Here is a 71,321-nt window from a genome sequence, read left to right as displayed (position 1 = left end):
GCAGAAGAAGGCTTTGGGAAATAGCAGCAAGGTTTAAGATGGTTCCGACCTTGGCTGCTGATTAGAAGGTCCCTGAGTCAAAACCTGGGGTAGAAGGCAGTCCCAGGTTCCTCCACCACCCACTGGGGAAGTGGCACCATCAGGGCAGTGAATGGGAAGCCAGCTAGAGATGGTTTGTACAGAAAGACTCTGATACCTTGGGAGGGGGAAAGGATGACAGTGACCTGGCCAGAGGGCCAAGCCAAGAAGAGAGGGCACCCTGAGTTGCAGGGGGTGAGTGAGAGAGGTGGCAGAAGGGGGCATCGGTCCTGGAAAGAGCTAATCCCCAGGATGGCCAGGAGGAGGCGCACAGCGGTGAGCGGAGCTCTGTTACAGATCCCCACAATGGGAAAGCTGGAGTACCCCGGCTTTCTCCAAGAGGGGAAGGGAGCAGAAGGCTCTTGTGAGTGGAGATTGCAGGGCCATGAGTGCCTGGGGAGCCTCGCACTCTAGTGGGAGCCTGGATAGCGCAGCGAGTTGGAGGTAAGGTAGCAGGTGGCACAGGGCTGTGCCACACGCTCACTTCACTGGAAGCCAGGGACAACTGCATTAAAGCCAGTGGAGATGGGCTGGTGTGAGCAAGAGAGCTCCAGGCCTGCAGGGAGCACTCTCTTGCAAGGACACACATGGGGGGGGGGGGCCCAGACACAAGGAATACGTGTGCAAACACATGACCGTCTCACGAAGACCCAGAGACTGTTGGTGTAACACAATGCCTCTAGCTGGGTTGTCACCTGTGGGGACTGAACCTTAGAACCTCTGGATCTAAAAGCATGAGCTACAAGACCCAGCTCTGTGCAGCACATGGGTCCCCCTGAAGAGTTAACTAGCCGCACGTGGGTGGAGTGTGCCCAGCGTATAGCCTTATCGTGGGCAGACCCATGGAAGTGCATCTGCTGCGCTTGTGCGGGTGGGGGGGTGGCTTTCTGGTGGGATATCCTAGAGGTCTTCGGGGCGCATCCATCTGCACTGTGAATTCACTCACAGGGTGCTCTGTCGTGATGCAGGCTGTCACAAGACCAAGACTCTTGGAGCAATCTCTCATTCGTGCAGGCGAAAGCCAACAGCATCTGACAGCTATAACTGCTTCTGGTATTTCTTAAATGACAGTTTCATTAGGCTGGTGTCTGGCGAGATGGGAGGACTTCTTGGAGATAATGCACACCTCCCTCCCTGGAGTGCGGGGGCCATATATTGGTGTCTGAAGCACACCGCGACCTGAGGCAGAGAAGGGCCACAGATCGTCCTCTGTCCTGCAGTTTGCATTCTCCAAGCCAATAGGTCCCTTCCGCTCCTGGGGAGCAGGAGTGGGCCATCTGTTGCTGAGACACCAAAGACCTCTTTGGCTTAATCATGAGTGGCATCTCTGTCCAAATGCTGGGGAAGTGCAGCAGAAATGGAGTTAGCAACTGTGGGGCTAAAACGTTGAGTCACTGTAGGTGAGTTCCAGAGCAGAAGACGGGAGGAAGGAGACGCAACAGGTCAGGTGGAATTGTGGAATAGCACTGGAGAACTAACCGAGCTGGTGCCTGCTTTCTCACTGCCAAGTAGGCAGGATGCCAGCCCTGGCTGAAGCAAAACCTAAGCTCAGGCCTATATCCTCAGCCATGCCTGCTAGCTCAGGTTTAAAGCAACCTCCAGTCTTGGTTAGAGACTTTCTCTGTGAAGAGAAATGGGGCTAGGGAGGCAACCTCTGCAGTGAAGATCTCCCCTAGAGGGGACCAGTATACACTGTCTGTTAGAGTGGGACGCATACCAGCAAAGGTGCAGCTCATTCCTCACCCAGACAGACATAGTGGAGGCAGGTTCTGCCTTCGGCATGGCCCCTCTATGCCACAAACTCCAGAATTGTGCCACAAGGGGCCAGGGGACAATCCCATTTTGCCAGTACAAACGGAACAGCCCTCTGCTGGCCCCTTATGAGCATTGGTGCAAGGTTGGTGTTGGGGGCCGGAAGAGGAGTCTCTGTGCATACCACTCTGAGATTCTGGGCTGAGCCCTTGGGAGGCTGCTGCAAATTAGAGCATCCTTGGGGTTGCTCTAACGTACACCAAGGAGCACTTTGGCCCACGGAGCAGCCTAGGATCCCCAGAGTGGAACAGTGTCTTAAATCCACCTTTGTCCCACCCGGGCTGAGCTTTCTGGGCTGGCCCTCCAGGGGGCACAGCATGGAATGTTAACCTAGGTGCCAGGAGGGAGCAACAGCCCATTCTACTGATGCTGAAGGTTGAACCTAAGGCATGAGGAGGGGAAGCTGCAGCCCATTGTATTAGGGACAGCTCCCATCGCAGAGGTGGAGAGGTTGCTAGAGTGGCTGATTGCCTCCCATGAGGTCTGTACAGCTCTCCTTAGCATTCCTTCCTGGTTAAGCATTTACCTTATGTCCGAGCCCTTGCAGTCCATGTTAATCACTGCGAGCCAAGCACATCATTCTTGATTTTTTTTTTTCAAATCTAAACGTGCTAAGCTTTTGCTAACTGCTTCCCCAAATGCTGCAGTATTTCACATAAAGTCACCCCGCAGCTGGGAGCGAACAGCCAAGTCCTTCCCAAGCTACAAATCATACAGTTTATAATATTGTTAATAAGGCTGTCAGATTCATAGTCACATGCTGCAGTCCAGATCACTGCCCTCTGCACGACATGCTGCAAGCAGAGAGCTGCTGGTGCATCATAAGACTATTTCTGATCTCACGCTGGTTTTACCCTAATGTCATGCTGTTGATTTCAGTGGCATTGCTCCTGAGTCAAACCGGGGTGAGGTGAGATGGGAATAAGACAGGGATGAAAGTAACACAGTGGACTTACCGGTACAGGGGCCAGCTCTGGCCCTGGAATGGTCGGGGCCTCAGGCGGAAGGGGTAGGGCTGGGGTGGTCAGCATCCCCAAGCCAGCCCATCCGGGCACCACCCAGGGCTCCAGCAGCGATTTAAAGGGCCCAGGACTCTGGTGGCGGCGGCTGCGGTAGCATCAGCAGTGGCTGGAGCCCTAGGCCCTTTTAAATTGCTGGCCCCAGGGCAGCTGCTCCTTTTGCCTCATCTCGTAGGCGGCTTTAAAGTCAGCCCTTTTAAGTCAGCTGCGTACGGGCTGGTACCAGTGGCCGCTTTTTACTGGTATGCCATACCGGCTTACTTTCACCCCTGGAATCAGACCAAATAGACTTGCTCCTGATTCTCAGCTGTGTGACTGAGAGGAGAATCTGGCCCAGTGGGGTTACTCCTGATTTACACCAGGATAAATCCGATCACAGTTAGACCCGCAGCATGTCTTCCTGTATTCAGAACAACCCAAAAATGTTGCAAGGTTTCCTGTTTCCAGTGATGCTACCCAGCAGTACTGATACCCACTGCAGTGAATTTTCTTGTTAAACTATAATCAGTGACACTTTCTCTTGCTTCTGCCCAGCAATGAGTCCCCCGAGTCACTTCTCCCACCCCAGTACATTCCTGGGTAGCCAATAGAAGGGCCTATTTAGAAGGCTTCATTCACCTCTTTCCGCTCCAGCCAGGGCTGAGTGTGACTCAGCAGTGAAGCCTTTGTGGAATGCATGAGCAATGTACAGATCGCCTTACAGATCCCAGCGAGCATCAGGTAGGCAATGTGTCCTTGCTATGAAATCCAAGTGAGCATTGGCTTTCCCTGCTCTATGGGCTCCTTGTTTAAACAAAACCACCCACTTGTGCTTTGCTGGGGAACTGCAAAGGCTCAGGTCCTGGAAGGTATTTAAGCACCTAAATACCTTTGAGGATCTGGGCTAAAGTATTCCACAAACAAGATTAATTAACCCACAGTGCCCCTCCCAGCAGGCAGGGTGCTCTTATCTGTGTTTCACAGATGGGGAAATTGTGGCACATGGAGGTGACCCGACTTGCCCAAGGTTAACCAGGGAATCAGTGGCAAAACCAGGGAGTGAACCCAGAAGTCCTGGTTCCCAGTCTCCTACTCTAACCACTGAAGACAGTACATCTTCTCAAGACTGTACAGCCCCACACAGAGCCAAGGAGAATGTGATGGGTAGAGGTAACATGTATCTCTTGCGGAAAAGGCTGCTGTTGCATCCAAAGGCTGATCTCACAACCCCCTGCTTCTCACATGCTTCCCACTGACAAAATTCCCTTTTTGCCTACATGCCTTATTTGTAGGCTCCACCCTGCCCCAAGAGGGCAATGATGCCTGCCTATGAGGACCAGTGTTTGCTATGTCTGGATTTCATTTACAGCACAACTGATCTGTGGGGATGTGCAGAATCTCCCGTGGCCACAGAAAGAAGGTGTAGCTATTGTGAACAGTTCTGGCTCCTCTTGGTGTCTAACCCTCTGACTGGCACATAAGGACAGGATAACCAGCTTGCGGGGGGGAAGCACTAGTGCCCTTCTGAAGCAAGTGCAGACCTTCCTGCCAGCTCCCTTCAACAATGCCCTGTGGCACTTGGATCCCGGTGAAATACCAGGAGTGAGGCCTGATTGCTGCTGGCCCAAACCCCACCTGGGAATATTGGAAATCATATGGGAAAACCTGGTCTCGCTAGAGACCTACTGCCATGGGGCGTAGAGGGGCTAGCTAGCCCTCAGTATCGTCATTGGGGCACCGTCACTTGTGCCCCATCAACCAATTGTCTTCACCCCTGATGATTGTGTGTCAGTGCTTGAGTCTCTGCGAAGTCTATTTGTGTCCACTCTTTCATGTTGTCAGTCCATCTCTTCTTCTTCTTTCCCTGTACTGTCCCTTAGAGGATGATCTTGGATAGGCCAAATCTTGTTTCATGGCTGTACCACTTCAGCTTGCGCTTCTTCACAGTCGTCAGGATTTCTTCATATGAGCCAGTGCATTGCGCGATGTTGTTTGAGGACCTCTCATTAGTGACTTGGTTGAAGTAGGAGAAGCCCAGGATTTTACGGAAGTATCTCATCTCTACTACCTGTATTTTTCTGCTGTAAGGATCCACATCTCACACGCATACAGAAGAATGGAGATGACCGATGCATGCAGTAGTTTCAGTTTGGATTCCAGGGAGATGTTCTTGTTCCTCCAAATTGGCCTTAGCTTTGCTGCTGCTGTCTGCGCAGTTCTTGCCCAAATTTCTGCCTTGGATCCTTCATCAATGATTTGCCCCCAAATACTTGACCTCTTTCACAGTCTCCTGCTCTTGTCCACTGACAGTGATACACGAGCTGATCCTGTCATGTTTGTTTGTCATCAGCTTGGTTTTTCTCTGTACTGATCTCCATGTGGAGGTTTCATCCAATCGTTTCACAAGTTCATCTTTGCCTGCCAGGCCGTCAATGTCATCAGCGAGCCAAAGATTTTTAGATTGTTTGCCCCCCAATGCTGACTGTGCATATGTGATCTTCTAGGGCATCAGTCATTATGCGATCCAAGTAGATGTTGAATGGTGTGGGCAAAAGAAGGCAACTTTGCCGGACTCCAATGGTGGTGTGGAACCACTCTCCTATTGTGCCATTGATGAGAACTGCACTGCTGGCCTCCGTTGTTTAATGGGAAGAATAAGCTTACGACCAACATTGGACTTCTTCATGGTTGCCCAGAGAGCTTCGTGCCATTGTCTGTCAAATGCCTTCTTAAAATCAACAACGACATGGTAGAACACCAGCAGGACATCTAAGTACTCCTCACTTAGAACACGAAGGTTGAAAATCTGTTCTGTGTAAGTACTTCTTCCAGCACAAAAGCCAGCCTGTTCTTCAGCGATGATATTCTTCACTTGTGGCTTCAATCTGTTCAATATGACTTTCAACACCACTTTGCTGGGATGGCTAATTAAGCTTATGGTCCTGTAATTTTGACATCATTGCAGGTTGCCTTTCTTTGGCAGAGTGATGATTAGTGACTGTTCAAGTGGCGGGCCACTCGCCAGTCTGCCAGATCTTGTTGCAGGTCTTGATGAGTACATCTATTACTGGCTAAGCAGCAGTTCTGAAGAAAAGGACCTGGGGATTACGGTGGATGAGAAGCTGGATATGAGTCAGCAGTGTGCCCTTGTTGCCAAGAAAACTAATGGCCTATTGGGTTGCTTTAATAGGAGCATTAATTATTCCCCTCTATTCAGCACTGGTGAGGTCACATCTAGAGTATTGCATCCAGTTTTGGGGGGCCCCCTGCTACAGTAAGGATATGGACAAATTGGAGAGAGCCCAGCAGAGGGCAACAAATTATCAGGGGGCTGGGGCACATGACTTACCAGGAGAGGCTGAGGGAACTGGGCTTGTTAAATCTGCAGAGGAGAAGAATGAGGGGGGATTTGATAGCAGCCTTCAATTACCTGAAGGGGGGGGAGTTCCAAAGAGGATGGAGCTCAGCTGTTTTCAGTGGTGGCAGATGACGGAACGAGGAGCAATGGTCTCAAGTTGCAGTGGGGGAGGTCTAGGCTGGATATTAGGAAACACTATTTCACGAGGAGGGTGGTAGCACTGGAATGGGTTCCTTAGGGAGGTGGTTGAATCTCCATCCTTAGAGGTTTTTAAGGTCAGGCTTGACAAAGCCCTGGCTGGGATGATTCAGTTGGGGTTGGCCCTGCCTTGAGCAGGGGATTGGACTAGATGACCTCCTGAGGTCTCTTCCAACCTTAATCTTCTATGATTTCTCCTCGGAATTTCATCAGTTCGGCTGGGATGTTGTTGTTAATACCTGTAAGCCTTTCCATTTCTGGAGTGACTTCACAGCTGTCTCCACTTCACGTAATATTGGAAAGTCATACTCCTCTGTTGAATCTGGACTGTCTAAGACTAGGATCTCCATTTGTCTGGTGGCTGTATAGATCAGAGCAGTAGTTTGTCCACCTATTGATGGTGTCCCTTTTTTCTATAAGACTGTTCCCTTCTTTGTCTTGAATTGTTAGCTTTGGTCCATCTTTCCTTTGTCAGATCTCTTACAACCCGGAAGGCTCATTTGCTATTTTTATTATCGATACACTCTCTTCAATTTTAGAGCATTGTTTTTTTGAGTCCATATCTCCTTGGCCACCTTCATCCCTTTCTAGATCTTTCTGCCAATAGCTCTGAATTTATCCACTCCTGCAGTGCTGTTTTTGTCTTTCTCAAGTTCTCCTCTAACGTCACACATTTTGTAGTATTTCATTATGATGTTTCCCAAGGATGTCCATTGCTACCTCATTCATTACAGCGTTGAAATTGTTGATCCTTGTTTCTACGTCTTCCTCTAGAGCAAGCAGCAGGGCAAATTTTCCATCTGTCATTGCTCGGAAAGACTTGGAGACTGAAGCACTGCAGAGTCAAACTTTGGTTCTGGTGAACTTTGGCCTGACAATTTTCCTTAGCTGCAGCCAAAAACTTAGCATCACAAGGTCATGATCACTTTCAATATCAGCACCGGGGAAGCTCCTTGTTTTAGCTCTGTTAATCCCAGAATGAAATCGGTTTTGCACCATGATGTAGTTGATCAACATGGCATACATCACAGCCAGATCATCTGGATGCTTTCTGTGCTCCTAATGTGTTTTGTAAGAACCAAATTGTTATAGCTGGCAAACTCAAAGTCTCAATCTTCTCTCATCAGTTACCACATTACAGAAAGGGCCAAAATAATCCCACTGATTTTTGCCTGTACGTCAGTACCCACTTTAACATTCCAATCTCCCTGTACAATCAGGATATCTTTCTTGTATACCTTATCGATTTTGATGTCTTGGAGCTGTTTGCAGAAATCTTCAATTTGCTCATCATCATAGTCTGTTGTAGGGGCGGAGACTTGTACTACTGTGATATTAAACAGTACTGCCTTTACACAGATGGAAGTAAGCCTGCTGGACATTGGGAAGCATCCTGAATTCTTGATATCTTTACGCACAAGAAATCTTACGCAGTTGACATGTTTGTCCTCTCCACTGTAATAGAGTACATGGCCTTCTTCCATTAGTACTTCTCCATGGTTCTTCCATCTGACTGCAGAGATTCCTAGGAGGTTCCAGGTGTATTGTTCCATTTTGTACGTGAGTTCTTTCAACCTCCTGATTTGTCTCAATGTCCTCACGTTCCATGTGGCTATGATGATGTTGTTGTCTCTTCCATGGATCCTCTTGGGGTTACACCAGTAGTATACTCGTTGCTTCTGCCCTGATGGGAGATGGATGGCCCAGTCATTATTAACCCGGACTGCGATCCAGTATGGATATCATTGACTTGCTTATCATATGGTGTGTCTTGGGCAAACTTCTAACCTGGCGGAGCCCATCCTGCTCCAGGCAGCCCCCTTTTAGTCCCCTCTTACAACATGCAGGAGGAGCAGTGGGCCTATTCTGCCCTCAGACCCACAGGGGAAGCCCTCAGTATACAAGGGGTTAACTGCAGCTTGACTGGTGATCAGAGGAAAGGCTGCTGGAGAGATAGTAAGGGGAGGATGTCCCAGGAATGCAGGTTCCTTACCCAGACTCGGAGCTGCTGGGATAATCCTTATCTGTTCCTACATTTGCTGATTTTTATTATTTACTAGTTGTATGGCAGTAGTGCCTAGGAGACCAAGTCATGGGCCAAGACTCCACTGTGCTAGGTGTTGTACAAACACAACAAAAACACGGTCCTGACCCCCAGGAGTTTACAATCTAGCCTTTTCAGCTTTGTTTATGTGGCCATTCTCTCCTGCTGAACAGACTATCCTGCCTGGTGTTACATGGACTGACACCAAGCCTTCAGATCCAGGTTTGATCCCGAATACACAGCTCATCATGGGCCAAACACCCGGAAATTTGGGATAGTGTGGACTTGCTTGTGGGTCTGGCTATTGTGGGGATGTGAGGTTGGGATCTGATGCTCTTGGTTCTGCCTATTCAAGACCAAGATTTTGGATTTGGATCCATAGTTCGCATCCAGTGGCTCTGCCCATTATAGAGATGTGGATGGTGGATTTCAGCTCTGTGTGCTCTGAAGAGATGAGGTTTGGATTTAGATGTTCTATTTGGGGTTTGGATCCCGAGTTCAGATCTGGGGCTTTGACTCTGTCCATGTTAGAGATAAATAGTTGGAAATTACTGCCCTTCCGTGAAACATGGCCATTCTGACCAACAAGGGGATTAGAGTGGAGCCAGTCAAAAATAAAAAGTCTTTTCAGAATGATCCATGAAATATACACTTTTATAAATTTTTTTATGCAAAATATCTAATTCTTTTACTGAAAATGTTCACTCTGATTTTTCATTTTTTTTTTTAAAGGTGTTTGCTTTATTTTCTCCATTTTTTTTTCTTTTACTCCCTCCCCCCCACCCCCCAAAAGAAGGAAAAGGCAGAAGGTGGGAGGAAAACAACTCTGAAAAGCTGAGGGGATGGGAATATTTGTTTCATTCTGAAATTTTGTCATCAAAAAATGAAAAACTTTGATCAAAATGAGACTTTTCTATATAAATACTTCCAAAAAATGCCTTTTTGACCAAAGAGTAATAACAATAGGCTTGGATGGACTGTTTTTGACCAGCTCTAGTTTAGGGATTTGAAGCCCAGGCAGTGCAGATCCAGAAACCTACACTGAAACTGACCTTTCACTTCTTGAAAACTCTAAAGCATTAAGAACTTTGTGGGTGACAAGAAACCACAACGGTCCTTGAAACTGAGCCATGTTGCTAAGAAGCTTTAGCACAGCAGCTGGTCAGGAATCGTTTAAAAAAACAAAACAAAACTATTTTTGTCACATTTTCAATTTCAAGAAACTGACACTTTTCACAGGAATTGTACCAGTTTTGATGGGAAAAGTTTCACCGCTTCAGGTTGGCATTTCTGGGCAGACAGCAAACCCACACATCTGTGTGTAGCCAAATGGTTAGGAGGCTCATCTAGGAGATGAACGTTAAACTCCTGCGTTTGTGAATATTTAATTTTTTCTACACCAAGTGGAACAGCTCCAACAGGAGAGTTTGAGTGAGCCTCACACCCTATAGCATGGTGTCATTGGGGGTGCTCACCTGGGATGCACAGATTCAAGGCCCTGCTTCAATTCTGGCAGAGCAGGGATTTGAACCTGGGTTTCCTATCTCCCAAGTGAGTGCTCTAACCACTGGGCAATTAGCTGTTCAGAGGTAAGCTGTGTGGTTCCTTCCCCTCCCCCCCCCACCACCAAAAAATAACCTCAAAAAGTCTGTTTCATCCCACTGTGAAACAGGAACATTTTCATTGGGTGGGAAAACCATTTCTCACTGGCTGTGTGACCTGGTGACCAGAGCACTGAACTGGAACTTAGAATCCAAGTCTCCTATTCCCTGGTCCGCTGGGTGACCTTGGACAAGTCATTTCCCTGCTGTGTGCCTCAATTTCCCCATATGTAAAATGGGGATAATGCCACTCCCCTCCTTTGTAAAGCACTAGATGAGTTATGCATGAACAGTACATCACAAGAAACTATACAGAAGAGTCATATGGTCACTGGGTTGTCACGCAATAAATTCTGTAAGTAGCTTGGAAAATACAGATGTGATATTTATAGCCCAGCTGTGTGATAACAGCTCTGTCTCCCAGCTGTTTGCATTCATAAACAGAAAATGTGGGAGAAAGGTTCTATCGGCATGCGGGTCTGAGGATTGACCAATGGCTTGTATCTGTGATGCTAATAATAATACCTTGATACTACACTGTCATGTGGTTGGTTTATACAACGTGTGTGACAAAGAAACTATTTTAGAAATGGTTTAAAATCTCTTACTGGCATTCTTTTTCATCTTCCTTCTGTAAAACCGGTTTCCCTGAGTACCATGGGCTGGATCCTCAGCTAGCACAGACTGACATAGCTCCATTAACTTCAGTGTACCCGTGCCAACATATGCAAGCTGACATACAGCTCTCTGTCTTTAGCCCTGGTGGTTTGCCAGATTTTAAGCCATAATTTGGTTGCAGTTCCAGGACTGAATATTACCTATAATGAACCTCAGACCAGTGAAACTTTGGGGGGAAACCGCACACTTTTGTGGGGAGGGAAGTAGGTTTGCTGAGAGGTTTGGAATATTGGAGGTAGTCCCAGCAGAGAGAGGATGGTGGGCAGAGTATAGGTGAAGTTGCTAAAGGTGGATGATAAAGGCAGGTGATTATATGGATGTCGTTTCCACAACATGTGTAGATTAACCACACCTGCATGTATTCCTGTTAGAGCTCATTGGAAAATTGGAATTTTCTGTTCCACAAGAAATGCCAACATTTTGAACAAAACGGTAAAAATCCTCAATTTCTTGTGCAATGAAAATTCCAAAAAAAGTGTCTAAACATTGATAGTCCCAAACTGAAAATGTCAAAACATTTTAGTTTTGATAAGGTAAAAATGCATCCGTTGAAGTGAGCTGTAGCTCACAAAGCTTATGCTCAAATAAATGTGTTAGTCTCTAAGGTGCCACAAGTCCTCGTTTTCTTTTTGCAGATACAGACTAACATGGCTGCTACTCTGAAACCTAAAAATGCTTTGTTTGCATAATATCAAAACCCTGTAATATAATGACCAGTGCTCCTGAGTTCTACAATAATTATAAAATAAATCATTGTTTTTATAGATCAGAAAAATGTATCTGCACATACTTTAAAATATCAAATTTTAAAATTGTAATGTGAAAGTCAAGAGGAAATGAATCAAAACAAAACATTTTACCTTGTTGAAACAAAACATTTCACTATTACCAAAACGAGAGAATCAAAATGATTCATTTAGATTTTTTTTCCCCGTCAAATTTGGTTAAAATGGACACGTTCTAATGAAATGTCTCGTTTTCAACTAAATTGCATTTTCCATCAGAAATTTTGTGGCCAACTCTGAGCATTCTAGCAAATCCTGGTTAACTGAACCTGCTAATCAAATCATGGTTAGTTGTTGTTCTGAACATCCACGTTCACCACATGTAACTCCCATGCTTATGCAAAAGTTCCTGAAACTGTCTAGCTGATTGGTTTGCAATGGATGTAAACAGAGAGGGTTAATTGAATTCAGTGGATCTACACAAAGGCTGAATTTTGCTTAGAGACTGAAATTCACCCCAGACCTACGGACAACACACATTGTGTGCAACAATGAAATCCCATTTAATCTTCAATTCCCTTGTGCTGGCTATCTGCAGGGTTCCTCCCAGAGAGAGAGGTTTAGATGGTACTATACCATGCATATTATTAGTGCCACAGATGTGGCAGAACTCACTGTGCCTTGGTTGGAATATGCCAGGCATGAGCCTATGACATCTGATGCCCTACCACTGGGAGTGCTGTGTGCAAAGCCCAAGCATTGGGGATGGATGTTGGATTAATAGGTCCAAAGACTGTTTGGTTTTTTTTTTTTTTAAACCAGAGAACTTCATGCAATGATTCCTGTACTGAGCTTATAACTAGAACGAATCTTTTAGAAAGGGATCTAGGCTCCATGTAACGACTCCAAGTGATGGTTAGTCCAACACCTGTCTGTCGAAGTAGTTCCAGTAGTTAACCATGCTCCTCGTTAAATGTTGTGCCTTTAGGCTTTGGATATGCTTATGGCTTGGAAAAGCATAATTTACTCCTCGTTTTGGCACATGCACAGCTGTTACATTTTTTCCTTGGAAGTGAAATTATCTACAGGACACAGCCTTGCTTGTGGGTCCAGTGTGTGACAGTGTGATGATTCATTTGACTGGGAATGTAGAATATGTCGAGTCCTGGCTGTAGGGAAAGATCAGACTTTATCCTGAGTCAGTGGAGGTTTGTATGTTGCTCAAGGGATAGACTGTGTGTGTGTGGTTTTCATTCTGTGTGTATATTTATTTGTGTGTATCAGCGTGGCTGTGACCACATGCACAATCTGTGCACCTGTGTGCATGTCTCCTGTTCCGTATGTGCGGTGCCCATCCATGAGTCTGTCAATCTGCTTTTGCAGCACGGTTGTCGTTCACTCCCCCCTGCTCCTCAGAGGCAGGAGGGAGCTCTGAGTTACTGGGGACACATGCTGCATTATGAATACCTGGTCGCACTCTTTGACCTGGTTTTAGCGTGCAGAATACAGAGGTCGGACTCACAATAAGGAGCTTTTGGGTAGAATGCAAGCAAACAGATGTTTTCTGGTCTGGGCTCTGCAGTGTGGTGGCCACTGCAATGGGATAGAGGCAGAATCTGGAACAAGAAGGGATGCCACCTACCAAACATTCCCTTGAGCTGCAGAATCGGAGACACTCAGACCAGTGCTTTGCTTATGCCAGCCCACCAGAGCAAGAATCAGAGTGGAATTCTAGAGAAGGCTCAAGGGTGGGGAATGGCCAGGTGAGGTGAATCCAGGACAGGAGTGAGGGGAATGCTCAGGGGAGGTCTGGATAAGATGCCTTGGGAAGGGGCTTGGACAGTGGTTCTCAAACTTCCCAGACTACTGAACCACTTTCAGGAGTCCGATTTGTCTTGTGTACCCCCAATTTTCACCTTACAAAATCAGACACAAATACAAGAGTGTCACAGCCTTCTATTACTGAAACTCCTTCCTTTCTCATTTTGTTTGTATGATATTGTAGTTTGTACTGACTTTGCTAGTGTTTTTTTTTATGTAGCTTGTTGTAAAACTAGGCAAATATCTAGATGAGTTTATGTACCCCCCCAAGAAGACCTCTGTGTACCCCCAGGAATACATATACCCCTGGTTGAGAACCACTGGGCTAGGATGCTGTGGGACAGCATTGGCCTTCTGCTTCTCTTGCTTACCCCTTTCCTGTGACAGGTGTGGCTGGGTAACAGGATATTCTATTACATCACCCACAATGGTGATATTTGGGGTGTCATTGCTTTCTTCTAGACCAGTGGTCTCCAAACTAGGATGCGCAAGATGATCCCAGGGGGTGCATGACACCAGGAGTGCCGCTGGATGGCACTCTGCCATGGGTTGTTTTTTTTTTTTTCTTTGGCGGCAGCTCTGCACGTCCACGGCTGATGTTCCCCTCCGGCGGCCCCCCTGCAGTAACTCTTCTATCGGCGGTGTGTCTGCGGCAGGTCTTCCAGTCTTCACCTTGGGGGTGCGCGAGCCCAAAAGTTTGGAGACCACTGTTCTAGACCATGGCGTAGGCTGCTCTTACAAGGAGCAGCCCCTCCACACAGCTCCCTGGCTGGTGGTGCAGAAGTGGGATCCACAGCAGGCATGTCTCTGGTACATATCGCACACGTTTGCTTCACTCAGGGAATTTCATGCCCTGAGCTGAGCCTTCAGGGAACCTACCAAGGAGGAAGCTTGCTTTCTCCAGTACCATCATAGGGAGAGGAAGCAGCTGGAAAGGAAACCACAGGCAGTTTCTATAGAGTTTTATTAACCTGGGACATGTGACAGGACTTCTGTTTTCTGGTTGTCACGACCAACTGCTGAGCCTCTGTGATTGCAAGGTCTGCTGATGATTCTTGGGGCTGGATAATGGGAGGCCTTGGGGTGGGGTCAAGAAGGATACCAGGGCTATGAATGCCGTATGGTGGGACAAGGAGGGGGTCGACCACTTCAAGGTCAGGGAGCCTGGGGCTGGCCAGCCCTGTTCTGAAACCAAGCCCCTTTAGGAACAGGTGACATGGCCTGATAGAGGGGATGATCCGACCCAGCTGGGAAGGGGTCAGGTGAGTGCCTGAGCCTCTGATTCTTATAAAGGCTGAAAGATCTCAGTCGAGGGGCCAGCTACAGGAAGTAGGTTGGCAGGGGATGGCTCCGGAACAGTTTTTTCTCTGGGGGTTTGCTGAAGATGGCTGTACATAGAGATGGGATGTATTTGCATTAATCGGGAGCAGGTTCCTACCAGGATTTGTAACTCTGAAGCCACAGGCAGGGTGTGGCTGGCCAACCACATGGGGTGCAGCCATTGCTACTATTGGCTGGTGTTAGACCATGACTAGGGGCCTTGCTTGCCACCATGGCACAGGTGTTTGGCCCCCAGCACCTGGCCCCTACCTGCCACCTGTAAACAAAGAGAGGAAACTAATGTGTGAGGAGAAAGACAATCACATTACCTGATCTAACTTAGAGAAGGCTGGATACATGTTGGCAAGGGGTTAGACTAGATGGCTCTGGCAGTCCCTTCTAACCTTATGATTCTATGATGTGAAGGCTTCCACATGAGAACAGCCACGCTGGGTCAGACCAATGGTCCATCTAGCCCAGTATCCTGTCTTCACTCCCTTTTGAAGCATCTGGCACCAACAGAACAGAACAATCCTCCAGTGATCTGTCGTCTAGTCCCAGCTGCTGGTAATCAGAGGCTTAAGGACACCAAGATCATGGGGTTGCATCCCTGCCCATCTTGGCTAATAGCCACTGATGGATTTATCCTCCATGAACTGATCTAACTTTTTTTTTTTTTTTAAACCCAGTTATAATTTTGGCCTTCACAACATCTCCTGGCAACGAGTGCCACAGGATGACTGTGCTGTGTGAAGTACTTCCTTGTATTGCTGCCTGTTAATTTCATCAGGAGACCCCCAGTTCTTGTGTTACTCAATGGAGTAAGTAACACTTCACTAGTCACGTTCTCCACACCAATCGTAATTTTATAGACCTTTAACATATCCCTCCTTAGTTGTCACAAAAGCAGCTGGACATGCACCCCGGGGCTCAATGCAAAGACAAAGTAGGGGGAGAGGAGACAGTTGGGGTCCGATAGTAAGTGTAGTGTGGCCTCTTTGCTACTGATTAGAGGGGAGCTGGTGCTGTAGCAGCTCATGCTTTTATCTTTGGAGGTCCAGGGTTCAATCCCTGCCAATGACCAAAATGCCTATCATCATGCAGTCCTTACTCAGGAATGCCTCCCGATGACCTCAGCCCTGGTTTTGCCCAAATAAGAACTTTAGGCTTTGGTTCCTCCCTTGTGTTTGGGGGCGGGATTCCAAACCTGATGGAAGAAAAGACACAAGTCATTTCTCCCAAATTAAAGCTTCTTCCCCCTACTTGAGCAACAACAACCTTGGTGCAAGACATTGGGGGATTTACTGCCACTCTGGAGGAAGTGACTAATCCTAATGTGTCATTAGACCCTGGGAGAGGTCTCCCATTTTGGCTACTGAGAACTATTTTTACATAATTTCCCTATTCCTTTCTAGTTTGGTGCATGTGATTAATAGAATCCAAGGCCAGAAGGGACCAGTATGATCATCTAGTTTGACCTCCTGTATAGCACAGGACATAGAACTTCCCCAAAATAATTCCTAGAGCTGAACTTTTGGGAAAATATCGATCTGTCCTTCATAGGCGCCGACTTCTGTTGGCGCCATTGGGTACTTGATCCCCACCCCAGCCCTGCCTTCTCCCCTGAGTGCGCCACGTTCCTGCTCCTCCCCCTCCTTCCTCCCTCTCTCCCAGAGCTTGCTACGCCGCCAAACAGCTGTTCGCCCGCAGCAAGCGCTAGGAGGTAGGTGGAGGAGCGGGGATGGATTACGCTCGGGCGTGGGGGGAAGGAGGAGGAGGAAGAGGTGGTGGGATGGGGGGGTAAGAGGAGCTTGGCTGCTGGTGGGTGCAGAGCATTCACTAATTCTTTCCCTGTGGGTGCTCCAGCCCCGGAGCACCCACGGAGGCTATGCTGACCTTTATTTAAAAATTGTCAGTGATGGAGAATCTACCGCAGCCCTTGGTAAATTGTTTTGAACGGTTAATTATTCACTGTTTAAAAAATTTACACCTTTATTTTCAGTCCGAGTTTGTTTAGTTTCAACTTCTAGCCATTGGATCAAGTAACACTTGTCTCTGAAGAGTCCGTTATTAAATATTTGTTCCCCATGTAGGTGCTTGTAGAGTGTAAACAAATCACCCCTTAACTGTCTCTTTGTTAAGCTAAACAGGTTGACCTCCTTGAGTCTATCACTATAATGAATGTTTTTAATCATTCTTGTGGCTCTTCTCTGACCCCTCTCCAATTTATCAACAGCCTTCTTGAATTGTTGGCACCAGGCCTGGACACAGGATTCCAGCAGTGGTCATATCAGTGCCAAATACAGAGGAAAAATAATCTCTCTACTTCCACTCGAGATTCCCCTGATTATGTACCCAAGGACTGCGTTAACCCTTTTGGCCAGAGCATCACATTGGAAGGTCACGTTCAGCTGATTATCGACCATATCCCCCAATTTTTTTTTCCAAAGTCACTGCTTCCCAAGATGGAGCCCCCACACCCTGTATCTATAGCCTACATTTTTTGTTCCTAGATGTCTACATTTACATTTAGCTCTACTGAAAAGCATATTGTTTGCTTGTGGCTGATTTCCCAAGTGATCCTGACCTGTCCTTTTCATTATTTACCATTCCCCCAGTTTGTGTCTTCTGCAAACTTTATAAGTGATGATCTTTTCTAACCTAAAGTTAAATAGCATAGGACAAAGACTATCATTGCAGGATTCCCCACTGGAAACACCCCCACTAGATGCTGATTCCCTGTTTTACAATTACATTTTAAAACCTATTAGCCCATTTTTAATCCACTTAATATGTGCCATGTTAATTTCATATCATCCTAATTTGTAATCAAAAAGTCATGTAGTACCAAGTCAAACACCATACAGAAGTCTAAATATATTACATCAGTACTATTGCCTATTTCAACTGAACTTGCAATCTCATAAAAATATTAAATTAATCTATTTTCCACAAATCCATGTTGATTTGCATTGATTACATTGCCCTCCTTTAATTCTTTATTCCATTATCTTGCCCAGAATTCATGTCAGACTGACAGGCCTATAATTATCCGGAACATCTCATTTATCTTTCAAAAATATTGGCACAATATTACCTTTCTTCCAGTTTCCTGGAACTTACCCAGTGTTCTAAGACTTGCTGAAAATCAACACTAACAGTCCAGTGAGCTCCCCAGCAAACTCTTTTAAAACTCTTGGATGCAAATTATCAAGACCGGCTGATTTTTAAAATGTCTAACTTTAGTAACTGGTATTTAACATACTCCCGAGCTACCAGTGGAATGGCAAGAGTATTATCATTAGATATGATATGATATAACTATTTCTCCAAATTCAGAACAGAGATATTTGTTGAATGTTTCTGTCTGTTCTGCATTATTACTGATAATTCTAACATGTCCATTCACTAATGGACCAATATCACTGTTAGGATTCTTTTTATTCCTTAATTTTTTTTTAAACCCTCCTAATTGTCCTCAACTCTGCTGGCCTTAGATTTCTCCTTGTGTCCCTTTACTTCCCTTATCAGTATTCTACAGGTTTTAGCTTCTGATTTATATTCATTACTATTGCTGATGAGGTCCCCAATGCACCATTTAATCAGAGGTCTGGGCCAGTGATTAAATTGTGCCAGGGGTTTGCCACGACTGAGCCCCAGTCATAGGGGTTTGACGTGTCCGCTATGAAAGTAAAAAATATTGCTTGAGCACTGCTACCTCTTTCATAACAGATAAAGCACTGGTCTGAGTATGCCTAGAGATTCTAGCAACTAAATCCCCAGCCATTTTTGGCTGGTCTGTTCATCAGACACAGAGGGTCCAGTTAGCTGAGAATTCTTTATCTCTATCACAACTTAGTGATGTTCCTGTGGGAACTCTCAGAGGCACATCCTTCCATCTCCCCTGACCAACCACAGCCAGGAGCAGCAGTCTGAGTACTAGACACTGGAGATTGGCCATAAGAATAATTTCTCCTGCATGCTTCAAGGGTTCAGAAACAAGATGCTTAGATGCCACAATAGTGAGGGTGGGATTTGACTGGATAGAAAGTAGGACATGGATCTGGTTTTGGCTTTGGCTTTGCAAACTCTGACTGATGGGCAAACCTTACAATGTCTGAAGGTTTAGTTTCAGAGTAGCAACCGTGTTAGTCTGTATTCGCAAAAAGAAAAGGAGTACTTGTGGCACCTTAGAGACTAACAAATTTATTTGAGCATAAGCTTTCGTGAGCTACAGCTCACTTCATCGGATGCATTTGGTGGGGGGGGGAAAAATGCACCAAATGCATCTGATGAAGTGAGCTGTAGCCCACGAAAGCTTATGCTCTAATAAATTTGTTAGTCTCTAAGGTGCCACAAGTACTCCTTTTCTTGAAGGTTTAGTGAATCCTACAGATCTATGCTGAGGATCCTGCCCAATCTCTTTAACAAGTTTTTGGTTGAACAAGACCCTTTTGGGTCTTGTTACATAAAGATTCCACTTATAAACAGCGTTTTGGCAGATGGCACTGTCGCACCGTCTTCCCAGTTCTCTTAGCATGCGAGCAAGGTTTTTGTCTGGAGAAAATGCTTCTGGTGAATTTATTCTGTGCCTTCGTTCTTGATTCAGAGTTGTTTCCTGGGATCCTGGCATTGGTGTTGCGCTAGATTTCTGGGAGAAGAAATTGTCCTGCATGTTGTTTGACCACCTATGTCAGGACTGGCGCATATGGAGATAAAACAGTTACTTTGATTACACCTGGACTTTGAATCACTAATTTGTCCTCCATTAGGAAGCTGACCTGTAAGGCTCCAGAATTCATCTATCATTTGGCAGAGAGCTGACTCTGGTGACCAAAGAAGGGGTAACAGTAGCTTATACATTAACAGATGCCATAAGCATATAACAGATATGACGAGAATGTATAGATAGCTTTAAGCATATTGGAAGGTCTTCAAGATTGTCAGAGTCCCATGGGTTGATACTTATAATAATTAAAAAGAGTTAATAAATGACTTATAACTAGAATCTTAATACAATGTGCGACCTGATTTTAGTTTCACACGGCATTGTTCCTCAAATTTAAGACACTGTTTTCCTAGTAAAATTGAATTTTCTAAAACTCGCATTTCTAACTACCATCCTTGGAAGCCTGTCCTAGAGTAACAGGAAAGAGCCTCAGATAAATAACTATTGCTCATGTTTCTTAGGCTTTTGTGGCAATAAATTAAGAGCAAGGCAGCATTTTCCATGGCATTCTGTTCTAATTGGGGATACCTCAGTAGGAGCTGAATGGGGCTGTCTAGCTGGATGCTCTTGTGAGATCTGGCAAAGGGCTAACCAAAGAGAGGGTGGAGAACAATAGTGAGAAATGTTCCAGGAAAGGAAGAAATTCCTATGGAAGTGAAGTAGGGGCTGCCTAGATGCTATGGTGATGGGCAGATAAATAATACTTGGCAATTATGTCTTCAGAGCTCTTAAAAACATTAATTTGTCTTCACTCCCCCTCACCCCCCCCCGGCAATAAAGTATCATTATCCCCATTTCGCAGAGGGGGAAACAGTCTTGCAGAGGAAGGGGGCCTTATCCAACTGCTTTGGGAGTCTTTCCATTGCCTCGAATGGCAATTGGATTGGGCTGTAAATGACCTGTCCCAACCTTATGATTTATTTGTATTCCAGTAGTGCTTAGCAGCTCCAGCCAGGGACCAGGATCCCACTCTGCTAGGTGCTGTACAAACACCAAACAAGAAGATCCTGCCCCAGAGAGCTTACAATCTAAGTAGGTGACAGGAGTCAGTGGCAGAACTAGAATGAAACCTCTGATCCTCCTGGCTCTCAGTTCAATGCTTAAATCATTAGCGTGTGTTGCCTCTTGATAGAGAGAGGCCAAATTCTGCTGTGTGATGCCGGTGTAACTCCACTGCTATAAACAGGAAGAGAATTTGGCCTAAGCATATATTATCTGCACTTCTTGCTGTAACATGGTCTGTCTTCTCAGTTACTCCCAGTTAAATTCTGTCTCCAACCCGTTACACCAGCGTGGAAAGCGGCTGCAAGCACACGAACCTGTAAAATGCCAATACCCGACATTAGACCTTGCATGGTCAAGGAAATGGTGTTGTCAGACCATTCTGCAAACACAACAGAGCAAAGCCAGCTCCAGCTGCATCATGGAAGAAACCATTTATTCTGTAGAGAAATGCCAGGACACCAACCCCCTTTCCTACACTCTGGGCAGCGGTCAGATGCTTGAAGAGTCCCTGGTGCTGCCTGACCTGGACAATAGCCCTGACCCTCAGATGTTGGCATCTCCTTTGGGGGCTGTAATGGAGTCTCTGACTTAAATCTGTTCCAGGCCCTGGCAAAAAGGGATTCTGGTTCTGCATCAGGTTCCTTTTGAGGTCCTATTGGCTGCAGCAGATTCTGCACCAATGCAAGTCCAGATTTCCTCTCCCTTATCACTGCTGTCATCACATGATGGAGACCTTCTTCCCCTCCTTGTACTGACTCCCTCGGGGTCACCATGGAGACCCACACAATGAGGAACCTCATGACCGGATGTTTATTGCACAGTGCCCATTTAGAAATCTGATCAGGACAGCAACAGGGTCGTAGATGACAAATGAGTTCCATTGTGTTGCAGCATTGTGGTATTTTGAACTATAACATTGCATTGACGTGTGCGGAAATTATGTTGCTGTGATGCAGCGCGAATCTCATCGTATCTAGATCTCATCCCCGTAGCCACGCCCCAGCCTCGCTATGGATTATTTAGCACCAATCCCCGTGGCAGCTAACGGAGTACCTGTGTGGTGATACTACATCATCCTCAAGTAATGACTAGCATGACATGAAGACCCCTCCTCCTGGTTTCAGATTGCCTCCTGAGTCTACCTCACAATAGCTCCAGGCCCAGAATAAGTCCAAGAGTCATTAATAGCCCTGCAAGATGAGTTTGGGGGGAAAGACGAAGTAGAGTCATGACAACGAGGACTGTCCCATGCAGCTTTACGATGGGTGGAGATCTTTATGTACATGTAGAGACCGATCCGGTGTTTTGATTGGCAGTGTCTGGTCTTTGAATTGCTGTTACTGAGAGGTGATATCATGCACTTGGCTTAGGTGTACATCCCTGGGCCCAGGCACACAGGCAGAGTTTGCTTACCAGAAGTTAGGTCTGTAGGGTGGGATCTTCAAAAGAGCCAACGTGGCTTTGGTGCACATGGTCCGCTGACTTTTTTTTTTAAAAAATGGGATTTGTGCTCCTACGTCACTTAGGTGTTTTTTGAAGTTCTACCCCTTGAAGCCAACGGAGGGACTTGCCCCAACTTCAGTGGGCTCTGGATCAGGCTTTGCAGTAGTACATCCTCTCTGCTAAATGTTATGCTCCTCTGGCCATCAAAGTAACTATGACTTTCCATACATTCCAGTAGTGTTGCCCAGCTTACGTTCCCCCCCGGGCCAACCCAGCATGGAGAAAAGCAGAGAGGAGGAGGGTGCTGAGGATGAAAACCAAAATTGCCTTCCAAGAATGGAGGGAGGCTGAGCCCATCCGGTCCTCTGTGGGATGCTCAGTGTACTAAGACCCTGATCCAAAGCCCATGGAAGTCTCTCCGTGGATGTCACTAGGTTTTGGATGAAGCCCTTAGCTATTCCAATGAGAGGTGCCTTAGATTGGTTGGATTGGCTTTGCTTCAGGAATCATAAATGGTTTCAATAGTGAATGGACAAAATCTTGCAACTCTCCCCTTAGCCAGAGTGATTCCAAAGGGATCTCTCTTCATCATGCCATTAACAGCAAAACATGAAATCCACTGGGGCAGAGCCAGCACGCTGCTAGTTTTATGAGGTGAATCTAAACGAAGTGATATGTAAAATGATATTTTAAAGAGGTTTGTTCACTGGTCCTTCGGTCTAACAAATCTATCAGGGATCCCAAAAACCGGACCGCAAGATATAAAAGTTGAGTCATAAAGATACCAAATCTTTGATCACAGCCATATTAGAACAGAGTTAGTCTTTTAAATGATCTAGTTAAACAAGGAACAGGCAAGATTAGCTTGCTCTCCTTCTGCAATTTATCATCCCACGTATGGGAGATATGAATGGTGGGGAATAGTCCATGTTCACCGTAATTGTCTCTGCTATTTAAATGGACACGTGATTTTTCTTTCCATGTGTGCCTCTTGTCTCGTGGTTACAGGAGGACACCAGGAGCCAAGCTAGTCATGGTTCTTGGTGATGCCACTGCCTCGCTGCAGGACCTTGGGTAAATCTGTCCCCTGCCTCAGTGTCTCCAGCTGTAAAACTGACATGATATTTCTCTGTTTCACCTGGATTTTGTGATCCTTGAGGCATGGGCCAAAGTGAGCTCTCAGTGACACTGTGTAAATCAGGAACAGGCCCATGGAAAAGAACCAGGAGCATTGGAATTGTGTCCTGGCAGTGTGTGACTGTGTGGCAAGGATTACAGCTGAGGGTCGGGGGCGGCTTTCTTTATTGGCTGCTGCCTTTTACTGGAGTGAAACCAGAAAGTCTTGTTAAGGCCATTGAGTCTCTCATAAAGAAAAGGAGTACTTGTGGCACCTTAGAGACTAACAAATTTATTAGAGCATAAGCTTTCGTGAGCTACAGCTCACTTCATCGGATGCCTCTCATGTATCTCAGCTGGACTCCCCACTAAGGCCCCTTCTCTGTGCATGGCCCACTAAGCAAAATCCTTCCCTCCCTTGCTCTGGTCCTTTTTCCCTGCCCATCAGCTGTTTAAACCTGGGCAACCGGAGCGAGGGGCATGTTGGGGCTGGAAAGGCTCTTCTAGAATTAATCCTGTAGAGGAACAACGAGGGGAGAGGTTGGAGTCAAGAGAAGAGAAAAGGAAAGAGAAAGTGTCAGCCTGGGAAATTTACAGTAAGGAAAGAGCCCAGGGCCAAGGGGATGTGACTGTGCTGGATTGGCCAGGCCCCCACGTAGCGAAATCCTTTGCCAAGAGAGTGCATTGGCTTAGAACGAATCCAGGAGTGGGGCCCGCTCTGTGGTCTGAAAAGAGAGAGGTACGTAAAGATGGCACAGAGCCTGTCACTTTCCCTTAGTAGGGAACCAGGGGATTTTCCCCTGGGAGGCATTAAGGGTGGATAAGTGGATGACGCCCACAGCTCAACACTTTGGCCCAGATCCTCAAAAGACGGTATTGAGTCCCCAGAAGGCCATGTGCTAAGATCCAGAATGCCGGGGTCTGGGAGGCTTGCCCAGAAAGCCTTGCAGGTCATGCACCTAAGAGCAGGGATAGAACCAGCAAGTCTGCTGGCTCTGTGCATTCACACATGCTGAGCAGAGGCACAAAGGTGACTAAGGCACTTGTAGCTGCTCACCCACGTTGGGCTGAGTGTAATCCATGCATCTCTGTAGTGAAGCCAGGCTCTTGGACCAGATCCTAGCCTGCCTAATACCCTTTTAGGAACAAGGCCCTGGTGTGTTTCTACCCTTCTGAGGTCCTATGAGGCTCAGGATGGGAATCCTCATGCTCCCTCCTGAGTCTGTCTCAGACAAGAACATGTAGCAATAACCCAGCACTGGACTAACCGTCCCCCACAATAGGCTGGGTGCTGAATACGCTCCCCGCTGCTCGGAGCAGGCAAGGGATCTCTCCGGAGCTCCTGGTTGCTGAGGGAGGAGATGGGCCTCCCATGATAACCGCTGCCTTTGATGAACACCAGGTTCCCCCAGACAGAGCAGGCTGCTCTGGCCCTTGCAGCAGCTTGAGCAATGCCTTGAATTCCAGGCAAGCATTCGTTTCATTTCAGCGCCAGCCAGGCAGGACTGCTGGGGAGGAGAGGAATCAGGGATTTTTTTTTCTGCAATCTCTGCAGCATGGGTTGTTTTTTGTTTGGGACTTCCCCAGGGCCCCCGCTTGCTCCGGGCAGGGGGCTTTTAGAGGAACCAGATGGGAGATGTCTCACTGGGGGACTTTTTTCATCCAGCTTCACCCTAAACCGAGGTGGGGGATTTGGGTTTGTTTTTTTCCCCCCAAGATCTGAGCACCAGGAAGGTCTCTCCCCACCTTCTTCCCCGCTATCCGCAGAGGAGGGTTTTCCCACAGGGAGTGCACTTCACCCTGCTGTGGAGGAGCTACACAAGGCTCTCCTGGCCCTTTAAGCCTTGTGGTGGGCCTGTCCAAACGGGTTGCTCAGGGCACCTATGCACCCTCCTAGCCTGCAAATGCCAGCATTCTAGCTTACAAGGGTGAAGGATGGTCTTGTGGATAGGATGTTATCCCAGGAGCGTCTAGTTCAGTTCGCTGCTCTACTACAGCCCTCCTGTGTGATCTTGGGCAAGTCCTTCAGCCTCCTGGACCTCAGTTCCCCATCTGTACAATGGGGCTAAGACAACTACCCCACTGCCTGGAGCTGTGCAGAAGGATAAACATGGTAAAGACTGAGATGCTTGGATATTCCAGGCCAGGGGGTGGGGGGGCAGATAACTACCCTAGCTAGGGCAGGGGACAAGACTGCAGCCAGGCACGCTGCCCTGGGTTTCGAGCATCACTCCCCCTCGGCTTCTGGTGCGTGACTGGGGCTCCTAGGGGCTTTGGTACTACTACTAATCAAGCCAAACGACGGGGGCTTTCTGTAGCTGTTTGTGCAAGTCCCTGCAGTCAGAATGAGCAGCACTTTGCTGCCCACGCGGCTTTGTTTTAAATCCTCCGGCGTTGAGTCAGAAGTAATCAAAATCTCTATGGACCCATTGGGCGAGCCCCAAATCCTCAGCATCTGTTCATGTAGAAATTGGTGGATTTCTTCTGTTCCCTGCTTAAAACTTGTTTCAAACAAGTATTGATGTCTAGCTGTTATTCCCTGTGTGCTTTTTGCCCAGGCCAGCATCTATCTATGGTCATGCACACCCCTCGATGGACCGATCGAGTGTAGATATTGGTATGGCCCCCAGTACCATGGTACGAGATGTGGTGAAGAAGAGTCAATGAGAGACATGAACTCCAGCTGAAAATGCTGTCAACTAGTGTGTGGGCAGGGCAGCTAGGGCAGAGAGGACAGCTCTGAGCTCTCCCAAAAAGGCTGGAATAGCCCTGTATTGTAAAATTTCAGGCCCGCAAAGGGGGTGGAATGGGGTGTGAATGCTGGAGGAGAAATCCCAGGTGACAGAGAATACTAATACTTAGCACTTATGTAGCACTCTTCAGCGAAGGATCTTAAAGCCCTTTACAAAGGACGTTTGATATTATTCACCCTATGTTGAAGATGGGGAAACTGAGGCACGTAGAATAAAATAATAAAATCATAGAAGATTAGGGTTGGAAGAGACCTCAGGAGGTCATCTAGTCTAACCCCCTGCTCAAAGCAGGACCAATCCCCAACTAAATCATCCCAGCCAGGGCTCTGTCAAGCCGAGCCTTAAAAACCTCTAAGGAAGGAGATTCCACCACTTCCCTAGGGAACCCATTCCAGTGCTTCACCACCCTCCTAGTGAAATAGTGTTTCCTAATATCCAACCTAGACCTTCCCCACTGCAACTTGAGACCATTGTTCCTTGTTCTTTCATCTACCACCACTGAGAACAGCCGAGCTCCATCCTCTTTGGGGGATGACAGGACAGATAATCTCAGATCCATCATACAGGTTATGTTGACAGCAGTGGAATTATACTAGAGCTATCTTGAAGTAACTGACATCACAACCTGCTCCTTTGTGTCACGCTGAGTAAGGTCCCACAAGGAGTCAGGAATCGACCCTGGATCTCCTCACACTAAGGAGACAATCCAAAGCTGTGTGTACTAGTGTAACGCCTCCCCTCCCCCATGGCAGGTTGTAAGCTGTGTGGGGAACCCAGGACCTGAAGAATGGCAGCTCAGACCTCTCTGAGCTAAAGGAACGACTCCCTTTACTAAAGGAGTAACAGTAGTAGGCTGGTTTCAGAGTAGCAGCCGTGTTAGTCTGTATTCGCAAAAAGAAAAGGAGGACTTGTGGCACCTTAGCAACTAACAAATTTATTTGAGCATAAGCTTTCGTGAGCTACAGCTCATTTCATCGGATGCATTTGGTGGAAAATACAGAGGGGAGATTTATATACACACACAGAGAACATGAAACAATGGGTTTTATCAAACACACTGTAAGGAGTAGTACTAGTAGGCTGTTATCCTACAGACTTGAATTCAGCTTTACCCCTGAATTGCCTTGTGACCTGGCACAAGCCCCTTTCCCCTATCTGTGCCTTGGTTTCCCCAGTGGTTCCACAGTGATAATGATACCCACTTCCACAAAGCCCAGTGCGACCTCTGGCTGGCAAGCATGATAGAAGGGCAAGGTCTTATCAAGACATCATGGATACTTTTCTCTAACACAAGCAGAAGTTACAGGGTAGTTACAGGAAGTTCAGGAATCCTTGGGTGAGGTTCTCCAGCCTGTGTTAGAGGAGATCAGACTAGATGGTCAGAATGGTCCCTCCTGGTTCTAGAATCGACGAATCCTCTACGTGGGTCAGTCACTAGACGTGGACATGACTCCCACGTGACAGGCTGTTGCACAGATGCCCCTGAAGTGTGAGGGGCAGAGCAGTGCAGAATCCAGATCTGGGCCCGTCTTGGGTTGTCGGGTACAACAGGAGCCTCCCAACCGGACCCTGGGGGGGTGAAGGGTCCCCGTGGCCTGGTTTGCGGCCCAGACTGAGGGTTGGGGTGGGGACGGGCCTGTGCCAAGCTCCATCATCACTGCTCGGTTCATGGCGCTGGGAGCAGGAGGCCGGCGACTGGCAGGCTGCAGGTGGCTGATGTAAACAGCCTTCTTTGCAGATAAACAACCAGCCCGTGGGGGACGAGGAGAAACAGCGTCTCTTTGTTTGTGCTGTTCTCTGAACCGGCTTCATCCTATCCCTGCCGCAGGAGCCTGCTTTGGGCCTCCATCCATAGTCCCAGCCTGTTTAACCATGAGGCCCAACCTTGGGGCAAACAGCAGCCTCCCCTTAAATCAGACTGGTGGGACCAACTGGGAAATGGGGTTCATGGAGGGCAAAAGGGCTGGAGTTATCGGCAGGGTTAAATGCACACAAGGGGGGGAAGGGTGAGCAGAGAACCCCACCGGTCAAGAGGGATCCAGCGGGCTGCTCTCAGGTGAATAAGTGGGAACAGGCTTTCTCCACATCTGCCAGCTAGCAGCCAAACCCTGGAGGGGATTTAACCCATGGAAAGCCTTCCTGCCTGATATCCACATGCACCATCTGTGTGCGACCTTTGTTCTACAACAGGGAGGGCTCAAACCGGGAGCCTGGTGAACTTGCTAGCAACAGAGCAACCCCCTTGCCCCCTGCTGAGTTTTCTGGACCCTCGCTCAGCTGCTCTTTGAATCCAAAGTTTGCTGGGCTCTAGTTTTACCAGAGAGCTGAACAGGACTGAAGCTGGGCAGAGTTTGGATCAGGATCCCCTCGGGCCCGTCCCATGGGTTCCACCCGTGTGTTGCTGGTGCGTTTCCAGCGCTGCACAGTGAAACGCATCCCACCCACAAGCAGCTGCGCCAGCTGCTGTGACACTCCACCCGGCGAACTCTGCTCGCATTCCTGCTGCTTTGTGAGGTCAGCGAGGGCTCCCCAGGGGGAAGAATCGGTCAGAGTCCTTAGAAGACAAGACCCTTTCTGCCGATGTCATGGTTTCCTGGAGAGCATCCAGCTTTGCTCCCCCACGTTTCCGACGCCTCTGTGGGTTCCCCTCGATGCACGGTCATGCTTCTCCATTCACATCTTCCCCCACCCTTCAATACCACTCACAATACTGCACATGCTGGACTATGTGGTGCTGCACCTGCTCCTAGCCTGCCCGTGATCCCTCCTTCCCCTCATTCCCCAGGATTGTGCACAGCTGCCGCCTGTCTCCGAAAACACAGCCTAGTCCTGCTTTGATCCCATTAGTGGCTGGGATACTGGTGGAAGATGCTGCATCGACAGACCAAAAAATGCTATCCTCAGATTAAGTGCACACACCTCTGTACTGTCCCCAGTCAATTAGAGATTGGGTGGGCCCTAAAGCAGGTGAGTTTATTGCCCTTTCCAGCCTCTAGGATATTACTGAACATTTACTATTTTGACTCTGGATGTTCATGTTGTTCACATAAATGTCCAGTCCTTTTTGGAATCCTGCTAAGTTTTTGGCCACATTGATGTCTTGTGGCAGTTAGTTCCTCAGGTGAACGTTTTGTCTGATAGACCTGTATCCCTTTGTAAAAAAGGCCGTGCATTGATAAATGGTTTGTCTGAACAGGAGCGCAGCTCAGCTACATCTCGCAGCATCCAAAAACCTAAGGGCCAAATCTGGCCCTGGTGTAAACAGAAGCAACTCTCTGGGCTCAAACAGAGATCTATCTGCTTTCACCACAGCGAGACTTGGCCCCTGACCTCTGTTAGGATCGGGGCAACTTCTTAAATGTTTGGCCCCTTGTCACAGTCCCATAGAGTATTTCATAAGGGCAGCCAAGCTTGACTTTCCTCCTGCTGATGGAGAGCACAGCGTAGGCTGCATTGGTCCAGTATCGTTGAGGACAGTCTAGAATTTGGACCTATGGAGCGCTGGCAGCAGGCTGGGGGCAGGGAGCGACAGCGCGGTCCCTTCTGTGGGACCAGCTTTGGTTACACGCTGACCTATTGGGTCTGAGTGATCTGGGCAGAAACGGGGGAGCTCTGCCCCAAACTGTTAGGACTGAGGGATCTTGTGTGAGCCATGATGGGGGAGCTGTCCCCCTCCTCCCCTCCCCCCATCCTCTTAGATATGCAGGATCCACGCAGGCTCTGAGCAGGGAGCTGCTGCCTGTCCAATTGGAATGAAGACATTACGAAAAATTTCCTGTCACGGTGGTTAAGCCCTGGAATAAATTGCCCAGGGAGGTTGTGGAATCTCCATCACTGGAGATTTTTAAGAGCAGGTTGGACAAACACCTGTCAGGGACGGTCTAGATAACACTTAGTCCTGCCGTGAGTGCAGGGGACTGGACTAGATGCCCCCTCGAGGTCCCTTCCAGTCCTATGATTCTAGGGTCTAGCCAGACCCTGAGCCAGGAGCTGCACCCCACCTACTGGGCTCGATCCTGTGGCCGTGATGGGGTGGCCGTTATCCCTTGTACACCAGTGGTGGGCTTCCCAGGGACTCTGCAGCTGATCCCCGGTCGCTGGGCTCAGCAAGGGGCTGGAGGAAGGAGTGCATTCCACAGCCTTGACAGGGCTGCCTGCCCGTGCAGCCAGCAGCCAAGTGTGACTCAGTGGCAAGGCCTTTGCAGAATGGCCGGAGGAGTGAGAGTGTGCCGGCTTTGCAGAGACTCTCTGCACGGTCCCCTGATTGCCACACTGTCGTCACTCTCCAGCCGGGGCTGAGGGGAAGTGCTGGGTCACTGTTGCCTGGGGAGGATGCCTGGTCCAAGCCAAGTTTGGGACATCCTCTGGGGGAAAGGGGGAGGGACACCCCAGCAGCAGACGACATTAGGAGCCTCCTGCCAGATGCCAGCTTAGGAGGTGGCTTTTCCTGTTTGATAAGCCAAATATTTATCCTCTTGCCTCATCGCTCTGTCTGCCACAACAATCTCTCCTGTGGGGGTGGTTCCCGAGGGAGTACTGGTATTAGAGGGGAGGCAGGACTGGGCTACATTGACTATAAAGGGCACTGCCTATTGAGGCTGCTGGACTCAGACAGACCCTGTGGTTCCCACGAGCTGCCAGCCTTTGCTGCCTAGTGTCACCACACCAGGGCCTCCCTAAATCCTGATCTGGGCTCAGCAGCTCTAGGAGGTGCATGGTGACTATATTATAGGCCTGAGTCCTGAGCCACGAGTGATTGTGGGTGCTTCCATTCTGGGGGGGAGGCCACCTTGAGACACCTTAAAGGGGCCTGGTTTTCAGAACGCTCCCTGAAAATGTCTTTAAATCACGAGTTCCATTGCCAACCCTTGGCCCCGAACCAAATGACGGCTCAGATCTGAGCCCCGTTCCAAACATCTCCACTGATCCTTTGTCTCAAATGGGCAGACCAGAACCCTGGATCCAAAGACTCCTGGACTCCCCAAAGGTTTGGATCTGGCTCTGATCTGCCATGAGGTAGGTCCCTATTTATAGCTCTCCAGAGCTGGCACTCCCCCTGCGACACAATGGGAAGCTGATCAGCCATGCCGTGATGAATTCCCTGTGGCTCTCGAGCAGGGGGGAGGGAGTTGTTGTGAGGTAGCAGTGGGTTCCCACTTTTCTGGGTGCTCTCTGCATTGGGAGCTCCTCCCCAGATGAAGGCTCCCTGCTTGCCACCTTGCATGCTTGGCAGTGGGGCAGGATGCCTGAAGGAAAGAAAGGGAGGCCCTTGCTGTGCCCTGTTAACCATCTCATCTCTTAGGTACTCTGCCTGCTGCTGCATGATGTTCTGCCTTGGAACAGGCAGCTGGCAGGGCTCCCCGTGTAGGGTAACCAGATGTCCTGATTTTATAGGGACAGTCCTGATATTTGAAGGTTTTTCTTATATACAAGCCTATTACCCCGCACCCCCTGTCCTGATTTTTCACACTTGCAGTTTGGTCACCCTATCCCCGTGTTGATGGATTCATATCAGTCTGGTGCAAATGTTCCTGCCAGCATAAGCTGGTGGCTCAGATGCTCACGGAATGGTGAAACAGGCATGAGCGTGGAATCGTCTGCAGGTCCGAGTGCAATGAGCTTAGATGGAGGAAACCACAGGAGCTGGGCTATTGGCATTTGCAGTCTGAATCCCCAGGCAAGCAGGTGAGTAATGCAAACCACTCCCCCTTAATATCCACTCAGACCTACAGACAATTCCACGCTCATGCCTGCTTCACCATTCCTTGAGTATCTGAGTCATCGACTTCTGCTATCCGGGAAGGTTTGACTGATCTGTATGCACCAGCATGGGGAGCCCTGCCAGCTACACTCATCCAATCAGGAAGAAGAAGCAAAGTCATGTGATTTAGCTGGCCAATGTCTGCAAAACAACGCAGCTTGACTATTGGTGATCGATCCATGGAATAAAGATTTGAGGAGGCAGCCATGCGTTAAATTGCAGTTGTGAATGAATTTTGCAGCCAGACCATGAATATCCTGCCAGAGAGGAAAGAAGCTATGTTCAGTGGATTTGTTAGCCATTGCCATTAATAAACTCAGGTCTAATTCTGATTAACCTGGATCCATGAGGAGCAGAGAGGCCTTCGTACAGCACATCAAAGCCTCCACTGAGCCTGGAGGAAGGAGGATTCTGGGGAGGTATTTTCCAGCATAAGCCACCTTCCCCTCTGCTACACAGCACGGTACCAAGGGACTGCTGTCATCGAGATACAACAGACAGGAACCTGCAGTACCAAGACATGACTCCATCCCTCTATGATCATGCTCTTAGCATTCTAGGAGGGGATTTCCAGCTGGTGGCAAGTATTATAGAATCATAGAATATCAGGGTTGGAAGGGACCTCAGGAGGTTATCTAGTCCAACCCTCTGATCAAAGCATTACCTAATCCCCAACTAAATCACCCCAGCCAGGGCTTTGTCAAGCCTGACCTTAAAAACCTCTAAGGAAGGAGATTCCACCACCTCTAGGGTGACCAGATGTCCCAATTTTATAAGGACAGTCCTGAAATTTGGGGCTTTGTCTGATAGAGGAACCTATTACTGCCCACCTCCATCCCGATTTTTCACACTTGCTGTCTGATCACCCTAACCACCTCCCTAGGTAACCCATTCCAGTGCTTCACCACCCTCCTAGTGAAAAAGTTTTTCTTAATATCCAACCTAAACCTCCCCCACTGCAACTTGAGACCATTACTCCTTGTTCTATCATCTGCTACCACTGAGAACAGTCTAGATCCATCCTCTTTGGAACCCCCTTTCAGGTAGCTGAAAGCAGCTATCAAATCCTCCCTCATTCTTCTCTTCCGTGGACTAAATAATCCCAATTCCCTCAGCTTTTCCTCATAAATCTTGTGTTCCAGCCCCCTAATCATTTTTGTTACCCTCCGCTGGACTCTTTCCAATTTTTCCACATCCTTCTTGTAGTGTGGGGCCCAAAACTGGACACAGTACTCCAGATGAGGCCTCACCAATGCCAAATAGAGGGGAATGATCACGTCCCTCGATCTGCTGGCAGTGCTCCTACTTACACAGCCCAAAATGCCATTAGCCTTCTTGGCAACAAGGGCACACTGTTGACTCATATCCAGCTTCTCGTCCACCGTAACCCCTAGGTCCTTTTCTGCAGAACTGCTGCCTAGCCATTCGGTCCCTAGTCTGTAGCAGTGCATGGGATTCTTCCGTCCTAAGTGCAGGACTCTGCACTTGTCCTTGTTGAACCTCATCAGATTTCCTTTGGCCCATTCCTCTAATTTGTCTAGGTCCCTCTGTATCCTATCCCTATCCTCCAGCATATCTACCTCTCCTCCCAGTTTAGTGTCATCTGCAAACTTGCTGAGCGTGCAATCCTCACCATCCTCCAGATCATTTATGAAGATATTGAACAAAACCGGCCCCAGGACCGACCCTTGGAGCACTCCGCTTGATACTGGCTGCCAACTAGACATTGAGCCATTGATCACTACCCGTTGAGCCTGATGATCTAGCCAGCTTTCTATCCACCTTATAGTCCATTCATCCAGCCCGTACTTCGTTAACTTGCTGGCAAGAGTACTGTGGGAGACCATATCAAAAGCTTTGCTAAAGTCAAGGAATAACACATCCACTGCTTTCCTCTCATCCACAGAGCCAGTTATCTCATTATAGAAGGCAATTAGGTTAGTCAGCATGACTTGCGCTTGGTGGATCCATGCTGACTGTTCCTGATCACTTTCCTCTCCTCAAAGTGCTTCAAGATTGATTCCTTGGGGACCTGCTGACTGGCTAACTGGCCTGTAGTTCCCCAGATCCTCCTTCTTCCCTTTTTTAAAGATGGGCACTACATTAGCCTTTTTCCAGTCATCTGGAACCTCCCCCGATCACCATGAGTTTTCAAAGATAATGGCCAATGGCTCTGCAATCACATCCGCCAACTCCTTTAACATCCTCGGATGCAACGCATCCAGCCCCATGGACATGTGCTCGTCCAGCTTTTCTAAATAGTCCTGAACCACTTCTTTCTCCACAGAGGGCTGGTCACCTCTTTCCCATGGTGTGCTGCCCAGTGCAGTAGTCTGGGAGCTGACCTTGGATCGTGAAGACAGAGGTGAAAAAAGCATTTTGAGTTCATTAGCTTTTTCCATATCCTCTGTCACTAGGTTGCCTCCCCAAATCAGTAAGGGGCCCACACTTTCCTTGACCTTCTTCTTGTTGCTAACATACCTGTAGAAATCTTTCTTGTTACTCTTAACATCTCTTGCTAGCTGCAACTCCAAGTGTGATTTGGCCTTCCTGATTTCACTCCTGCATGCCTGAGCAATATTTTTATACTCCTCCCTGGTCATTTGTCCAATCTTCCACTTCTTGTAAGCTTCTTTTTTGTGTTTAATATCAGCAAGGATTTTACTGTTAAACCAAGCTGGTCGCCTGCCATATTTACTATTCTTTCTACACATCAGGATGGTTTGTTCCAGCAACCTCAAAAAGGATTCTTTAAAATACAGCCAGCTGTCCTGGACTCCTTTCCCCCTCATGTTATTCTCCCAGGGGATCCTGCCCCTCAGTTCCCTGAGGGAGTCAAAGTCTGCTTTTCTGAAGTCCAGGGTCCATATTCTGCTGCTCTCCTTTCTTCCCTGTGTCAGGATCCTGAACTCGACCATCTCATGGTCACTGCCTCCCAGGTTCCCATCCACTTTTGCTTCCCCTACTAATTCTTCCTGGTTTGTGAGCAGCAGGTCAAGAAGAGATCTGCCCCAGTTGGTTCCTCCAGCACTTGAACTAGGAAATTGTCCCCTACACTTTCCAAAAACTTTCTGGATTGTCTGTGCACCGCTGTATTGCTTTCCCAGCAGATATCAGGGTGATTGAAGTCTCCCATGAGAACCAGGGCCTGCAATCTAGTGACTTCCGTTAGTTGCCGGAAGAAAGCCTCGTCTACCTCATCCTCCTGATCCGGTGGTCTATAGCAGACTCCCACCACGACATCACCCTTGTTGCTCATGCTTCTAAACTTAATCCAGAGACCCTCAGGTTTTTCTGCCGTTTCATAGCAGAGCTCTGAGCAGTCATATTGCTTTCTTACATACAATGCAACTCCCCCACCTTTTCTGCCCTGACTGTCCTTCCTGAACAGTTTATATCCATCCATGACAGCACTCCAGTCATGTGAGTTACCCCACCAAGTCTCTGCTATTCCAATCACATCATAATTCCTTGACTGTGCCAGGACTTCCAGTTCTCCCTACTTGTTTCACGTGTGACTATTCAGTGGGCTGTGGGGGTTACCTCCACCCATCTCGCTTCTGGAGGCCTCTCTTTACCAGCTTCCCTCTTGCTCAGTCACCTCTCATCAAGGGTTTGCTATTCCATGAATACATAATCTACTTTCTCCCAGCTCAGGAGAGAGACACACACAAACACCTCTTCCCGGGGGACACCTCTTCTAGCTTTAACATGCTCACCCCTTCCTTGGTTTTGGGAATGTGTTGATTTGTCACCAGCTGTTCTATTTAGAGCAGAGATGTCGGGACTGACAGATCTGAGAGATAAAGAAGGGCCAAACTGACTTGTCTGGTTTCAAACAATGTCCCTCTTTTGCCCCCGCTGTACTGAATCATCAAGGAAGGAAATTAACTAAGATCTCAGACACTTTCTCTCTGGAAAAATAACCTCCTCTGAGAAACGCTGGGCTGGGTTTTCAGGGATATGAATTCCTGAGATGAGGTTTGATGCTGATTGTTCCCGGTCAGAGACAATGCAATAGCTGGCCAGCCAGAAGGTATCTGGCGCCACACCTATCCTGGAGAGAAACTGGAATCTCTTCCCCCGTCTCATTTTGCATCCGATTGTCTTGCCCCTTCTCCAATGTGGATCTGCTTGCAGCTTTCCACCAAGAATCCACCTTGTCAGGTTATTTCAATGCGGCACATAATGCTCCCCAAAAGACTGAAGCTGTTCTAATGTAACTACAGAGAAAGGTGTGCAATTGACCCTGGAACAGGACCAACTTCTGTCTGCCTTCACATTGGTGTAAATGAGGAGTGTATCTCCACTGGAGTCAATGGGAACTGAGGTGCTGAGCACCTCTGAAAATCAAGCCACTCAGGGCTTGGACCAAAGCCGTTTGAAGTGAATGGCTGACCAATGGGAGGCTGTGTGATTAGTGGTTAGGGCACTAGCTTATGAGATGGGAGACATGAGTTCTATTCCTGGCTCTCCCTCTGACCTGGGGCAAGTCATAAGAACGTCCATACTGGGTCAGACCAAAGGTCCATCTAGCCCAGTATCCTGTCTTCTGACAGCGGCCAATGCCACGTGCATCAGAGGGAATGACCCTGATGCTCACATTGCACGTCTAACAGAGATCTACCATTCTGCACACACGCCTTTGCACACCCAGCTCCATGACTATGCACTGGTTAAAGCTATTCCCTGGGGCCCTCTGACCCTTGGAAGGGACAGGTAAGCCGGCACCAGCTGTGCATGGATTTCCATGGGAGCTCTAACTCCGTTTCCTGCCAGAGGATGTCAAAGAAGTGGTGAATGGAAGAGGATGGGAAAGGGTTCATTTGAAAATCAGAAGGTGCTATGTGCCTGAAGACTACTGACTTCAAAGGGTTTTGGATCAGGCCTTGTATGAGCACAACATAGGGTAAGATCCATATCTCATGCATATGGACTTAGAACTCCGTCTTTCTCCCAGCTTCACTGTTGCCTCCCCAAGAAAGCCAACGGATGGAGAACTGTGCTGGCAAATTGAATCATACTAAAGGCCCAGCTACAGTGTGAAGTTGCATGTTCAGATGGTGCTAAATTCTGGGAGGAGATGGAAGGGTTGAAGAGGAATGCCCAAAGCTCAGTTGCGAAGCCATCGTCTCCAACCTCAGTGCTGACAGAAAGAAAGCAAGACAGACAAAACAAACCCCACATTCTTTGGACAGTCGTGGGAGAGGGAGATGCAAAACTGGCGAAGGGCCCTGGTCTAGACAATGGGGGGCAGGCAATTGAGGAGCTCCAGGAATGTCAGAGTAAACATAGCCAGTGCGGAGGCATGCCAAGGTAGGGATGCAGCGGGAAAATGAGGCAATGCCCTGGTGGGATTGGGCTCCTGGTATTGCTGCCTGCCACACTGTAAACAAAGGGCACTGGAAATGGTACAAAGCACAGCGAGGTGAAATCCTGTGTGCCGAACCATGTGAACTGGAGCGTTCACCCCACCCTGCGCTGCCCTGCTAACTGCAACGCAGCCTGGAGAGAGATAAGAAATGTGCCCGAACTACCCAGTGATCACAGCTGTATTTCTCCCCCTTCCATTAGAGGCAAACGCCAAGCCCAGACCCTAACTGGGGCAGCTGGTCCAGGTGCTGCCAGATGCACCACATACAGCAGGGTGATGGTAGCTCAGCGGTTGAAGGGGCCACTGCCGCCCCTCATGCAGTGCCCCATGGACGGGAGGAAATGAACACGCTTTACTGGCATGGGAGCCAGGTCCTCAGCTGGTGTAAATTGCTGTAACTCCAGTAGAGTCAATGGGCCAGATCCCCAATTGGCACAGCTGTACTGGGGTAACTGACCCAAATCCTCAGCTGAGGTAAATCAGTGTCGCTTCAGGGCTAAGCATTATGCTCATCCAATCAGGGATCACAAACGTGCCATATGAGCTCCGTGCGCCATCAGAACTATCCTGCGCCGATCAGCAGTTGGTGATTGAATGCTCACAATAAGCTGCTCACACAGAGTCTATAACTGCAAACGCTCAGCGGCAAGTGTCCAGCAAATAGTCACATACAGCAAAGAAACACAAGACACTCATACACTGCCAGTGATGGAGGTAAGTATTATCATCAGCCCTGTTTTACAAATGAGGAAAGCAGTGCACAGGGCCTTGCCTAAGGACCCCCCAGTGAGTCAGAGGCCAGATGAGACCCAAGGTCTTATGTTCTAACATTAGACCATGCTGATTCCTAGAAATGTGAATGAGGCTCCTTCTGCATTTCAGATGACTGAGTTTGAGCCGGCCTACGCCATTCACACTGTGAAGATGCCACCCTATTGTAAGACATTCCCCATGGCCAATGAATTTGAGTTATTTCAGAGCACTGACATGTCCTATGCACAAACCACATTTTTATTGCTATTAGTTTCATTTCCTCTCCTCAAGGTTCCTGCCCATGGTCAGGGAGGCTAATTTGTGTCAATATTCTCACCACCAGTCAGACAGGAAGTACAAACATATATGCAAATACAAAGGGAGAGGGATTTATAGAAAGGAGCCTAAATCCCAGGTTTGGATCCAGATTCTGATCTGGAAATGAACTTTGTGGCTGGTCACTTCCCCTCACCACAAAATTTAGGGAAGTTCAAATCCCAGTCTGCCCTGCGGCTCAAGGTGAGCTCTTCATACGAATGTCAATTTTATGATCACTAGTAATAACTCAGGAGCATTTGGTACCCAGTACTCAGCTGCTTCTCCATCAGCTACTCTCCTGGGCCTTCCTGAAGAGGTTAATGTGTTGACATTTTTATGTCTGATGCGGATGGGAGGAGACGATCAGGAGTCGGTTTGTGCAGGTTTGCAGATCCTGGAGCAAACCCAGAAGTGCCAGCCAAAAGAACAGTGTTGGCTTCTCTTCAATGAGTGCTATGATCCCACAGGTGGATGATCAGATACAACACAGTGCAGGGATTTCCTCCACTTCGCTCTAACTAGCCTGCAGCACAATGAATACACAACAGGTAGCTCACCACATGACTTTGGCCATGACAGTCTTCCAGCCACTTAAAAGGAAACAACCTGGAGAAATTAAAGAAATAGGGCCAGATCCTTGGAAAAAGTCAGCTTCATTCGGTGGAAACATGGGCAAATGAGTACACAAGACTACCATAAGCATTTAGGGACAAAATGAGAAAGGCTAAAGCACAAAATGAGTTACCCCTAACAAGGGGCATAAAAGGCAATCAGAAGAGATTATATAAATACAGTAGGAACAAGAGAATGATGAAGGAAAGTATAGACCCTCTACTTAGCAGAGAAGGAGAGTTAATAACAGATGCCATCAAGAAGACTGAGATGTTTAATGCCTATTTTGTTTGTCTTCACTGACCAGATACTTAATACAATTAATATACACAAGGGGGAAGGAATGCAATATTTAGATAAATGAGATGTTTGAAACTGGCAGGGTCTGATGAAATTCCTCCTCAAGGAAATAGCTGAAGCAACCTCAGAACTGCTAGCGATTGTCTTCGAGAACTTATGAGGCATGGGAGAGGTCCCAGAGAACCGAAGAAGGGCAAACATAGAACCTATCTTTAAAAAGGGGAACAAAGCGGACCTAGGGAATTAGTCAGCCTAGCTTTGATACCTGGAAAGATATTGAAACGAATTGTTAAACAATCAATTTGTAAGCACCTAGAGGATCACAGGGTTGTAAGTACTAGCCAACATGGATTTGTCAAGAACAAATCATGTCAAGCCAACCTAATTTCCTTCTTTGACAGGGTTACTGGCCTCGTGGATGGGGGGAAGCAGTAGATATGATTTATCTTGCTTTTAGTAAGGTTTTTGACATGATGTTCTCATAAGCAAACTAGGGAAATGTAGTCTAGATTGAATTACTATCAGGCATGAGTGCAAAACTGATTGCAAGACTGTACTCAAAGAAAAGGAGTACTTGTGGCACCTTAGAGACTAACAAATTTATTAGAGCATAAGCTTTCGTGAGCTACAGCTCAATTCATCGGATGCATCCGATGAAGTGAGCTGTAGCTCACGAAAGCTTATGCTCTAATAAATTTGTTAGTCTCTAAGGTGCCACAAGTACTCCTTTTCTTTTTGCGAATACAGACTAACACGGCTGCTACTCTGAAACCTGTACTCAAAGAGTAGTTATAAATGGATTTGCTGTCAAATTGGGAGGATGTATCTTGCAAAGTTTCTCAGGAGTCTGCCCCGGGTCTAGTATTATTCAATATTTTCATTAATGATTCCAGTACTGGAGAGAAGAGCCAAGCTTATAAAATTTGCAGATGAGGAGGTTTATTAGCACTTTGGAGGAGAGGGTTAGAATTCGAAACAAAACCTTGACAAATTTGAGAATTGATCTGAAATCAACAAGATGAAAGTCAATAAAAACAAGTGAAATGTGCTGCACTCAAGATGAAAAAAAATCAAATGCAAAAATGTAAAACGGGGAATAACGGGCTAGGCAGGCGTACTGCAGAAAAGGATCTGGGGTTACTGTAGGTCACTAATTGAACAAATCAACAATGTGATGCAGTTGCAAGAAAGGCTGCTACCCCAGTGTGTGTTAACAGGGGTGTTGTATGTAAAACACAGGAGATTATTGTCCAGCTCTACTTGGCAATAGTGAGGTCTCAGCTGGAGTGTTGTGTGTAGTTCCGGGCACCAGACTTTAAGAAAGATGTAGACACCCTGGAGAGAGGCCAGAGGAGAGCAACAAGATAAACATGTTAGAAAACCTGACTTATGAGGAAGGGCTAAAAATAATCTGGCATGTTCCGTGCTGAGAAAAGAAGTCTGAAGGGGGACTAAGGGCTGTTGTAAAGAGGACAGGGATCAATTGTTCTCCTGAAGGTAGGACAAGAAGTGATGGGTTTAATCTGCAGCAAGGAAGAGTTAAATTAGATGGGAGGGAAAACTTTCTAACTATAAGGATAGTTCAGCACTGGAATAGGCTGCCACTCAAGGTTGCAGAGTCCGGGTCATTGGAGGCTTCGAAGAACAGGTTCGACAAATACCTATCAGGGCCGTTCTAGGTTTACTTGGTGCTGCCTCAGCACAGGGGGTTGGAGTAAGTGACCTCTCAAGGCCCTTCCAGCCCTCAGCCCAATATATCTGTGATTCTATGAGTCATTGACTTCAGTGGGGCTATACTGCATGACCCCAGCTGAGGATCTGGTCCCTAGGCTATACAAATGGTTCCCTTTCTCTCGCCTGTGGACTCCATCCCTCCCACTACCACTCTGCCACTCCCTTGGTGTCAGCTGAGTTCTGTCTCTGTGATGTTACCCTGTGAATCAAAGAAAACAGATGTGATCAGATTACTGAATGGAAAATCTTGACCTTCTGGTTTGGGGTTTTTTCCCCCCATAGTTCCTATTTTTAATATAATGACACCGAGCACCGAAGATGAATTTATCCAAAATCTCTCTGACTCAGTTTGGGGCAGTTGTTAAAACCAGTGCTCATGCCAAGTGTTCGGGGTCATGGAACCAACCCAAACACACCCCAAGTCTCCCACAGTTCTGCCTTCCAATTCTAGCCCTAGGAACTAAACGACACATTGGAATAAGACATGCACGTATAATGCATACGTATGTGGATGCATGCACACTAACGCAGATACACATACATTGTACACACTGAAGCATAGGCATATACTTTTTCACACTGACACACTCACATCTTTGCATGCCTTATCCATGCTTGCACACAAAATACAGACACACAAGCACAACCCCAAACCTATTGCACACAGATGCAAATGAACACAGATGAACAATGCACATGCAGATGCCCTGGCACACGCACAGACATATGGCGATACACAGACATTCCTTGTGTACAGATGTTAACAGACAGGCATCAGCATACCCGTCGACATACCTGCACGTAGATACACAAACACATCGGCTTGCACACCCACATACATAGATGTCCGTGATCAGATATACACACACTTGAACAAAAATGAATGCATTTGAACAAATTTGCCAGGAGCTGGGAATGGATGACAGGGGATGGATCATTTGATGATTCTCTGTTCTGTTCATTCCCTCTGGGGCACCTGGCACTGGCCACTGTCAGAAGACAGGATACTGGCCTGGATGGACCTTCGGTCTGACCCAGTATAGCCGTTCTTATGTATTATCGTATGACAAGGAAATATTATAAACAGATTACCTAAGTTACTCATCAGACCTTAAATTATTTAAGTCTCCAGTCATTTTCAACATCCAATTTGAGGCTAACTCCTGCCTCCGTTCTCGACCTAATACAGTCTCCTCAAAGCATGTGGTTTATGGGAAATCTTGGACAATGCAGTTAATTTCTCCCACTTCAGAGAGTGAGAGTCAGTAAAGTTAGTTTCATTCATTCTTATGGTCCATTCCGTTTTGTGGTACATGTGACTCTTTGAGTTGCAAGTCAGCAAAAATGTTTCCTTCCTTACAAACAGCTGTTTCCAAGAAGCTTTTTAAAGAACAAAGTAATAGAAAGATGGTTTCTATTGTTCTTAAAAACCACCTGTGTGTTAAACCAGATTTGATCTGACAAGTGATAATGTTCCTCTACCACACGAGCAATTCTCTGCTCTAGGACTGTAACAGCGGGTTTCTGCGATATTTGTGCATTTTGTCATAGATCCATGCTCACTGATAAACATATTTCACACATATCATAGGCACATTCCAATCCGGACACATGCTCTCACCCCCTCCCGCCCCCACAGACATGATCATTCACATGCACATTGCACACACATGTACACACACACACACACACATATGCACACATCTCTCACAAACAGACACATGCAAACTCATAGACATATACCCACGCTCATGACAATGCAGTGTGTTTGGACTGAAACTAACCCGGGCTCACTAAGGGTATGGCTACATGGCAAAAAAATCCAAACCCCAGCAATGAGTCTCAGAGGCCCGGGTCAACTGTCTTGGGCTCACACTACGGGGCTAACAATACCTGGATAGATGTTCCTGCAGGCTGGAGCCCAAGCTCTGAAACCCAGCAGAGGGTGAGGGGTCTCAGAGTCCAGGCTGCAGCCTGTGTGGGAACATCTACAAGCTGTTTTTTAGCCCCCAAATCAGTTGACCTGAGCGCTGAGGTTCTCTAACCGCACTTGTTTTTTATTTGCAGTGTGTAGATGCACCCTAAAACCAGGCCTATACTTAAAACATTGGCTGGCAGAGTAACGTTGGCCAGCGGTGTGATGTTTTGATGCCACTTTTCTATAGACACCGCTGTAACAGCATAAAAGGGCTTTCCCCAGTACAGCAGAACTTCAGAGTTAGGAACACCAAAGTTAGGAACTGACCAGTCAACCACACCCCTCAGTTGGAACCGGACGTACACAATCAGGCAGCAGCAGAGATAAACAGCGTAAGTGGGGGGATATAGTACAGTACTGTGTTAAATGTAAACTACTAAAAAAAATTAAGGGAAAGCAGCATTTTGCTTTCGCACGGTGACGTTTCAAAGCTGTATTAAGTCAATGTTCAGTTGTGAACTTTTGAAGGAAACACCAGAACGTTTGGTTCAGAGTCGCGAACATTTCAGAGTTAGGAGCCACCTTCACGCCCCAGGTGTGGGACAGCTTATTTCATTTGGGGAAGTGGGGCAGGCTATACTGACCCCGGCACCCTTTTGCTGCTACAGACTCCATCTCCACTGGGAGGCTCTGCACGTGCCCCCTTTGCCCCTAACCCCTGCACCCCCCTCCGGTGCCCAGGTGGGGAAAGTGACCTGGATGCACAGAGCGCTTGGCTTCAGAGGAGCAGCCCTGTCAGTCTGTATCCGCAAAAAGAACAGGAGGACTTGTGGCACCTGAGAAACTAACAAATTTATTCCAGCACAAGCTTTCCTGAGCTACAGCTCGCTTCATCACTCCCCCCCGTCACAGCCCACTATGGGGGCACAGAGGATCATTGAAGGGGGGGGGGAGGCGAGCAGTAGCTGTGCATCCCCCCTCGCCCCATGTTCCTCTGCCAGGAGGGGGCAGGGGGAAATCCGCCCCCCCCCCCCATGCAGCGCTCCCCAGAGTTTCCGACTCTGCACCGATGTCCCCTGGGCGGTCGCCCCAGCGCCCCACCCCCGAAGCCGGCCCTGCCTGGGGCGCGCCTCACTCCAGCATCCAGCCTGGCTCGGTGGACTTCAGGCCCCGCAACCCCTTTGCGAGGCTTGGAGCGTTTGGGGAGCGCCAGGGGAACCCCCCTCCCCAGCGCTGCCAGGGAAAGGCAGCCGCTCCCCGCTCGGCCCCCGCCAGCGGAAACAAACGCCCGGGCTCGGGCGAGCTCGCTGCCAGCGCTGGCCGGCGGCCAAGGTGATTTCCCACAAACCACATGCTCCGCAGCGGCGCTATAAGGGGCCGAGCCCGGGAGAAGGGAAGGCAGGAGACGGCCGCCGCGCCGCGCCCCGTCCCGTCCCGTGCGACTTCCTCCCAGCTCCCCGGGGCAGCCGCGATGGCTGCGCAGCTCCGCGCCGAGGCGGCGGCCCCGGCGGCCCGGCTCGGCCCCAAGGTAGGGGCGCTGCCGGGGAGACGCCGGCGGCACGTGTGGCTCCGCTCCCCGGCTGCGGCGCGCCCAGGGCGTTAGGCGCCTCGCTCCCGCCCGCCGAGGTCTGGAGGCGCCTAAGTCCCTTTGCGGCGCCCGCTCGCCGTGCGCGGTTGGCAGGGGCGATGATGCTTGTTCGCTGGCCCGGGGGTCTCTGGGGTGTGGAGGACGGGGCTGGCTGAGGGCGACCGCGAACCCCGAGCGGCGCGCTCTGCCTGCGCCTGGCACGCCTCCCTTTTGCCTTTTTCTTGCTCCTTCGCTCTGCTGGGCTTTGCCTTTGGATGGGGACCGCGGGTCCTTTCCCGCGGGCCCTCGCCCTTCTGCTTGCGCTGTGTGCTGGCAGGGCAGGGGCTTAAAGCTACGTTGGGGCAAACTTTCCTCTGTGCAAAAAGAACAGGAGGACTTGTGGCACCTTAGAGACTAACAAATTGATTAGAGCATAAGCTTTCGTGAGCTACAGCTCTGTGCGTTGTTTTGTACAATGCAAGGGGGGCTAAGCGAAGAGAGAGACCTTCATACCAGGGAGAGGGAGCGGGTGCAGGCAGGGGCATGCACAGGGCTGGGAAGCCTTGTCACCTGGCTGGGAAGCTTGTCACAGCCTGGGGCTGACGAGGAGCTTGGGAATGGTTTGGAGGGAACTCATCCCAGAGGACTGTGTTTGACCCCTTTGAGTGGGCTGCTTGCCTGGGATCCCCTCAGCCTGTTGGAGTACAGCACTCAAAGGACAAGTCTATCTAGCTAACTAACTGTCCTAGGATACTGATTCATCAAATGACCTAGCTAGATAGATGGGTCAGAATACCTAAGATCTAGGAGGATTGATAGGTAGCTAACTAGAACAGTATACTAAATGTCTGTCTATCTATCTATCTATTCATTTTCTTAGGTCTTCGTATTCTGATCAATCTAGCTAGCTAGCCCGACCAGTATATTAAGATCTATGAGGATGGATAAGTGGTTAGCTAGCTAGATCAGTGTATTAAGATCTAGTAGGAGAGTTAGCAAGATAGTATACTGATCGATCAATTGATCTATCTAGCTAACTCTCTTCCTAGATCTTAATATATTTAGCTAGCTAGCTACCCAGTCCATCCTCCTAGATCTTAGTATATTGATCTAGCTAGTTAGCTAGCTAGATTGATTAATCGGTGTACTAAGATCTAGGAGGATAGTTAGCTAGACAAATAGATCTTAGTATTCTGATCTGTCTACCTCGATCTTAGATCAATCCGTGTACTATGATCTATCTCTCTATCTATCCCCATACAGTGCATCTTTCTCTCTCTCATTATTATTATTATTATCCAGTACATAGCTATCTAATCTATTTTCTACTTTATCTCACTTACCCATCCATTTATATCCCATTGGTTTCAAGAGAGTCACACCAGGGTTGCCCTGTGTTTTCCCTGTAGCCCTTGGAGGTTGGAGTGCCCTGGCTGGGGATCCTCTGCCACGTCTCGAACAGCTTAATGGGACTAAATGAGGGGGCCCAGATAATCTTCATCCAAGAATATTAAAGGAGGAATTGGCACATGAAATTGCAAGCCCATTAGCAAGAATTTTTAATGAATCTGTAAACTCGGGGGTTGTACAATATGACTAGAGAATTGCTAACATAGTTCCTATTTTTAAGAAAGGGGGAAAAAAAGTGATCTGGGTAACTACAGGCCTGTTAGTTAGACATCTGTAGTATGCAAGGGCTTGGAAAAAAATCTGAAGGAGAAAGTAGTTAAGGACATTGAGGTCAATGGTAAATGGGACAAAACACAATATGGTTTTATAAAAGGTAGATCGTGCCAAACCAACCTGATCTCCTTCTTTGAGAAAGTAACAGATTTTTTTAGACAAAGGAAACGTAGTGGATTTATTTTACCTAGATTTCAGTAAGGCGTTTGAAACAGTGCCACATGCGGAATTATTAGTTAAATTGGAAAAGATGGGGATCAATATGAAAATTGAAAGGTGGATAAGGAATTGGTTAAAAGGGAGACTACAGCGGGTCCTACTGAAAGGTGAACTGTCAGACTGGAGGGAGGTTACCAGAGGAGTTCCTCAGGGATCAGTTTCGGGACCAATCTTATTTAATCTTTTTATTACTGATCTCGGCACAAAAAGTGGAAGTGTGCTAATAAAGTTTGCGGATGATACAAAGCTGGGAGGTATTGCCAATTTAGAGAAGGATCGGGATATCCTACAGGAGGATCTGGATGACCTTGTAAACTGGAGTAATAGTAATAGGATGAAATTTAATAGTGAGAAGTGTACGGTCATGCATTTAGGGATTAATAACAAGAATTTTAGTTATAAACTGGGTCGCATCAATTAGAGGTAACGGAGGAGGAGAAGGACCTTGCAATATTGGTTGATCATAGGATGACTATGAGCCGCCAATGTGATATGGCCGTGAAAAAAGCTAATGCTGTCTTGGGATGCATCAGGGGAGGTATTTCCAGTAGAGATAAGGAGGGGTTAGTACTGTTATACAAGGCACTGGTGAGACCTTACCTGGAATACTGTGTGCAGTTCTGGTCCCGCATGTTTAAGAAGGATGAATTCAAACTGGAACAAGTACAGAGAAGGGCTACTAGGATGATCCGAGGAATGGAAAATCTGTCTTATGAAAGGAGACTTAAGGAGCTTGGCTTGTTTAGCCTAACCAAAAGAAGGCTGAGGGGAGACATGATTGCTCTCTATAAATATATCGGAGGGATAAATACCAGAGAGGGAGAGGAATTATTTAAGCTCAGTACCAATGTGGACACAAGAACAAATGGATATAAACTGGCCATCGGGAAGTTTAGACTTGAAATTAGGCGAAGGTTTTTAACCATCAGAGGAGTGAAGTTCTGGAATAGTCTTCCAAGGGAAGCAGTGGGGGCAAAAGACCTATCTGGCTTTAAGATTAAACTCGATAAGTTTATGGAGGAGATGGTATGATGGGATAACATGATTTTGGCAATTAATTGATCTTTAACTATTCATGGTAAATAGGCCCAATGGCCTGTGATGGGATGTTAGATGCGGTGGGATCTGAGTTACTACAGAGAATTCTTTCCTGGGTATCTGGCTGGTGAATCTTGCCCATACGCTCAGGGTTTAGCTGGTCGCCATATTTGGGGTCGAGAAGGAATTTTCCTCCAGGGCAGATTGGAAGAGGCCCTGGGGGGTTTTCACCTTCCTCTGTAGCATGTGGTACGGGTCACTTGCTGGAGGATTCTCTGCACCGTGAAGTCTTGAAACCATGATTTAAGGACTTCAATAGCTCAGACATAGGTGAGAGGTTTATCGCAGGAGTGGGTGGGTGAGATTCTGTGGCCTGCGTTGTGCAGGAGGTCAGACTAGCTGATCATAATGGTCCCTTCTGACCTTAATATCTATGAATCTATGTCCTTCAGGAGCATGGCCAGGATCACTCCTGACAGCACGTGGATCACAGTGCAGGATGTTCCATGAGTGCCCTGTTCGGAGAAGGCATTGCTGTACCCTTCTGCACCTGTTCCAAATCCCACTGGATTTAATGGAAGGGTCCATGGATCCAGCTCCCTGAAAGCATTTGAGTTCCAGGGTGGGAAGTTACAGCTAATGCCATAGGAACATAAGAACAGCCCTCTAGCCCAGGATCCTGTGTCCAACTGTGACAAGCATCAGCTGCTTCTGAGGAAGGTGCAAGAAACCCTCCACTCCTGGGTTAACCTTCCCCTGGGAATGTTTCTTCCCGACCCCAGTCAGTTCGAGGGTGGTTGTGCCATGAAGCAGGCAGGTTTATAGTCCTTCCAAGCCTCTTGGTTATTTCTTTAGCATTTGCTTTTGTGACTCTGGGTGGTTTCATTATCCACATAAATGTCCAGTCCCTTTTAGAATCCTGCTAAGATTCTGGCCTCTCTGATACATTGTGCCAATGAGTTCCACAGACTAACTGCATTGTGTGTAAAAGAGTTCATGGCGCTAACACCTAGCCACAACTTATACGGAGAGACGTGACTCAGTGATGGGGCAATGTGAAAGGAGGTGCAAAGAGAAGCTCAGGTCTGGAGTGCTGCTACATGGAGAGGCAGTGAGGGGTCCTGGAAAGGGAGGACACATTTGCAGCTGGCTCTGAGATGGATGGATTTGAGGAGGTCCGTGAATTAAGATTCTTCTCAGGAGATGAGAAAGGGACGGGAGAGACTGCAGGGACGAGTGAGAGCTGGAGGGGCGGTGGGAAAGAGAGAGATGGAGGAGACAAGAAAAGGGGGAGCAGAAGGGGGGTTGGAGGAGGGAGGAAAAAGGGGTGCAATCGTTGGGAGGTGGCGCATGAGAGAGGGGTGAGAAAAGGAGCCGGAGGATGCGAAGAGCAATGGAGGGAGTGCGAAAGGCAATGAATGGCTAAGTGATGGGGCGGCGAAGATAGGATGAGACAGCGACTGGTGGGGGCACAGGTGGCAGCAGCTGTGGTTTCCTGCTCTGCACGGAGGGGCTTGTACACACTTGCGTCTGTCAGCAGCCTGGCTCTGAGAGAGCAGCTCAACTGGCCCTGGGAGAGCAGGGCTGGGGAATTCCCAGCAGGAGCTGCTCAGCTGACCTGCTCCTCTAAGAATAGCAGACCTGGAGGAGGAGTGCGGGAAGGGGAGACGGGGACGGCCAGCAGGGAGGGGAGAAGTGTTCACAGACTGAACGCTTGGGTGCCCACTAAAAAGGATTCGTGGCCTGAGCTCCTGGCACAGCCACTCAGGCAGATCAGTGCAGCTTGTACCTTTCCAGTGGGGTACTACACGATGCCCACCTACCGTGCCATGCCCCCCCAGCACCACATGTCTCTTAACTATCTCTGCATTGCTAAGGGTACTGACTTCAGCGGGAGAGAAGGATTTGTATGGCAGAGAGACAAACAAACCAGGCAGTTCCTCGAGACATCCATAGATGACATCCATAGATGGGGGAATCCATAGGGCTCTCCATGGGGGCTGGCAGCATTCTGCTACATCCACTGAGATGGCACAAAGAGATCCACCGCAAAGGCTGTTTCCAGGGGGCGGCAAGGGGGTAGCCACAGGAAACAGCACTAGGATGCCCCCTGGAGCCTGCTAGCCATAGAGGCAGCAGGTAGCCCAGGGACATGGATTCTCTGATGGCAGGTGTTCCTGACACTTCTCCCTTCCTCAGGTACGCCCAGTCTCCTGCACCCTGCTGACTTTCTTCCTCCTCGCCGCCTGCAGCATCCATGAAACCGAGCAGAAAGGCTACTGTGAGAATATCATCACCAAAAAGCACCTGGATAAACTGCAGGAACTAGTGAGTATCCAGCATGGCTGATGGGATGGGATCTGGAACATTAGGGGTGAGGCTGGCACCTAGTGCTAGCCAGGTGTCCATGCTAGGTGAATGTGTGGTGGCCTCCAGGTCCACGCTCGACAAGACCAACACCTCCGCCAGGAGAGAACAGTACCTGCTGAGTTTGATGCCTGAGCCAGGGGAGGCAGGTAGACATGCCGTGGGAGAGTGACTCTAGGGGGCCAGATTAGCTGGGGCGGCAGGTTCGACCAGCCCCTGCCCCTGGTGAGATCAGTCTTTGTGCCCCACATGAATTAGACCAATGATAGGCAATCCAGAAGCAAAGCTCCCACATGGAGCAAAAAATCCAGGGGAGAGCCCTATCAAAACAAGAGGGAGGTGAGCAGTGGTGATAGCTGTGGGAAGCAGAGACGTCCCCTGGACGGCCTCTCTGATCACCGGCCTAGATTGGGCTTTATGTTGGAGCCAATGCTCATTTACAGCAGAGGATGGGCTGGATCACTGGGATGGGGATGTGAGCCCGCAGGCACTGGCAAGGAAGGAGTGAGGATGGAAGAGAAAGGGAAGGCGAATGTGGGCGAGATTGCAGAAGTAAGGAAAGAAAAGGATAGACAGGAGACAGATAGATATCTACCCATCTGTAATATCTGGCGGATAGATAAGATGCTAGAGTGGGGTAGGAATGCCTTTCTACCCGGACAAAACCCTGCCGACACAGTTCGCAGGGTTATGGGTCGTGCGCAGGTGCATTCCAGGCTGTGCTGATCGCAGGCTGGTCCTTTAGGTCTGGGGTCTCCTGAAGCCCCAGCCCCACATTGTTTTCTTCTGCGTCAGAAGGGAGAGGGAGACTTATGGGGAAGGCACTTTCTAGCCCTTCCATGGAATGAACTCAGTCTGGATTGTAAACCTCGTGAGCATTTAGGAGGAGGATGGAGCACTGCAGCTGCCGAAGGGTTAACCTTGGGAATCTGGCAGTTCCCCGACAGGATTAGTTGCAAGGGGATTGACCCAGGAACCTTCCTGGTCTTCCAGTACTGGGAGGAATTCCCCAGCCTTGTTTCTTGCACAGCTGCTGCACAGCCTAACAGGGCTGAATACTGGTGGATGCTGCCAGGGCATCAGTGGCAGAAGGCAAGTACAAAGAGGGCACGCAGGGCCAGTCAGAGTTTGGCAAGGCTGGTTTTTGTTTTTTTTTTCTCCCCGGATCACAAATGATTTGTGGGTGGATCCAGCTGCGTCGGGGTCAGAAATCAAAGGAAATTCCTGCGATGTCTCCAGCTCTCCCTCCTGATTCTCACTGGCTGCAGCAGTGGATGTCCTTAAATTAAGTTAAAAATTATTTAGACAAATTAGATGTCTTCAATCACCAGAGCCTGATAAAATGCATCCTAGAATACTCAACGAGCTGACTAAGGAGATATCTGAGCCATTAGCGATTATCTTTGAAAAGTCATGGAAGACGGGAAACATTCCAGAAGACTGGAAAAGGGCAAATGTAGTGCCCATCTATAAAAAGGGAAATAAGGACAACCCGGGGAATTACAGAGCAGTCAGCTTAACTTTTGTACCCAGGAAGATAATGGAGCAAATAATTAAGCAATCAATTTGCAAACACCTAGAAGACAATAAGGTGATAAGTAACAGTCAGCATGGCTTTGTCAAGAACAAATTGTGTCAAACCAACCGGATAGCTTTCTTTGACAGGGTAACAAGCCTTGTGGATGGGGGGGAGCGGTAGATGTGGTATATCTCGACTTTAGTAAGGCTTTTGATACTGCCTTGCGTGACCTTCTCATAAACAAACTAGGGAAATACAACCTAGATGGAGCTACTATAAGGTGGGTGCAAAACTGGTTGGAAAATTGTTCCCAGAGAGTTGTTATCAGTGGTTGACAGTCATGCTGGAAGGGCATAACAAGTGGGGTCCCGCAGGGATCGGTTTTGGGTCCGGTTCTGTTCAATATCTTCATCAATGATTTAGATAATGGCATAGAGAGTACACTTATAAAGTTTGTGGACAATACCAAGCTGGGAGCGGTTGCAAGTGCTTTGGAGGATAGGATTAAAATTCAAACTTATCTGGACAAACTGGAGAAATGGCCTGAAGTAAATAGGATGAAATTCAATAAGGACAAATGCAAAGAACTCCACTTAGGAAGGAACAATCAGTTGCAGACATACAAAATGGGAAATGACTGCCTAGGAAGGAGTCCTATGGAAAGGGATCTGGGGGTCATAGTGGACCACCAGCTAAATATGAGTCAACAGTGTGACACTGTTGCAAAAAAAAGCAAACATCATTCTGGGATGTATTAACAGGAGTGTTGTAATCAAGAGAAGTAATTCTTCTGCTCTACTCCGCGCTGATTAGGCCTCAACTGGAGTATTGTGGCGCCCAGAACTGGACACATTTCAGGAAAGTCTTGGACAAATTAGAGAAAGTTCAGAGAAGAGCAACAAAAATGATTAAAGGTCTAGAAAACATGACCTGTGAGGGAAGATCGAAAAAATTGGGTTTGTTTAGTCTGGCAAAGAAGACTGAGAGGGGACATGGTAACAGTTTTCAAGTACATAAAAACTTGTTACAAGGAAGGAGAAAAATTGTTCTTCTTAATCCCTAAGGCTAGGACAAGAAGCAATGGGCTTAAATTGCAGCAAGGGCGGTTTAGGTTGGACATTAGGAAAAACTTCCTACCTGTCAGGGTGGTTAAGCACTGGAATAAATTGCCCAGGGAAGTTGTAGAATCTACATCCTTGGAGATTTTTAAGAGCAGGTTGGACGAACACCTGTCAGGGATGGTCTAGATAATGCTTAGTCCTGTCATGAGTGCAGGGGACTGGACTACATGACCTCTCGAGGTCCCTTCCAGTCCTGTGATTCTATATCCTTATTAATTAGCCAGGGCCCCATTCAGATCTCACTTACACTGTCATCACTTCATGAACTTCATGGGGTTAATCCTGAGTCACACCAGGGGGAGTGAGAGGAGAATCAGGCCCCATGGAGTTGACACGGGGGTGAGTGACTGGGCAATCAGGCCACCGCAGTGTAAATATTGTGCTCATGATCCGGTTGTGGCACTACCACTTTAAGCACTTAGATACTATGCCAGGAGCCAGGCTGTGAATCCAGATGTTGTGCCACCAGCCGAGCATTCAGTCACTAATCCAGTTGTTGCTGCTGTCCCAGCTCTGACAGAGTCCAAAGTCGAGTGTTCCCTCAGTTGGATGGCTGCCACCATCCTCATTGCTTTGGGCACAAAGGTCAGAGTCAGGTGCATGAAACCAACTCGAAGATAGCAGGGCTGGTCAAAGGATTTCCCTCCTGTGTTCTCCGGCCTTCTGCAGCGATCACACCCGCACACCCCATCCCTGGCCCGCCTCAGCCAGCTCTACTTTGTATCTAATAAATGTTTGCTAGCAACCGCCTCGCTACAGGCCCAGTGGATAATGAAACAATTGTTTCCAATAATACATGCTCTCCTGGCAGCCCTGTTTCTTCCCAGCCTGGAACGCAGACTCGGAGTTGTTCCCATACTCCCCAGAGGAGAGCTTTTCATCCTGAAATTGAAAACCTCTACCACTCAGGGCCTTTTTTTTCAGATGCAGGCGCTGTTGCACTCAATTCCCCTGCAAAGTTATTCTGCAAAGCGCTGAGTCAGCCTGTGAAGAGCCAGGGGCAGTGGGGGTTGATTTTTATGGCCTTTTGCTTTCCTCTGACAAGGCAGATCCTGGCCCCCTGATGAAGAAGGACGGCTGCCTCTTGTTTGTTTGGACAAGGATTGGGAATGCTCATATCCTCATCAGGGCTACGCCTCTCCACAGAACGGCCTGTTCCTTCATTATATCTGTTTACCCTCTGGACCTCCAGTGAATTGCATGGAATAACAACATCTCACAGTTATATTGTGCCTTCCAGCAACAAGGATCCAAAGCATGTTACAAAAAAAAAAAACCCCTGCATCCACTCCTAAAATGCAGCTGTGTATGGGGTGATGAGCCGCAGCTGAGTGACACAGGGGAGAAAATGTTGGCCAGGATATTAGGGTAAATTCCTCTGTGACGAGAGACACTGTAATCATGAGCGTGTCTGCAGAGCAGAGGCAGGGATCTGATTTTAAAAAATGATAGATTGAGTGGAAGAATGTATTTAGTATGTGTTCAAATGATTGATAGGTGCTGAGATGGATCTCTAGTCCCAGGAAGTGAACCTATAATGCTAGGGAGCCCTGTACATAGTGCACGGAGTCCCGTCCTGTGGTGCTAACAGCCCCTGGCTATAACCCTTGTATGGTTCCCTGCACTGATCCTATCCAGAGCAGCTGGGTTCATCCTGCTCTGCAGATTCTCCTCTGTGCAGGCCCTAGGGGCTGGTGCAATTATCAAGTGCCCACTTAAAGGGGAGCGGCAGCCTGGCTGGATTCCAGTTAAGGGGCTGCAGCATGTCTTTGTGCCTCTTTTTCGCAGATTGACTCCCAGATGCTGATGTCCTGCCACGTCTCCTTTGAGTTCATTGATGAACAGCAGTTGGTGAGTGGACTTTGTCTGGCCAGCTGCTAGCCTGAGCCTAGCAATTCCTCAGGATGGCAGCCTGTGCATTAGCCCTGGAGATGGGAGGAGCTGTAAATCCAGAGGGGAGTCTCAGCAGCCTGGAGAGAAAGGAGGGGCCTGTAGCCTAAGCCTTCAGAGAGCTGGGCTTGACTTCCATCGTGCTCACAGATTCCCTGTGTGATTTTTGGAAACTCATTTAATCGCTCCATGCCTCAGTTTCCCTTTTGCAAAATGGCAGTGGTAAATCTTCCTTAAGGAAAGAAGCTCTTTGGCCCACTTGCTGAAGTGTAACTGACTTCTCTTACACATCACCTCTGAAAATTGGGGCCTGGAGGGGGAGGGAGGAAAGCCAATATAACTTGCACACAAAGGTCCAGATTTTCAGGAGCGCTCAGAATGTTGCATCATTTTAGAGCTATCTTTGAACGTGGCAGGGACTGAGGGGAAGGGATCTCTCTGGGCCGGGGGCTGAACAGTCTCTCTGGATACATGTACCCCGGGTTGTAAGATGAAGTGGGCCGTGCAGCAGTTCTGTATTGCCGCCAATAACCTGTCCATGTTTGCGTCCCAGGGTGACCCCATCTGCTTTGTCAAAGCGGCTTTCCCTCGGCTGGAGGACATCCTTGACAAAATGAAATTCAAGAAGAACTCCGATAATTTTAACAAGACAAAAGACGTGCAAAACATGTACAAGAAAATCGATGAGAATGAAGTTCCGTGCATTGACGACCAGGATGATCATGAGCGCGAGGTACGTTCTGAGAGCTAGGTGCAGATCTGCAGGTCAATGGCCACAGGGACGAGAGGAGGGCTAGCAGCCCTCGCTGGAATGGAGCGGTTTGGTTCAGGCTGGTCCCTGCTGCGCTAGGAAGCTGGGTGGATGTCCATAATGGGAAAAGACTAACTCCCAGAGCACTGAGGGTGACCACATGGACTCTGGGAGGGTGGCCCCTGTGGATGACGTAGTTGGGGTTGGTCCTGCTTTGAGCAGGGGGTGGGACTAGATGACCTCCTGAGCTTCTCTGATTCTGTGAAGGCGTTCCAGGCTGTGTCCGAATATGTGACCGGTGGTTGCTGTTGGCAGGGAATGATCATTAACCACACACTGGGCTAATTAAAGCTGGAGCTGGGGTCAGAGGGTCCCCGGCCTGGCAGATGAAAGAGCAGAGCAGGAAGTGCAAAGCTGGGAATATTCCCAGCTTCCCTGGCTGTCAGTTGGAGCCTCCCCTGTGAAAACAGCAGCCTCAGGGGTTCTCGAGAGACCCCCAGAGCCACACTGGTGGGTGGGGGGAATCCTGAGCGGGGCAGAGCGGGATTCTCCACATGCACAAACACAAGGACTTACAGGACTCTGCTATGCAGCCTCAGGTGTATCAGACTCTGCTCCCAGCAGGAGACAGTGACTTTGGCTGTAGACTGCTCTAGGCCAGAGTCACCCAAAGGGCCCAGGCACCAACCAGGTCATCATCCAAGCTCAGTCTTTTCCCTAATCCTTTTCTACCTGCGTTTGCTCCTGCCAAGAGCACCTGGAATCCCAGCCTGGCTGTAAATGGGCCTGAGCCAGCTCTCGCTGGTGGAAGTGACAAATCTCCCACTGATTTCAACGGGAGTAGGATCACACTGAATGGGCCCGATTCTGATCTCACTGGGGGGGACATGGGAAGACTCCTATTGATTTCAATGAGAAGGGGATCAGACTCAGTGGTCCTGATCTTGCCCTCAAACCGTGTTTACACCGAGTAGTTTCACTGATTGCCTTAGAGCGGCGAGGGGAGAGTCAGACGGTGCATGGTACCTGGTGCTTCTAGCAATTTGGCAATCATAGGACGAGGGGGAGTTTGACACAGTTTCTGCTCTCTGGGTTGTCTCCTGGCTGCTGAGCCCTGCTCTCTGCTTAGCTCTCCCAGGCCTGCTCCAAGGAGTTCTTCATGCCTCCCGAGAAGATGCTACAGCTGGTGAAGAATTTCTTTCACCAAGTTATGGTCCTCTTAGACAAAAATGTGGATTTCAAACGCGATTGCAGCAAAACCTACCAGAAGTGCTCCGCCACAAAAAAGGAAGTGCCGTCTCCAGGTGAGAAACTAGGACAGCTGATCTCCCCGTACCACCTCCTCTTGAGCTGCATCCTCTAGCACCAGCCAGGGCAGTGGATTCACATGCCTGATCCTTGTGAAGATTTATACCATTACGAGACTGCAGCTTTTACACAGGAGCATGCTTGTGTGCGTGCGAGCGTTTGTCCCTGTGAATGGGTGTGCATATTGTTTGCGGCATCACAAGAGTGTGTATATATATATGTTTGTATGCTCACATGCGTCTGCACTGGATTGCACCCATGTGCATGTCTTTATGACTATGCTTACCTGTGTGTTTTTCTGCATTTCTCTGTGCAAGCATGTATTTGTGTGTGTGTGTGTGTGTGTGTGTACTGGGCAGGTGTGTGCATTTGTATCCATTTGTGTGACTGCTAATGAGGGAGAAAGCTACAAAGTTTCGGGTCAGAGCACAGGTGCTGGAACTAGGGGTGCTGTTGCACTCCCTGGCTTAAAGTGGTTTCCATCCTATCCAGGGTTGACAGTTTGGTACAATGGTTCTCAGCACCCCCACTGTCCAAATTGTTCCAGCGCCCCTGGGTCAGAGACAGGCCCTCAAATTGGGAAGTTGTTTTGGAAGTGGTTGTCTCACTCTTTGCTCTGGGAAGAGGGCTGGATAGCTCTCTAGGGCTGTGAGTTTGGCTGTAGTACTGCAAATACAGCAACCTCGTTTGCAGTATTTCTGCCGAAACCAGGAAGTTCAGAGGCAGGAGCAGAAATGAGCAACATGAAAAAAGCTCCAAGAAAACCTCAACCCTGACTCAGCCTGGGCTATAGGTTTGGGGCCTAGTTGTTTTATCTGCAGCGGCTCGTCTGGGAGTAAGGATGGACTCGTGGCTCGGGCCCAGCTCTGGGAGACAGGACTCCTGGCTGCTCTTTGCCACCGACACACGGGCCAAGTCACGTTCCCGCCTTGTGCCTTGGTTTCCCCATCTGTGCAGTGGAGAAAATGTTCCTGGCCTCCGACTACCTGGCTCTGATCGGGGGGGGCGGCACTTTGTCAAGGCCGAGTGGAAGATGCAGTGCTCTTGTCTGTCCCTGCGGGCTGCCTGTGTCCGGGTCCATGTTACATGTGATATGTTTTGCATGCACACCAAGAAGAAGCTCCCATCCGTCCTCCCCACCAGTAGGATCTGTCCTGTGTCTTGTGACTGAGACGAGGGGACTCGGTGAAACTAACACTCCCCTCCCACTGATCCTTGTGCAGCTGCTCCTGGTGACGACACAAGCCTCAGACCCTCCACTGCCTCTGGACAAGGGCCTGCCGCAATGTGGACACTGCCTTGCTTGGGCACACTAACAATCACAGCCCCGATCTCCGTGCGCCGGCCCTGCCCCACCACCTCTCCCTCTGTCCCCTGGCCTGCTGTCTGCGCGCCTTCTTGACCCCTTCTTTCTCGCGAATCGCTTCCACTCCCCAGGCACGGGTTGCTCTCTGTGCGCTGCTCACGGTCTGCATCTCCCAGCCTCTCTGGGCAGCTCAATTCGCCTCCCCGCTCCCTCTTTTTGCCCTGCCCGCCGCTGTCCCCCCCACCCCTCATTCTGGACTCTCTCTCCCCTGCCTCCTGTTTCACTTTGACCTCGTTTCAGTGGCTCTGGCACCAGCCCACCCAAGCTAAGGCTGGGTCCTGGGGCGGGTGGGGCGGGGAAGGGGATTGAGCCGACCCTAAAGGCTGTTCCCTGCTCTTCCTGGAGGCTGGTTACTCTATGGCCTTTCTCTCTCTCTCTCTGGTTCTTTCAGGTGTGGTGACTGACCGTGACTGCAACTGTCCATCCCCAAGCCCCCCTCGGGAGGGACTCCCAGCCTCTTCCCACCCAGCCTTGGCCAGCAAGCCCTTCCCTTCCACTGTACCCCGCCTGGGCAGCAAGGAGGCAGCTGCCAGCACCCACCTGGCCCACAGCCGGCCTGGTGCCATGCAGAGCCCAGTCAAGTTAGACAGCAGCACCAAGCCCAGGGTATCCAGGAGCACGCACAGAGGCCTGGTTGCTCTGGAGATGCAGGGGGTCTGGGCTGGCATCTCTGCCAGTGTGTCCTCACCAACAGCAGAACTGGAGCTAGCATCAGCATCACAGGGACTTGGTAGTGGGTCCATCCGCACCGAACCGCTCCTGGACCTAACAGAACCTCCCAGCCAGGAGCCCCGTAGCACAGAGGATATCTTCACCTCCCCTTCCAGCCTCCCGGCCTCTGGTGAAGAGACGCTACGGAGGAAAGAGATCCATCGCACCAGGACAGAGGCTGAGCAAATCCAGGCATGGCCGACTGGTCTCAGATTGTTCCTCCGCACGACTGGTTCAGCTGACTCATCCCCCGGCGTCAAGCAGACCCAGCCACGGGCAGGAGAAGACGTCACCCAAGTCGTCTGGGCATTCTCAGCAGCAGAGCCAAGCACCCACCTGATAGATCCCCGTAGTGCTGATGCCGTGTCCAGCCCAGCCCTGACATCCGAAGCAGTGGAGGCCTCGGGAGCAGACCCCAGTGGCCGATTCGTGACCCCCCTGCACAGTGAGCTGTGGCCGATCCCCTCTGTAGGCTCCAAGGAGCCCATCTCTGTAGTGCAGCACCGGTTCTCCAGGATGTCTGCTACCACTGACCGCCCTCCTGCCCCAGAGACGCCCCCCGGGGGGAGTCCTCGGCACCCAGCAGGGCAGGGCAAAGCCCCAGACGTGCAGCGCACCACGGAGCTCCGAGGAAAGAGAACAGGGGGGCTGCCCAGGTTCAGAGAGCTCGATGACAGCCTGGCGGGGCCCATCCCTGACCTTAACATCCTTCCTCCGAACACAGACCAGCGCAGGAAGGAGGCGCAGCCCAAGGAGACCCAGCGGGAGGTCATGTCCTATGTGCTGGTGGCAGTCCTGGCGACCGTGGCGATTCTGCTGGCCGTCGGAGGCCTGCTCTTCTACAAGCATAGATCCAGGGTAAGCGCCTCACCAAGCCACCCCCATCGGGGCACGTTGGCTGGTCCCAGCGGCTCCCAGGGCGGGAAGAGGGGTGTCTTGTTGGCAGTGCTGGCTAGTGGGTTAAAGACACATCCTCTCTCAGCCCCTTCCTGTGAACCAAGTAGGTGTGGGCACCTGGGGAAAACCCCACCCCACCCAAGCGCTGAGACAGCATCTCGAGTGGTTAGAGCAGGAGGCTGGGAGTCAGGAGGCCTGGGTTCTGTTCCCAGCTCTGTGAGGTGGCCTTGGACAAATCACTCCCTCCACCCCCACATCGCTCTCTGCCTTAGTTTCCCTCGCTGTAAAATACCTCGCAGGGCACACTCATCAGGGACTGAAAAGCACTGGAGGGGCTCAGGTGGAAGGGTAGGGTGTGGGGAGAGCAGTTCTCGTAACTGGGAACGTCCCATCCCCCTGCCCCATGGGAGTGTGTTTGGGGCTATGACTGCAGTAGGGAATGGGCCCCGGGGGGGATGTCTGGGGTGGGAAGGAGACTCCAGTCCCAGCTATTCACCCTGTCTGCCTCCTCTCACAGGAGAGCCTGTCTGTTCACCCCTCCCCGCAAGGCACTGCCCACTGCAGGGAGAAAGGGATAGAAAGGGCTCAGGAGCTTCCCCCCCCATGGACAGCACAGACCCCTACCAGTCCAAGACTGATCCTTCTACTTCCCTCAAACAGACCCAGAACGGACGGCTGCAGCGGAGAGGGAATGACCTAGAAGAGCAGGAGGGAAGGTGAGAGGCTGCGACCTAGGGCTGCAAAACTGGGGCTTCTCCTCTGGGTCTCAGTGGGCTTTGTGGCCTCTTCTCTGGCATGCAGTGTCCTATCCCTCTGGCCTCCCACCTTGAAGCGCTTGGCCCAAGAGCCTGCTGCAGACCCAGCCCCTGTATGGCCAATGAGTGGCTGCCTGGCAACAAGGGGCACCACGCATCCCCCCTGTGGGGCATGGGTGGGCATCACCAGCTGAACCTTCTTCCCGCATTCAGCCCCTGGCATTGGTTTGAACCCCTGGATATTGCTTCTCTTTGCAGACCGCTGAAAGGAGTGGAGGAGCCTCTGGAGCTGCGGGTGCAGGGCGAGCTATGAGGTAAGGTGCCCCACTTTATCTGGACGACAGCCCCGCTTTAAATCAGGCCCCACTCCTGCAGCCTGGCACAGCGGGGAGTTTGGAATGGCTCACGCAGACCCTGGGGTTAATATTCAGCCAGGCACCGAGCACAAGGCTGCCAGCTTATTGCTTGGCAGCTTAAGCACCTGGAAATCGATTCCAGGTTTCCTAGCTGTTGTACAAGGCCCTTAGCGACGGGGAATTTAATTGTCACCGTCTGGTTCCTGTCTGGGATCCACATTCAGCACTGGCAGAACAGGGCATAAGGCCTTTAACCTGGATTGGGGTTGGCAGGGGTCGATCAGGCTTCTGCCAGCCAGGGATCTGTTCAGCTGGAAAGGGCAGTTCTGCTCTGAAAAGTGGCTCTGAAACTGTCCTCTCCCTACTCTGCAAATGCGCTTCTGGGGGCATCTGCATGAGTGCTGAGTTCCTGCTTGGGTTGCTCCTGGGAGCCCTGCAGGGCCAGCCTGGCTATGGGAGAAGGGTCTGGAGTCTGTCCCTTGCTGTGCATTGGCAGAATTGGTTATTAAGTGCCAATGCCATTCCGTGACCCCGCTGCAAACCCGCTGCTGGAAATGGGGCTGCACAAGGGTGACCTAATTTGGCCTGTAGAACCTTTCTGACCGGTGATGTGCAAGGAGGGACGAGCCCAATGGGACTCTCAGATCCCAGGGGAGGGGAATCACCTTTTTCCTTGTCAACTGGGCAGGTTTGTTTGGGCGTGACTGACTCTAAACACAGGGCCACGCGATGCTGGTTTTGCAGAGCCAACTGCCCTTGACATCCCCCCCTTAGACAAACCCAGCAGCCCGTAACCCTCTGATAGATGCTGACCCCCTGAGCACCTTGTTCTGCAGGCTGGTTTCTTCCTACCCAGCTGTATACTTTTAGCTATTCTAGTTTCAGTTTAGTGCAACCCAGCATGAAGTGTCTGTGAGCCAGGTAAATAACCCCACCTGCCAAAAGGCTCCACTCTTGCAACTGGAGGAAGCTGGGAGCCTCTGGCATAAACACTGAATGTTGGTGAGCCCGACCACTCCCTCCTGGGTAAACATTTAAGCTTGGCTGGGCATGCTCCTGCTTCCTGCATTCAGCAGAATCTCAGCCCTGCATCAGCCACGCGTTCCCCATTCCTTGGAAGCTCCCTGCAGCAGCTGATGTCACCACCCTGATTTCGCTCTCCTTTCCTTTCCAGCTGGGCCTTTCCTGTCCCAGGAAGAGCAGCGGCTTGAGGCTTGGATTCCGAACCCTCCCTTTTGTGTGGGATCTCGGCCCCATCTGGAGGAGAATCTGCAGCAGCTGGACCCCTCCTCCGTCGCCCCCAGTGCCAACGATTGTTCCTTGCTCTCGCTCTCTGCTCCTCTCTGCAAGGTCGGGAGAGACCGAAAGATCTGGAAATGGATGCTGTTTGTTCTTGGCACTGGGACCTGGGTTCCGCGCTGCCCCACGCCCCAGCCAATCCCACCCCTTGCTCTCTAGTTACTGGCAAGCCAGAGCAGCCTGCAGGACCACCCCAGCAGACCTGGCACCAGGATGGACAAAGTTTGGCTCTGATGAAGGGAGATAAATGGTCCTGGGACTCGCATTGTCTGATCCTCTCCAGCCTGGAAAGGGTTAGGTGGACTCCACAGAGAGTTAGGATGGCATGAGGCTGGCTCGTTAAGGGGCTGGCTGTGCCTGCCGTGGAGGGCTCAGCGAGAACGGGCATGCCTGGGCAGGAATGAGAGGACTCTGCTGAGCCAGCCAGGTTGTCATTGCTCCCTGCGTGCTCTGGGTCGGAGTTGGATGCAGGAGGGGTGGGGACTGCGGTCTGGGCTCTCTTTCTTCCCGCTTCTTAGACCAGCTCCATCTTGTGACATGGCACAGGGAATCCGCTGCTTTTCAAAGAGGCTGCCACCTGGCCACGAGCTGAGTCTGCCTCTCTCTCCCCTGTCTGCCCCAGCACGGTGGCCTTTGGAATGATCATCAGATGGCCCCTTTCAGGAGTCGTTTTTAACGACATGCACGAGCCAGCGCCGGTCCCTTCCATGCCTCGAGGCTGCTGTGTCTGCTGTCTGGCCCCAGAGCCCTGATAGCATAATATGCAATGCTTGCCCTCTCTCCTCTCCCCATGCCCTTTGCTAGAAGCCTATTGGCTCAGCATATTGGACTCTGGGATTGGTCTCTGACCTTTGGGGTTCCCACCCCTGCAAAGTATGGCCCTGTCCCCTCTCCCATCCCCCTGCACTCCAGTGAGAGGTAGAGGCCTTACAAAGAGAGGAAGGGGCACCCTCATTTGAGGGGAGCCTGCTCCTTCCCATACCCAGGACATGCTGCGGAGTGGGTAATAGGGGTACAAATTGGGGTCCTAAATCCCAACCCCCAAAGTGAAAGAAAACCTCTACACTGTGAATTTTAACTCTCTTCTGCTTCCCCCTGAGCAACAGGGGCTGGCTGGTATTTGGGTTCGTCCTTACCACTCCTTTCCCGTACACTCAGCGGGCCGTCCATCCTTCTTGTGCCTTCTGCCCTATCATTCTGTCCTCCTTCCCCCATCCCCTGTCCAGGCATTCTGCTTGTCATGATGTAGCTGGTGACCCTGAGCTGGCCTCAGGTTGGGAGAACTGCCTTTATGCGTTAATGTATTGGAGAAATCTCCTTCTCCTGTAAAGTATTATTTTTTATTGGAGGGAGCAGGCGTGACCGGCGGTGGGAACTGCAGGCGGTGGGTCACAGCCGGTGGGGGGTGGTCTAACGCAAGCTGGCCTTGTGTTCCGGACTGGATGTTTATGACTGTGCTTTAAGAGACTGAATATGTCTCATTCTGTCAAGGACTTTTTATCCAGTAACATGGGTGCAACAGACCAATGGGCCTTTGATCCTGTGTGTATATCTCAGTAGCGTCATATGGGATGGAACTCGTTTACCGAATTACGTTGCGTGGAGATCATTAATGCCCCCTGGAAGTGACAGCCCTGTGCTAGCTTGCGCGGTCCATCTACGTAGCTCTGGTCAGGAAGTGGGACATGGGCAGATTTCAAGCCGATCACAGCTCGGCCCATCCCTGTCTTTAGTCACCTCCTGGCTCAGCTGTTAAAGCGCTGGGGAGCTTTGCCAGCCTTCTGTGCTGTCCCCATGGTACCGCTGAGGCTCGGAGAGGTTCAGGCCCATTCTGAGCTTAGGACAGATCACACAGCGAGTCAGCGTCAGGGCCCGGAGCGGGTCCTACAATTCCCAACTGCTCGACCAGGTCCAATGGGCCGCTGGCGCTCCCGTTGCACTGTTGACATACCCCCTTCCTAAATCTTGGCAGCCCAGTCTGTAGAGGGCTCCAGACAGCCTCGGTCACCTCTACTCCCCGGGAGGAGGGCTGTGCCAGCCCCCTCTGCCATCACCTGCCCTGGTGGCCTGTCCCGTTCAATAATTAACCCCGTTGGGCCACTCAGTTGCCTCCAGCCTCTCTCTGATCTTGGCTCCCCCCTCCAGGACCCTCAACCACTGGGGAGAAGGCGTTACTCTTCCAACTGAACTGCGCCCTCCGGTCTCTCCATCAGACCTCCTCTCCGCCACAACCTCACCGTTGTCTTGCACCTGCTACGGGCCTGCTCTGCATCATATGGCAGAAGAGCCCACATTGGGCCGGATCGCCAGCTGGAATAATTCGGCAGAGTTCCCATTGCCTTCAGCAGTTTACGCCAGCTGAGGATCTGGCCCATGACATCAAACTTTGCTGACACTCAGCATCTGATCTGATTCTAGGGCCAGATGCTCAGTGGGTGTAAATCAGTCTAACTATGGAACTCTGCTGATTGGCCCCCAACTTGAAGATGGGGACGTCTCTGCTTTCAGCGATAAATGGTTTATTTTTTTAAGTGGCAGGAGAAAACCTATTTAAACCCCATATTTTTAAATTATTAATATGTTTCTTAAAGTATATTTATTAAGTCCAAAGGCACATTCCACTTCCAGTACAGCGTGCGATTGTGGTGAGATATACACACAGCTCAGGTGTCAAGGGCACAGAGTCTGATTCGGATCTCACCCCTGTGTAAACCAGGAGTAATTCCACTGAGTTCAGTGGAGGCAGACAGATGTAAATAGGATCAGAATCATGCCTATAAAGTCCATCTGCTCGTCAGCCTGCCAGATCTTGGGTTGACGTCAGCCAGCCTATCTCTATGGCAAGCTGTGGATCTCCATTGATTTACGCTAGGGCTAACAATCCACAGTCTGACTCTGTCTACTAGAGCTATGCACCTGCCATGTCATGTTATTCCACATATATTAGCCGATGGGAGAGTAGCTCCCAACAAAGGGAGTTATTGTTTTGGTTCCAACTGTGTTGTTTTTGTCTCTGTTTTTTTTTTATACTTCAAAATTGTGAATTATTTTATACAAAGTCATTTAATAAATGTCTATTTAAAAAACAAATAGAAACCAACTTGTGTATTTAATAATAATAATAATAATAAACACAGGTATGTGGCACTTTGTAACACTTGGGTAGTGGACTTGTGCTTGCTGGTCGTTGTGAAGCGCTCACCCTGCTCTCAGCCTTGGATTTAGTTGAGGTTGGTCCTGCTTTGAGCAGGGGGTTGGACTAGATGACCTCCTGAGGTCTCTTCCAACCCTAATCTTCTATGAAGGGAAGCCGCATGTCAGGCTCAGGAGTGAAGCATTCAGCTCATGTTGTTACCAGGTCAGCTGAGCAACTTAGGTTTGTGTCTATGGCCAGCTCTTTGGGGCAGGGAGCTGGGGCTGGAGGGGTTGATGGAGAAAACCATCCTCTAAGCGGTCTTCAGCCATGGGGGAGGCTTTGGATCCCCATGATGACTAGATTTAGGAAAGACCTACCTCCAGCTCCCAAAGGGACGTTCTGTGTTTCTGCACCACCCAGTGCAGTGGGGTAACTCCATGCCTGAGGCTCCTAAAAAGTAACACAATCTAAATAATTGTAATAACCATGGAAATCTTCAAGACTGAAGAACATTCGGGAGTCAGGATTTAAGACAACGTCGCTAATTATTTGAGAGCGGGGAAGACAATGTCAGGGCAAGGTACCCCATATCTGCTGCGGGAGGGTTCTGACACCTTCCCCTGAAGCAGCTGATGCTACCCACATTTGTGGAGACAGAATACTGGGCTAGCTGCATCTTGGGTCTGATCCACTCTGGCAATTCCTGTGTTCTTATAGGAGCTTAGATACCCCAATGATGGGTGCCTTCAAAGAATCCTACATAGACAGACAGATCAGTATATTAAGATCTAGGAGGATATCTAGATTGATAGGTACATAGATGAATCATACTAGGAGCTGACAGGTAGGTAGATGTGGTGTCTGGAGAGAGATGGAGACAGTATACAATAATGATGGTACAGCGGGGCCTCGGATACCATAGTTCTGGGAGGATCCGCAACCTTTCTCCAGCCAGCACTGGCAGTGCCTCATTAGCCTTCAGAGGATGGACATACATTACAAATGGTTCAACCGGTGCGAGCTCCCGAAAGCAGTCTTCCTAGTTACACAGCCCCAAGAGGAGAGGAAGGATAAATGCAGTGTGCATGAGCCACAGGCTGGAGCAGAGTGATGGGGCTGATGGAGCTTCCCTCTGGTAGTTTTATGGGGCTTCAAAGGTTATGTCTTTGATTAAGTGCTTTGATGGACCATTAAGAGAGATAGCAGAGGTTCCCCCCTGACTTTGTCCTCTTCCTGTTTTACATGCCTCAAGAGTTCGATAAACTGAGCATAGGAGCCTGGGATTAGCCTTCCCAAACTGGGCCACTTGCCTATCGAATCTGATATCCTAGCTCGGACCATAGCCTGTACTTGATGTTTCACTGGAAGGTAAACTCCGCCAGCCCCCGTCCTGCATTTAGTGCCCAATCCTGCTCCCACTGAACTCAAAGGGAGCTGGATCAGCCTTTTAGGGCCATGATGATCACCGGGAGGGGATGGGGATAAAACTCTTCTTGACCTGTATAGGTGACCAGCTTGTGCCCTGGAGCATGAGGTTCCATTTCCCTTTATCTTAGCCTGGAGCCTTAGTAGCTATGTTCTGAAGGAACATGAAAAAAAGGCCACTCGCCAGTAAGTGACTCAGTGACTTCCTGTCACAAGGAGGTCAGTTTCACTATGTGTTGCATGAAGAGCTATTTCTGTTTGCCAGTGCTCAAGTTTGATAGGACTGATTTTCACCAGTGCTTGTTCTGCTGCTATGGTACAAAGCAAAAAAAAAAAAAGTTTGATTCAACCTCCAGCATTTTTCATACTTTAGAATCAAGTTTCCGCTGTTGCTGACTGGGTTAGGGAGAGGGACGTTTTATCCTGCTAATTCCACAGAGCTGACACATAGATCAGAACGTTTCCAACATGCAGGGGTGTTTAAGCGCTGGGCGTTTTGGTTTGGAGCCCGGTGAGACAGAGCAGGACCCGGTGACCTTGAGCACCGCCTCCACTTGCACAGGGGCTATGGGATAGCGCTAGAAACTGGCTGTGTTGGGGAACAGAATGAATGGCTTTGGGAAGGTTGGTGTAATGTGGAGGAATAGGGCAGTATCCCTTTAAAGTTTGTGATCCCGTTAGTGGTGCTGACTGTGTGTGGAAGGGACTGGGGGGGGGGGGTGTCTCTGTGTGTGAATAGTTAAGGTTTGTCCACATTGGAAGCTATTCTGGATTAGCTCCTAGAGTAGTTTTTGTGCAATAGCTGTTGTGGTCAATTTCCCTGTGTAAATAAGTCCTTGGTGACCATGACTATTTGAGACCCAGCCATGCCCCTGTGGTTTTTCTCAGATTGTTCTGGTGTGTGAAAAACACTAGGCCTAACAGTGAGGCTCCACACCCTGGAGCCATGCAGCTGCCCTGTCCCCCAAGCTGGGAAGCTTTCTGTTTCCTTCCCTGCTTAGGTTGATTTGTTCTGCTGATTGCACAGGATCCCTTGAGGAAAAGACCTTGCTGATGGCCATGGGGTTGCTGGCCCCTTCAAAGGGAGTCAGAGCCCACCCTATCCATGAGGACCCAATTTAAAGGGAACAAGCTCAAGTAGGCAGCTAACTGACTAAGAAGCACCTGGGCCTGTTACAAAGCCATCAGGGCTAATTTGCATAGAGGTGCTTAGCGGGAGCACCCCCTAAGGGAAGGCAGCTGCTGTTGTCCTTGCTGCCAGTGCCTGTTAAGCTCTGCAGGTGGACAGGTCAAAGCCTTCAGTAGATGGATCTAGCTGGGGAGAAGCTGAGTAATCCAGCTCCTGGAGGAGAGCTGGGGACTCCTTATCTGAGGAGCATGAGTTGATTTAGCTGATGACCTAGCTCTGGGAGAAGGGCTGAGGACCCCTGGCTCAAGAGACTGAGACTGTGAATTACAACCCACCTCCAGCAAGGAGGACTGTGGGCATCCTGTGCCCAGGATGGAGAAGCCTGGCAGGAAATCCCCTCCGCCCTGAGAAGGGGAACAGTGTTGAAAGACTCTGGGTGCAGGTGTCTTATTTCTGAACCCTGAGGGAGCTGAGGATGGAGTTCTTGCAGAACCACACTGTGCCATCAGTGGTAATGATTTGGGACGGCCCCCCTCTTATACTAGTTGTATTTTTGTTTCCTGCTGAGTCATTCCACCCACTGGTCCCAGGTTTAATGAAAAGTGAGGACTCTCCTGTGCATTATGAGCTGGGCTTTCTTTAAACAAATTGCAGCAGAATTGTAACCTGGAATCTAAACTGACCAATACAAGGGCTCTGGCCCTTTCGGTTGGGATGCTGTTCTTCAAAACGGGACCTTAGTATAACAAAAGCGGTGATGACTACCTGAGTCTGCAGGCAGCCTGAGATGATAGCTCTCTGTGACAGGAGTGTGTCTTGTTCCTGTTCATGTCAATGGAGTGTTAACCCTGAAGTCTAATGATAACAATGTCTAATGAACTCTTTAGCAGAAATATCAAGTGAATGTGCTGTCGGGGTAGTAACAGATATTGCAGTGGTGTGCTGTGGGCCAGCCAGCTCCTGTTCATGGCAGCTTAGGTGTGTGAGGAATCCAAACCTTTGTCCCCTCCAAATTCATAGTCAGCCCCCTACACCTATCCTCAGTACTAGAACTGGAGATAACACCTCCTTCAGAATACCAGAAACCTCAACTGCCTCCTAGCTACTGAAATCACCTCCCACACAGTCCTTGATTGCATAAGACTCAACTGTCCCCTGAGCAGCTGCCGAAACCTACAGCTTCCGCCCCCTCCCCCGCGACAACTCCTATGATGCAGCTAGTTTTGAAATGAAAAAATTAGGGTTGTTGATTAATCGCAGTTAACTCATGCAATTAATTCAAAAATTAACCATGATTAATCGCACTGTTAAACAATAGAATACCAACCGAAATAATTAAATATTTGTGGATGTTTTTCTACATTTTCAAATATATTGATTTCAATTACAACACAGAATACAAAGTGTACACTGCTCACTTTATACTATTATTTTTGATTACAAATATTTGCACTGTGAAAATGATAAAAGAAATAATAGTTTTCAATTCACCTCATACAAGTACTGTGGTGCAATCTCTTTATCGTGAAAGTGTAACTTACAAATGTAGATTTTTTTTTTGTTACATAACTGCACTCAAAAACAAAACAATGTAAAACTTGAGAGCCTACAAGTTCACTCAGTCCTACTTCTTGTTCAGCCAATTCCTAAGACAAACAAGTTTGTTTACATTGACGGGAGATAATGCTGCCTGCTTCTTATTTACAATGTCAGCTGAGAACAGGTGTTGGCACGGCACTTTTGTAGCTGGCGTTGCAAGGTATTTACGTGCTGGATATGTTAAACATTCATATGCCCCTTCATGCTTCGGCCACCATTCCAGAGGACGTGATTCCATGCTGATGATGCTCGTTAAAAAAATAATGCATTAATTACATTTGTGACTGAACTCCTTGGGGGAGAATTGTATGTCTCCTGCTCTGTTTTACCCGCATTCTGCCGTGTATTTCATGTGATAGCAGTCTCGGATGATGACCCAGCACATGTCCATGTTTTGGGGACATGCACTGCAGATTTGACAAAACGCAAAGAAGATACCAATATGAGATTTCTAAGGATAGCTACAGCACTCGACCCAAGGTTTAAGAATCTGAAGTGCCTTCCAAACACTGAGAGGGACAAGGTGTGGAGCATGCTTGCAGAAGTTTTAAAAGAGCAACACGCCGATGCAGAAACTACAGAACCCAAACCTCCAAAAAAGAAAATCAACCTTCTGTTGGTGGCATCTGACTCAGATGCTGAAAATGAACCTGCATCGGTCCGCTCTGCTTTGGATCTTTATTGAGCAGAACCCGTCAACAGCACGGACGCATGTGTGTGATTTGCTGGGGAAGGAATAGTTGCCTCTCTGAGCTAAAGCACGGTATGTTTATAGGAGGTTTCACCTTCTATGAAGCACCAGCTGTGAACAGGCATACAGGTCTAGGGAGAACTCTGGTCTTGTGCAGGAATGGGAAGAGATGCTTTCCAGCTCCTGACTTCTGTGGCGATTCATAGGTTCTAAGGCCAGACGGGACCACTGTCATCACCTAGTGTGATCGGCTGTATAGCACCGGTCAGAGAATGTCCTCAAATAATTCCTAGAGCCGATCTTTTGGAATAACATCCAATCTTGATCTAAACTTTGCCAGTGGTAAAGAATCCACCACACCTGTTGGTAAATTGTTCCAGTGGCTAATTACCCTCCCTGTTAAAAATTTACACCTTATTTCCAGTCTGAATTTGTCTCGCTTCACTTGCCAGCCATTGGATCATGTTTTACCTCTCTCTGCTAGGCTGAAGAGCCCGTTATTAAATATTTGTTCCCATTGTAGATACCTATTGACCATAATCCAAGTCACCTCTAAACCTTCTCTTTGATAAGTAGATTGAGCTCCCGGAGTTTTTCACTAGAAGGCAGGTTTTCTAATCCTTTCATCATTCTTGTGGCTCTTTTCTGAACTCTCTCCAGTTTAAATGTGAAGCAGTAGTTTTAGAATAAGGGAAGTAGCTGTACAGGAGGATACAGTGGGATTTCCGATATGAGCACCCAGTCACCTTACTTCCACCTTTTATAAGACACAGACCAATAACAGCATCTCTGTCTACTAAAAAAAGCAGGAGGGGAAATTCGGAAATGGTCTCTAACTGCTGAGAATAATATAGATTTAGGCACAGTTCCAACTCGCATGAACCTTACTATGAATAATGGTTGAGAGCTGTCCACTGTAGTATTGTCCAAAGGTTACGTATACATAAGTCAAGAATTCACAAGTCCCAAATTATTAATACTAGAACTGGGGAACTCTGAAAACCAAATGTACCCTAAGAAAAAGTCCTTCAAACCAAAGCACCCCAAAAATATATAACTCAAGGAGCTTGGTTTAAAAATGGGTCTGAGGTTCCCGCCATAAATAGAGGAGCAACTGTAAAATTGTATTACCGCCCTGAAAATCTGGACACATGGCAATGGGAATGTAATGGGTGTACCCAGAGCATGTGCTCATTAGGGTATGGCGGTGAATCTGTGTTCAAATGGGAATTCAAAAATAAATGGATAATGGAAAGGAACACCACTATACCACCTTGTAGCGGGGCAGTTACCCCACTTCTGGGGGAAAACGGAGGCTGATTGGCGAAGCAGCCACAGCTGGGGCCACACCAAATCAGGCCACAGCTGGCCCTGATAGAAGGGCTCACTCCAGGCTGGGAGTGGGAAGGACCTGGCTGCCTGGGAGTACAGGGTACCTGGGGCAGAGCAGTGCTGGGGAAAGGCAAGAGGAGCTGGGGCACTCCAGCCTGGCAACTCCCCAGGCTGAGGCCTTGTTAAGGCCTAAGGAGGTACTGGGGCTGCAGAGGTGCAGCCTGGGGATAGGCAGAGGCAGCTGGACCAACCCCCTTGCCAGTGATAAGTGGCCATCACAGTCTGCAGTGTGCCCCAGGAAAAGGGGGCTAGATGATGACTGGCAGTAAAGACTGAGGCAAGGTGGGCATAGGGGGAGGGGGTTCCCTTGAGGAGGGGAGACCCAGAGCATGGGGGTGCTGCTGCGGGGAGCACCCCAAGGTAATGGGTACTGGGGTCCGGGAGGGACACGGGGCCTGCGGCAGGTGAGACACCAGCCTGCAGGGGGCACTCTGAGGCTGAGGAGCTAATTCCCAGCACGACCAGCAGGAGGCACCGTGGCGGTGAGTCAGCAATCTCCTACACACCCAATTTAAAAAACGGGAAGTATCTAGACAAAAATGTCCTGAAGAACATCAATGTGCTTTAAAATGCCAGACCTCATATACAGGGAATATACAACATATCCATATGTATATACAAGATATTAATCAAAGTAACCCAGGAACATCGTA

General features: G+C 49.1%; 1 protein-coding gene across 3 annotated transcripts; it reads left to right on the top strand.

Annotated features, from left to right (window-relative positions):
- The first annotated feature begins 43,710 nt into the window (after positions 1-43,710).
- On the top strand, positions 43,711-64,453 carry CSF1 (colony stimulating factor 1). Of its 3 annotated transcripts, none has more exons than XM_038379699.2 (9): positions 43,711-43,977; positions 49,156-49,284; positions 53,752-53,814; positions 54,407-54,586; positions 55,734-55,908; positions 57,670-58,847; positions 59,547-59,602; positions 59,900-59,955; positions 61,172-61,309. In XM_038379699.2, exons 1-8 carry the CDS (start codon positions 43,801-43,803, stop codon positions 59,952-59,954), a joined length of 2,013 nt encoding a protein of 670 aa, XP_038235627.2. In that variant the 5' UTR covers positions 43,711-43,800; the 3' UTR covers position 59,955; positions 61,172-61,309. The 3 variants fall into 3 exon arrangements, with proteins under 3 accessions (XP_038235627.2, XP_043356305.1, XP_043356303.1); XM_043500370.1 differs by having other exon boundaries at positions 43,778-43,977; positions 58,714-58,847; XM_043500368.1 differs by lacking the exon at positions 59,547-59,602 and having other exon boundaries at positions 43,778-43,977; positions 61,172-64,453.
- Positions 64,454-71,321: the final 6,868 nt, after the last annotated feature.

Source organism: Dermochelys coriacea, chromosome 21, assembly GCF_009764565.3.
Source record: "Dermochelys coriacea isolate rDerCor1 chromosome 21, rDerCor1.pri.v4, whole genome shotgun sequence".
Lineage (NCBI taxonomy): Eukaryota > Metazoa > Chordata > Testudines > Dermochelyidae > Dermochelys > Dermochelys coriacea.
Note: the sequence above shows the minus strand (reverse complement) of the source record. Positions and strands in the feature narration are given on the sequence as shown.

Bases quoted from the DNA above. Each gene is read 5' to 3' on its own strand.
- CSF1 (XM_038379699.2), top strand. From the start codon at position 43,801: ATGCTCCGCAGCGGCGCTATAAGGGGCCGAGCCCGGGAGAAGGGAAGG. The intron at 53,815-54,406 runs GTGAGTGGACTT...TTTGCGTCCCAG, and splicing joins TCATTGATGAACAGCAGTTG to GGTGACCCCATCTGCTTTGT. The intron at 54,587-55,733 runs GTACGTTCTGAG...CTCTCTGCTTAG, and splicing joins AGGATGATCATGAGCGCGAG to CTCTCCCAGGCCTGCTCCAA.